Raw genomic sequence first — 72,089 nt, 5'->3', positions numbered from 1 at the left:
GTAACGTGAGCAGCAGTCACCAGAAAATTGTAACGTGGACAGCATTCACCAGACAATCGTAATGTGGGCAGCGTTCACCAGAATATCGTAATGTGGGACAGAAAATCGTAATGTGGGCAGAGTTCACCAGAAAATCGCAATGTGGGCAGCAGTCACCAGAAAATCGCCATGTGGGCAGCAGTCACCAGAATATCGTAATGTGGGCAGCAGTCACCAGAAAATCCTAATGTGGGCAGCAGTCAGTCACCAGAATATCATAATGTGGGCAGCACACACCAGAAAATCCTAATGTGGGCAGCAGTCACCAGAAAATCCTTATGTGGGCAGCAGTCACCAGAAAATCGCAATGTGGGCAGCAGTCACCAGAAAATCGCAATGTGGGCAACAGTCACCAGAAAATCGCAATGTGGGCAGCAGTCACCAGAAAATCCTAATGTGGGCAGCATACACCAGAAAATCGTAATGTGGGCAGCAGACACCAGAAAATCGCAATGTGGGCAGCAGACACCTGAAAATCGCAGTGTGGGCAGCAGTGACCAGAAAATCGCAATGTGGGCAGCAGTGACCAGAAAATCGTAATGTGGGCAGCAGACGCCTGAAAATCGTAATGTGGGCAGCAGGCACCTGAAAATCGTAATGTGGGCAGCAGTCACCAGAAAATCGTAATGTGGGCAGCAGACACCTGAAAATCGTAATGTGGGCAGCAGGCACCTGAAAATCGCAATGTGGGCAGCAGACACCTGAAAATCGTAATGTGGGCAGCAGTGACCAGAAAATCGCAATGTGGGCAGCAGTGACCAGAAAATCGTAATGTGGGCAGCAGACACCTGAAAATCGTAATGTGGGCAGCAGACACCTGAAAATCGTAATGTGGGCAGCAGACACCTGAAAATCGCAATGTGGGCAGCAGTGACCAGAAAATCGCAATGTGGGCAGCAGTGACCAGAAAATCGCAATGTGGGCAGCAGACACCAGAAAATCGTAATGTGGGCAGCAGACACCTGAAAATCGTAATGTGGGCAGCAGTGACCAGAAAATCGCAATGTGGGCAGCAGTGACCAGAAAATCGCAATGTGGGCAGCAGACACCAGAAAATCGTAATGCGGGCAGCAGACACCTGAAAATCGTAATGTGGGCAACAGGCACCTGAAAATCGTAATGTGGGCAGCAGACACCTGAAAATCGTAATGTGGGCAGCAGACACCTGAAAATCGTAATGTGGGCAGCAGGCACCTGAAAATCGTAATGTGGGCAGCAGACACCAGAAAATCGCAATGTGGGCAGCAGACACCTGAAAATCGCAGTGTGGGCAGCAGTGACCAGAAAATCGCAATGTGGGCAGCAGTGACCAGAAAATCGTAATGTGGGCAGCAGACGCCTGAAAATCGTAATGTGGGCAGCAGGCACCTGAAAATCGTAATGTGGGCAGCAGTCACCAGAAAATCGTAATGTGGGCAGCAGACACCTGAAAATCGTAATGTGGGCAGCAGGCACCTGAAAATCGCAATGTGGGCAGCAGACACCTGAAAATCGTAATGTGGGCAGCAGTGACCAGAAAATCGCAATGTGGGCAGCAGTGACCAGAAAATCGTAATGTGGGCAGCAGACACCTGAAAATCGTAATGTGGGCAGCAGACACCTGAAAATCGTAATGTGGGCAGCAGACACCTGAAAATCGCAATGTGGGCAGCAGTGACCAGAAAATCGCAATGTGGGCAGCAGTGACCAGAAAATCGCAATGTGGGCAGCAGACACCAGAAAATCGTAATGTGGGCAGCAGACACCTGAAAATCGTAATGTGGGCAGCAGTGACCAGAAAATCGCAATGTGGGCAGCAGTGACCAGAAAATCGCAATGTGGGCAGCAGACACCAGAAAATCGTAATGCGGGCAGCAGACACCTGAAAATCGTAATGTGGGCAGCAGGCACCTGAAAATCGTAATGTGGGCAGCAGACACCTGAAAATCGTAATGTGGGCAGCAGACACCTGAAAATCGTAATGTGGGCAGCAGGCACCTGAAAATCGTAATGTGGGCAGCAGACACCTGAAAATCCCCCTGTGTGTGGGCAGCGGGCAGCAGCGGGATACAAACCTTCTTCCTTGCGTTCCATCGCCGCCTTCTCGCTCTAGCGGCTGACATCACTTCCGCTTCCGGAAGTGACGTCAGCCGCTAGAGCGAGAAGGCGGCGATGGAACGCAAGGAAGAAGGTATGTATCCCGCCGCCGCTGCCCGCTGCCCACACACATTCACTAGCTGGAGGGGAGCGCAGAGGGGAGAGCCCCGAGGTGAGGGAGAGGGGGGAACTTCCCCTCTCCCCGCCGACTGTGGGCAAGGCTTTCCCCTCATGCTGCCACCCCTCCAGCCCCCAAAAAACGGCCCCGAGCGGGCCCCAGGGGGGGGGGCCGGGCCCCCCCGCGGGCGCAGGCGCTGCAGGGCCTATTGCTATGCCCCTGCCTATAACTTTATCACTACTTATCACAATGAACTGATCTATATCTTTTTTTTCTTCCACCAATTAGGCTTTCTTTGGGTGGTACATTTTGCTTAGAGCCACTTTACTGTAAATGCATTTTAACAGGAACAATATGAAAAAAACTGAAAAAATGCATTATTTCTCAGTTCTCAGCCATTATAGTTTTAAAATACATGCCTCCATAATTAAAACTCACGTATTGTATTTGCCCATTTGTCCCGGTTATTACACCGTTTAAATTATGCCCCTATCACAATGTATGGCGACAATATTTTATTTGGAAATAAAGGTGCATTTTTTCCGTTTTGCATCCATCACTATTTACAAGTTTAAAATTAAAAAAAATATATAAATATTTAATCTTTACATTAATATTTAAAAAGTTGTAGACCATTAGGTAAATATTTACATGTTGTTTTTTTTATTGTAATGTTTGTTTGTTTTTCTTTTTTATATTAAACATTTTATTTGGGTATTTTTGGGAGGGTGGGATGTAAATAGTATTTGTTTGGGGTAAATATATGTGCATTTTTATTTTTTTTACATTTAGTTGTAGTTTTACTTTTTGGCCACAAGATGGCAGCCATGAGTTTGTTTACATGACGTCACTCTAAGCGTAACATATACGTTTAGAGGGACGCATGGGGACGCAAGAGCCAGAAATAGAGCCAGAAAAAGCGAAGCTTCCGAGAGAAGCTGTCGCTTTTTCTGCGGGGGAGAGGAATCAGTGATCGGGCACCATAGCACGATTCATTGATTTCTGGGGTAACGATCCGCGGCCGGGAGTGCGCGTGCACATGCGCGATCGGCCGCGGGAGCTCGCACATGGCCTCCTGGACGTAGCTACTACGTCCAGGAGGCAGAAGTGGTTAAATGGTGTATGGAAAATACATCCTTGGAAAAATCTATGCAGACATACATGTAGATAGAAAGACACAGTGGCTGGATAGTATGCTGGTTAAGGGATCTGCCTTTGACATGGAAGAACAGGATTCTAATGTGGTCAGTACCTATTCAGTAAGAAGTCCTTGGGCAAGACTTCCTAACACTGCTGAGTGGCCCTTTGAGTGTGCCCTTAGTGGCTGCAGCTCTTGAGTGCTTTGAGTCCAACAGGAAAAAAGCATTATAAATGTTAGGATTATTATATTATTACAAAGAAACACCATGTAGCGTCTGGTGAATTCTCTTCAGCAACTCTGACAAGGACCAAAGTGTGATGGCTCGAGGCCTTGGTCAGAGCATGGTACTTATTATGCATGGTTACTACTTACCAAAAGCAGGGCCCCCAACTGCCCCGTTTTCAGCGGAACGGTCCCGATTTCGGGGGGCCGTCCCGCTGTCCCGCGCTGCCCCCCCCCCCCAGGTCCCGGCCACTGGGGAGAGAGGGGGAAAAAAATTATGGAGGCACCAGCCTGGGATGCGGCATGGATGGCCGCCGCCCGCCGCCATTACACTTCTCCCTCCCTCCCTCCTAATGTGCCCCGCAGTGTAAAATGGGCAGCGGAGCGGGCAGTAAGTCTTACCACTGCCTCTCTGCTGCGTACCGGGATCTCCTCTGATCTTCCGGCTTCCTGTGACGTCACAGGAAGCAGGAAGCGAGAAGATCAGAGGAGATCCCGGTACGGCAGTGGTAAGTTACTGCCCGCTCTGCTGCCCATTTTACTCTGTGGGGGGAAGGGGACACTGGGGGGCACATTAGGAGGGAGGGAGGGAGAAGTGTAATGGCAGTGGGCGGCGGCCATCCATGCCGCATCCCGGCTGGTGCCTTGATCATTTTTCCCCCCTCTCTCTGCCCACCCACTGGCACCCTCCCCCTCCCCACCCACTGGCACCCTCACTCCCTTTCGGGAGTAAATAACTTTGTTTTATAAAAAACCTTTTTTTTGTGTGTGGGGTGGGCGTGACTAAGGGGTTGGGTGTGTGGCCGGGGGTGTGGCTAGGGGTGTGGCCTAAGTGTCACATTTTCTCCCATGAAAATGTTGGGAGGTATGCCAAAAGTGGTCCAAGGAAAGACAGCAAATGGTGGGGTCATGAGCATCCGAAGCACATTGATGTGTGTGGAGAGTGAAGGTTATTCAATCTGATGAAAAGGAGACACACATAAGTGTCGGATGGCATGGGAATGTTGGTGTTAGGATGATAAAGTTTTATTAACCAGCCGGGCGGTATGGACGAGCTCAGCTCGTCCATCACCGCCGGAGGCTGCCGCTCAGGCCCTGCTGGGACGATTTTCATGAAATAAAAAGCAGCACACGCAGCCGGCACTTTGCCAGCCGCGTGTGCTACCTGATCGCCGCTGCAGCGCGGCGATCCGCCGCGTGCAGTGGCGAATGAGGGTCCCCCCAGCCGCCCAAGCCCAGCGTAGCCGGAACAAACAGTTCCGGCCAGCGCTAAGGGCTGGATCGGAGGCGGCTGACATCAGGACGTCGGCTGACGTCCATGACGTCACTCCGCTCATCGAGGTAAGCAAAGCAAGAAAGGCGCTCATTGCGGTCTTCCTTGTTAATTCTGATTGTCGGAGGCGATCAGAATGACGCGTCCGGAGCGCCCTCTAGTGGGCTTTCATGCAGCCAACTTTCAGTTGGCTGCATGGAATAGTTTTTTTTTAATTAAAAAAAAACCCTCCCGCAGCCGCCCTGGCGATCTTAATAGAACGCCAGGGTGGTTAATATTTTATGAGGTATTTTGTATAAAGGGCTTATGCCAGGGATTGATGTTAAACTGCTTCAGTAGGACATGATAGGGATAAATCTGTTTCGCTGTGGTGCTGGCTCTTTTTTCTTTTTCTTCACAGGTTATCACATCAGAAGATTACAGTTGTCAAGAGGAGAGATAATCTGCCTTTGATGTTTATTGGTCAGGACAGGTCTGGTGGGAGAGAGCTGACCTATGAGATGGAGGCGGAGACTTCTATATATATGACTGACAGCTCAGTATCACCTCAGTCTGCGTGAAGCACCGAGCTGCCCACCCTCCCTCCCCTTTCCTCGTCACGGTCCCCCTTGTTGTGGGGGTGTCCTAATGTATGACTATAACCCTGAAGTGTTAATGGAACTGAATTGGTTATTGTTTGGTTGTTTGTTTACAGTTTTGGTATTGCTTGCGCCACCTGTGCTGTCCAGCGTGGTGGCAAATGGTTTTATTGATTTACAAATAAATTTAATTATTTTATTTATTTAATTTTTATCAGAACCCCAAAACAATAAAGGGCCGCGGCCATTTTAAACACCTATAGTGTCAGTGTGTTTTATATGTAGATAAGTGTTATAGAGGTTAAGAATAGACACATACAGTTCCATGTGATCCCACACAAGAGTTACTGTAGCACAAACTAATGAAAATGGGGGCTATAAGAGAAAGGTGTCAGAACATACAACTATGAACTATGCAGCAATGAAAGACAGTGAACTACGGGCAGCACGGTGGCGTAGTGGTTAGCTCTCTTGCCTTGCAGCACTGGGTCCCTGGTTCGAATCCCAGCCAGGGCACTATCTGCAAAGAGTTTGTATGTTCTCTCCGTGTCTGCGTGGGTTTCCTCTGGGCACTCCGGTTTCCTCCCACGTTCCAAAAACATACAGATAAGTTAATTAGCTCCCCCAAAAATTGGCCCTAGACTACAGTACTTACACTGCATAATAGACATATGGCAGTAGGGATTAGATTGTGAGCTCCTTTGAGGGACAGTTAGTGACAAGACAATAGATATATGTGTGTGTGTGTATATATATATATATATATATATATATATATATATATATATATATATACTGTACAGCGCTGTGTAATATGTCGGCGCTATATAAATACTAAATAATAATAATACCTAGACTGATTAACCACATGTTTGTTTTTGTCCCCAGTACTCAGTCCAGTCAAACATCTGTGTCATGTGCTGCAAAAGCTACTCTATCCATGGAGACCGCAACTTACAAGATGTGGAGGACCAGCTGCTTATATTTCAGTGCCAGATCCCACCATCAGAGGCCTTGTGAAGTTAAGGTCTCCATGGGCCCAAGTGGTTTTGGTTGCTACACAGTATTAAACAGGTGGTTTTAATGTTTTGAGCTAATCAACAGTTTATGTTCTTTTTCACTGTTTCCTGCAAAAAACACCAACACAATAGAACGTACTTGTGCTGAATGCAGGATGTTGTACTAAAGATTGGCTTTCTGATGAAGCTGAAAGGATTAATTCTGCACTAAACTGATTTGTTTGATTTGAAAAAGGTCATATTTTATTATTTAAAGGGATACTGTAGGGGGGTCAGGGGAAAATGAGTTGAACTTACCCGGGGCTTCTAACGGTCCCCCGAAGACATCCTGGGCCCACGCAGCCACTCACCGATGCTCCGGCCCCGCCTCCGGTTCACTTCTGGAATTTCAGACTTAAAAGTCTGAAAACCACTGCGCCTGCGTTGCCTTGTCCTCGATCCCGCTGATGTCACCAAGAGCGCACAGCGCAGGGCCAGTATGGTCTGTGTCTGCACAGTACACTCCTGGTGACATCAAAGGGAGTGAGGACATGGCAACGCAGGTGCAGTGGTTTTCAGAAATTCCAGAAGTGAACTGGAGGCGGGGCCGGAGCATCGGTGAGTGGCTGCGCCAACACAGGATGTCTGCGGGGGACCATTAGAAGCCCCGGGTAAGTTCAACTCATTTTCCCCCGACCGCCTTACAGTATCCCTTTAAGAATTAAAAACATAAAGTCAATATCCTAAAAAAAATACAGGTAGGAATTCTGGCTGGATTCCTGCTCATCTAATACATGACCGAGATCAAAAGTAACAGGGAGTTATGTATTTTCAAGTACATCAGGTTAATGACCAGTGCAGTCCGAGGCCCTGTTTAAAGCAAACCTCAAGCCAAACAAAAAAAAAACACCTTATAAATAATAAGTAATAATGAATTGTATGTGTATTACTAGCTATACTGAGGCAACTATACTGGTACTTGGGCAACTATTCTACCTACACTGGGGGCAAATATTCTACCTACACTGGGGGCAACTATACTAGCTATACTGGGGGCAACTATTCTAGCTACACTGGGGGCAACTATTCTAGCTACACTGGTGGCAACTATACTATCTATTCTGGGGGCAACTATACTAGCTATATTGAGGCAACTATACTGGTACTGGGGCAACTATACTAGCTACACTGGGGGGCAACTGTACTACCTACACTGGGGGCAACTATACTAGCTACACTCGGGTAAACTATACTAACTAAACTGGGGCAACTATACTACCTACAAAGGGGGCAACTATACTAGCTATACTGGGGCAACTATACTACCTATACTGGGGGCAACTATAGTATCTACCTAAACTGGTGGCAACATTATTACCTATACTAGGCCAACTTTATGGGGGGCAATTATGCTACCTATACTGGGGCAACTATATTACCTACACTGGGGCACCTATACCTGACATTAACCATTAACTGCCATGCCACGCTTAGCATGCCACACTTGCTTCTTTTCTTCTTCTTCTTTTTTTTTTGGGGGGGGGGGGGGATCTTTTAATACCCAGCACCAGTTGTCAAATGTCCTAGGTACACCACTGCCTGGCTGTACTACACATACAATTAATTATCTAATGAGTTTATTTTGCCTTCAGATGCTTTATATAGGGCCAGTAACACTTGTGTTCTATTATAAGGCAATAGATTCATTTTTCATGTAAGTGTAGTTTATGAAAGGTTTTTTTCCCCCACTCTCTTAATAGATTTTCTGAAAAGTGCCTCGTTTTCATGAAGGTGCAATAGCCTTTTACAGTGTACATACATCTTCTGCTCTCTCCCAGCATGTGCCTGTGCATCTTCACCCTTCTCACAGCAGGCAAGCAGTGAAAAGGGAAAGCATAACAGATGTTCTACAAGGAAAGAACAGCTACATTTGAACTTGGTGTCTCTCTCGCAGATGTAACTTTCCACATCTGATGAGCAGGGTCAGCACTACAGCATCACAGAACCAGAAGCAGCCTACTAATGAACGCGCATTCAGCAGATACAGCTGGCTGGCTGCACATGTTCTTCACCTTGGCAGACCAGAAATCATATTAAAGATAATGCGTTGCTGATGGATAGGCGCTTGGAGAAGCTGGAAGTCGCTGGGTACACACAGACAGTAGTGTAATTTCACTAAGCCTGTGAAAGTCTTGATCAAAGTTGCAATTAGTACAAGATTCTCTCTTGGTGCTAATATACTGAAAAGTCAACTGCATTATACCAGCACATAGTAACTAACAAGTCCTACTCCATAGAGCCATATTAATCAATGCCATGCACCGACCAGGACCAACCAGTCCAGTGGTGTAGCTAAGGAGCTGTGGGCCCTGATGTAAGTTTTTCATTGGGGCCCCCCAAGCACTCTATACATGACAATTGATATGGCGCGCCAAAACCTGCCAATGGCAACTACAGTGTCAGAGGTGCAAGAAGGGGATGGGGAACAGCTTGTTAATGATTACCACTATTCAAAGTATCTATAGAAGTGAGTATTATGAGCACAGGACCAATAGAGAGCTTACACTGTAGTTGAGAGAGGGCCCTTCGGGTCCCTTTGGCCCAAGGGCCCAATGCGATCGCAACCTCTGCAACCCCTATTGCTACGCCCCTGAACCAGTCCGAACAGAGGCGTAGCTAGGGATTATGGGGCCCCAAAGCAGTATTTTGATGGGGTCTTTAGACTTAGGCACTCTTGGGCAATGCTACCTGTCCCTACCCAATAGGATATGAATTGACTGGGCAATATACATTCCTATGCAAGTTACACTGCATATAGTCGGGCACTGAGGTAAAGTCGGAGTTTGAACAAACATGTAAAAATGAATAGTTAACACATCCATTACCACTTGTGCCCAATATGTTTGAGGGCCCCATAGCAATTGCTATGGCTGCTATGGCTATTGGCTGCCCGGTGTCCGAAACAGTGTGCATGCATGTTGGATTAGTGTGGCTCCGTACAATTAACAAGCTAACATATCACTGTGATCCAACGGTTTTGGATTTGTGTGTTTAGCTTACGGGGACAACAAAGGGATGATTTGCCTAATCAGCAGTAATGCATTGTGGGAGAGCTCATATGCTCACTCCAAACTTAGTAATTACAAAGGCCTTCTGTAAGAACAGAAGGGAACAAAGATAATAGTAACACAGAGGAATGCAATTCAATGCACTAACAGTGCTGCCTGAGATGGAAATACAAGGTGTCTAGTGTCTACATGATGTCACTTGAAAAGCGAACCATAGAGATTACAGCCCGTGACTGTCAAGGCTGCACTGTGTCAAGCATGTGGTATTGAACAGTACAATAGAGCATACATAGTATACACAGTTGAGAGGCAATAATGGGATACAGATAATACGTTACAGAACAGTAGTGTTGCTGTTCGAATTCAGCATGGCCGATTCCAATCACCAGAATACTCCCTTTTGCCGCTGTTCTGCACTGACCAAGTGGACACATTTAGGAGGAGTTCACTGACTTGCAGCACAACGCGACTCACAAGCCAGTGAACTCCTGTCCCTGTCCTCTTGCTCGGTGTTGGCCAGCAGCAGATGGGAGTAACCATGTGTTTCAAATCGGCCATGCCGAATTCAAACATTAACTCTACTGACAGGGCCGTTTCTAGCTTTTTTGTCACCCCCCAGGCAAGAAGTCCTGTGTCACCCCTCCCCAAACCATATAGGGTGAATACATAATACAGGGAGTCCCTGAGATGCAAATAACCTGGTGATTCTGTCTCATTTCATTGTACACACCTTTCCTGCACTTACCCAGCCCAGTGTGTAAATACAGAGTATAGCACAGCAGAAGCTGTGCTCTCCCCTCCCAGCCGGAGACCAGTGCTGTGCTTCCGCCTGTTCGCCCTAGTGCCCAGCTTCTCTTACCATATGTAGCTTGATTACATGCAACATAAGGAGAGTGAGATGCCAGCACTAGAGACAGCAGGAGACAGACAGGATGGTCGCAGCGGCACAGCGCTGGACTCCGGCGGGGAGAGCACAGCTTATGCTGCACTATACTCTGCCTTTACACACTGGGCTGAGGGAGTGCAGGAGGGGGATGGTGACAGATAGTGGCACAAGGGGACAGAGGGAGGCAGAATGGGGAATGAAAGAGGCACAAAGAGGACAGAAGGAGGCCCAGTGGGACAGAGGGATGCCCAGGGGGAAGGGCAGAAATAGCATAAGGGGACAGAATGAGACACAGGGGACAGAAGGAAGAAAAGGGGCCAGAAGGAGTTGCAAAGGGGGACAGAAGGAGGCACAGAGGGGGACAGAGGGATACACAGATGGGCAGAGAAGGCACAGGAGGACTGAAGGTGGCACAAGGGGGACAGAAGGCGGCACAATGGAACACACAGTAGCGTTCAATTTCCGCCCAGTTCGCATTTGAGTTTGACACTCCTGGCCTAGGCTATAAGAAGATTACATCACATTGGCCAAGACCATACAGTGGTTCCTTTCATAACAGGCCTTGCCATGGTCAACCAAAGACATTGAGTGAATGTGTGTGTGAAGGCAGGCGTCCCAATACTTTTGGCAATATAGTGAATTATGTATATGGAGAAGCAAGGCAAAGAGTCTTATGTCTTTTATATTGCTTTAGTCTAATTCTGCTATCTTGAGGTGAACATTGACGTGATCATAGACTAATTGCCAAAGGTCATCCAGCAGTTCTGTTGGTCAATCTACCACTAAATGAACTTGAGCTACACAAACTTCAGGGTTTCTTTGGTTGAAATGATAATTTGTGATTATCTGTGATTACCAAAAATCGAAAGTATGTGCAGGTGTCACTTGGCATTGTTTGCCTCCCCAACAGTGATCTTCTGGGGTGGATCACATTCGCTCCACTGTTACTGTAGTTGTGGGCTCTTCCTCAGAAGCCTCTGTAGTGGCATGCTGCTCCCTCATCCTACCGCACCTCATAATATAGAAAACACTGCTTGGCCTGGAGCCAAGGAGCTTATCTATTCAGCAGTCCTTCCAAAGCTGTCACCTTATACTGGGAACACATGATGTCTGATCGATAGGTGATCAAATGGGAAGTGTACCATGTGTACATGTCCAAACTGCTCCCAATTGATAAAGGAATCGATTTTCCAATGATAACTTTTCAAAATCGATCCTTTTCTCGATCAGAAACAGATCGGACATGAAAATAATCGCCCGATCGCATATTCCCAGCATTAAATGATTATCTTGCACAACAATTATTTAAAACTAGCCGACCCGCAGCGTAGCATACGCCGCATAAGAGGGTAGAGGGCAGGAAGGGGGTATTGAGCACAGCGGCGGGGAGGGGATTTGGACCCCGCCTCAACTGGGTCCCCCATGTGTGCTCCCCCTCCAGCTTAAGCTCAGCAGGACCCCCTCCCCCTCACCTGGGTCCCCCATGTGCACTCCCCCTCCAGCTTAAGCTCAGCAGGAACCCCCCTCACCTGGGTCCCCCATGTGCGCTCTCGCTTCTGCTTAAGCTCAGCAGGAACCCCCCTCACCTGGGTCCCCCATGTGCACTCCCCCTCCAGCTTAAGCTCAGTAGCAGCCGCCACTATTAGTAAGAGGCAGCGGGCGGGAATGACTTACCTCTTCCGTGTTTCATTGTGCGTTCCACATTTGTCACTTCCTGCAATGCCGCACACTGTATTGGTGTAATTTGCCTTTTTAAAACAAGTTACCCACAATGCACTGCTCCTAAATATGCAAATTACCCCTTTTCCCCCTTGGTAAGCCAAGCAAGCATCCAGAGCTGCTGGTGTATAGCAAGCATATAGCTTTAAATTTTACATAGCCATATCAAACCCACATGTGACAGCCTGTTTCAGACTTTTGGTCCTCATCTGTACATGGCAAGGACTGATATGTAGAGATGTCGCGAACCTCCGATTTTCGGTTCGCGAACCGGGTTCGCGAACTTCCGCAGAAGGTTCGGTTTGCGGAAAAATTTGCGAACCGCAATAGACTTCAATGGGGAGGCGAACTTTGAAAAATAGAAAAAATTATGCTGGCCACAAAAGTGATGGAAAAGATGTTTCAAGGGGTCTAACACCTGGAGGGGGGCATGGCGGAGTGGGATACATGCCAAAAGTCCCGGTGAAAAATCTGGATGTGACGCAAAGCAGCGTTTTAAGGGCAGAAATCACATTGAATGCTAAATTGCAGGCCTAACGTGCTTTCAAACATCTTGCATGTGTATACATCAAACAGGGAGTGCAATTAGAGTACTGCTTCACACTGACACACCAAACTCACTGTGTAACGCACCGCAAACAGCTGTTTGTGTAGTGACGGCCATGCTGGACTACTGCGCAACATGGCGTGATTGCTCTTCCTCACTCAGTGATGTCAGGTAATGTGTGACTTCCTTCTCAACTTTCCATGGCATTGTTAAAAAGCTTACGTTTTGTTTTTAATTTACATTTTCTACTTGCTGTGTACTTGTTCAGTACCGCTACAATGAGAATCCTGTGGAGGCGGGCAAGTCTGCCATTGTGACCCCGGGTAATGGCCGGGGAATGAGAGGTTTGAATCCGGTGTGGAGCCTGAGCAACGGCTACCACTACACATCCAAGGAGGGCAGCGGGCAGGCATGCACGCCCGCCCGCCCCGAGGTAGTGACCAAAAATAACAATACAGGAGGAGGACTTTCGAGGCCCTGCTGTGTATTTGAAATGAATGTACTTTAAATCCTTTAACGAGAACCAGTTATGGCGGGCAAAGATGACACCACATTCCTTTCACGAGAATCATATGGAGGCGGGCAAGTCTGTCATTTGTGACCCCGGGTAATGGCCGGGGAATGAGGGATGGAATCCGGTGTGGAGCCTGAGAAACGGCTACCACTACACATCCAAGGAGGGCAGCAGGTAGGCATGCACGCCCGCCCCGAGGTAGTGACCAAAAATAACAATACAGGAGGCGGACTTTCGAGGCCCTGCTGTGTATTTGAAATGAATGTACGGTACTTTAAATCCTTTAACGAGAACCAGTTATGGCGGGCAAACATGACACCACATTCCTTTCACGAGAATCATATGGAGGCGGGCAAGTCTGTCATTTGTGACCCCGGGTAATGGCCGGGGAATGAGGGATGGAATCCGGTGTGGAGCCTGAGAAACGGCTACCACTACACATCCAAGGAGGGCAGCAGGTAGGCATGCACGCCCGCCCCGAGGTAGTGACCAAAAATAACAATACAGGAGCCGGACTTTCGAGGCCCTGCTGTGTATTTGAAATGAATTAACTTTAAATCCTTTAACGGGAATCCGTTATGGAGGGCAAGTCTGCCATTGTCACCGCGGGGAATGAAGGTTGGATTGCGGCCCGAAGTGGGAGCCTGCTGAGACCCATGCTATAGCTGCCCTGACCGTGCTTTGCAGACCAGGCATCTGTGGTCAGATGGACCCTTGAGCCAGCGGAAGACAAACCAAGTCGAAAGCATTTGCCAAGAATGTTTTACGGAGGGCAAGTTTTTTTGCCCTTTTTTTTTTAATTTTTTGAAAATGATAGATGGTTGTATTTTAAAATTGTTTGAAAGTTTAGATGGCTGTATTTTTAAATTGTTTGAAAGTTTAGATGGTTGTATTTTTAAATTGTTTGAAAGTTTAGATGGTTGTATTTTTAAATTGTTTAAAAGTGTATCCATTCTTCCTCCCCCCAGCCACGAACAATACCATGGGAACGTGGAGCAGCAGAAGCCCCCTGTGACGGCTGCCACGGTTGTTCTCCGCTGCTTGTCTTTTGAGGGGTGCTTCTTTTCCTCGCGGACGTTAAAAAGGGGCGCTGGGAAAAAAGGGCGCCGGGTTTTAAACGATAAACATGGATAACGTTTAAAAATATAATGTACTATATTTCGTTTAAAAATAATGTTTTATAAAGTTATTAATCATTAAATAATGTGCATGAAATTGGCAATTGTGAAAACGTTAATCTTCCGTTTAAAAAGTGAAACGTATAATAACGTTTAAAAAAAAATAGTAAGTAACCCTCCCTGTACCTACCCCTAACCCCTAGACTCCCGTGTTGGTGCCTAAACCTAAGACCCCCCTGGTGGTGCCTAAACCTAAGACTCCCCTGATGGTGCCTAAACCTAAGACTCCCCTGGTGGTGCCTAAACCTAAGACTCCCCTGGTGGTGCCTAAACCTAAGACTCCCCTGTTGATGCCTAAACCTAAGACCCCCCTGGTGGTGCCTAAACCTAAGACCCTCCTGGTGGTGCCTAAACCTAAGACCCCCCTGGTGGTGCCTAAACCTAAGACCCCCCTGTGATAAGCATTAATAACGTGTGAAAAAAATATTGTGCTGTTTTTCGTTTAAAAATAATGTTGTAAAAAAGATTGTACTGTTTTTCGTTTAAAAATAATGTTTAAAAAATTATAAATCATAAAATAATGTGTAATCATGAGAAGCAGTTATAAAACAGTAAAAGTCTCCGGGCGCCGCTTATAAAACGTTATTTTTCTCCGGCGCCCTTTTTTCCTGTCGGGCGCCCATTAAACGATATTTATTATGGGAGTGAATGGCGGCGCCCGATTTGTCCACTTGCCTCAGGCGCCCGAATTTACTGTTACCCTTTTCCTCAGGTGTTCTTGCCATAGCTGTTTGTGCCTTCTCTCCAGGTGCCTTCGTAAAGCACTTGTCCCTACGTGACAGTTGGCCTTTCCACGGCTCAATTTTTGCTGGCAGAGACAACAGATAGCTTTGCTCCGATCTGAGACACACACGTGAAAAAATTTCCAAACTGCTGAGCCCCCCTGGGGTGATGGCGCTACGGTGGCATCAGCAGCAGCTGACGTTGAAGGGCATGTGTGCTCCCTGGCCATAGCTGGCGATACATGGCACCGGACACTGCCCCCAGCTGTTTCTGAGGACGAGCTCCCTCTGCTTCTATCATGGAGTCGTCTCCTCCTACTCCTCTCTGACTCCTCCTCTGAACTGTCCCCCTGGTCATCTCCTCTACCGGAAACATATGTGGTATCCGTATAATCGTCATCATAATCCTCCTGGCCAGCTGCGCTTTCCTCAGACACCTCCTCAAGTGCACCAACTTCAGGTGGTCCACCATCATCCCCATCCACACACGTTACGTCCATACTATCACCACCTAACTCAGACGTATGAGGTGGTGTACCTGCGCCTTCTTGTTGTTGTTGCAGTAGTGGCTGGGAATCAGTGATTTCACCACCACCACCAAATAACTCCTGCGAAGTGTCAAATGCAGCGGATGTGGTGCTTGTTGTAGCGCTGGTGGCTGCGGGAGATGAGGTGTTCTGTGTTAAATACTCAATCACCTCCTCACGATTTTGGGAAGTGATGGCACGTGCCTTCTTCTGAGCACTGTATTTTGGGGCAGGTCCGCATGAAATCACAGCAACACCACCTCGCACAGCCACAGACCTGCCGGTGCCTGGTGGCCTTCCTCTGGGTCTGCCTCTACCTCTTCCTCTACCTGGTTTGTCCATTTTGTCCATCTCGGGGATATGCTAGCTAGCTATATGCAGTGAGGTGGGTTCTCACTCAACACAACAGGTAGTTAGATGCAGTGAGGTGGCCAGGTGGGTTCACACTCAACACAACAGGTAATTAGATGCAGTGAGCTGGGTTCACTCAACAGTAAAGGTACTTAAGATGCAGTGAGGTGGGTTCTCACTCAACACAACAGGTAGTTAGATGCAGTGAGGTGGCCAGGTGGGTTCACACTCAACACAACAGGTAATTAGATGCAGTGAGCTGGGTTCACTCAACAGTAAAGGTACTTAAGATGCAGTGAGGTGGGTTCTCACTCAACACAACAGGTAGTTAGATGCAGTGAGGTGGCCAGGTGGGTTCACACTCAACACAACAGGTAATTAGATGCAGTGAGCTGGGTTCACTCAACACAAGGCTAGGTATATGCAGTGATGAGGTGGGTTAAGTAAACACAACAGGTACTGGGTAGTTAGATGCAGTGAGCTGGGTTCACTCAACAGTAAAGGTACTTAAGATGCAGTGAGGTGGGTTCTCACTCAACACAACAGGTAGTTAGATGCAGTGAGGTGGCCAGGTGGGTTCACACTCAACACAACAGGTAGTTAGATGCAGTGAGCTGGGTTCACTCAACAGTAAAGGTACTTAAGATGCAGTGAGGTGGGTTCTCACTCAACACAACAGGTAGTTAGATGCAGTGAGGTGGCCAGGTGGGTTCACACTCAACACAACAGGTAGTTAGATGCAGTGAGCTGGGTTCACTCAACAGTAAAGGTACTTAAGATGCAGTGAGGTGGGTTCTCACTCAACACAACAGGTAGTTAGATGCAGTGAGGTGGCCAGGTGGGTTCACACTCAACACAACAGGTAGTTAGATGCAGTGAGCTGGGTTCACTCAACAGTAAAGGTACTTAAGATGCAGTGAGGTGGGTTCTCACTCAACACAACAGGTAGTTAGATGCAGTGAGGTGGCCAGGTGAGTTCACACTCAACACAACAGGTAATTAGATGCAGTGAGCTGGGTTCACTCAACAGTAAAGGTACTTAAGATGCAGTGAGGTGGGTTCTCACTCAACACAACAGGTAGTTAGATGCAGTGAGGTGGCCAGGTGGGTTCACACTCAACACAACAGGTAATTAGATGCAGTGAGCTGGGTTCACTCAACACAAGGCTAGGTATATGCAGTGATGAGGTGGGTTAAGTAAACACAACAGGTACTGGGTAGTTAGATGCAGTGAGCTGGGTTCACTCAACAGTAAAGATACTTAAGATGCAGTGAGGTGGGTTCTCACTCAACACAACAGGTAGTTAGATGCAGTGAGGTGGCCAGGTGGGTTCACACTCAACACAACAGGTAGTTAGATGCAGTGAGCTGGGTTCACTCAACAGTAAAGGTACTTAAGATGCAGTGAGGTGGGTTCTCACTCAACACAACAGGTAGTTAGACTTAGATGCAGTGAGCTGGGTTCACTCAACACAACGCTAGGTATATGCAGTGATGAGGTGGGTTAAGTAAACACAACAGGTACTGGGGTATATGCAGTACTGGGTAGTACAATGTGCAGCTCCCTGTCACACACACAGGCAGTCAGTCACTGAATGTGCTGGGCTGCTGGCAGTGGCACACACACTATCAATTAGCAAGGCTGTGCATGCAACAAAAGTGTCAGAAAAAAAAATGTACAGGTTGAGCTCTGAAAAGAGCTGTTGCTGGGTGCTTTAAAAGCAATATTAATCAGTCAGGAACAAGCAAAGCAGCCTAGAACCTAACTAATCTGTCCCTAAGAGAAAAAGTCTGCAGCAGCTGTCCCTTTCCTCTCTCTAGCAGGCACACGAGTGACTGTAATGGCCGCCGGAGGCTGCCTTATATAAGGGGGGGTGGGGCTCTAGGGCTTACTGTAGCCTGAATGGCTACAATGTGCCTGCTGACTGTGATGCAGAGGGTCAAAGTTGACCCTCATAGTGCATTATGGGGCGAATCGAACTTCCGGAAAAGTTCGCCTGGCGCAGGCGAACGCGAACCCCCAATGTTCGCCTGGAACCGTTCGCCGGCGAACCGTTCGGTACACCTCTACTGATATGGCTGTATGAGATAGGGCTTGGACCAGTACAACAAAGTAACCAAGCAGCTCAGGGTGACCCAAACCACTCGGAATGTATAGGGGGATAAAAGGGACCAAAAAGACCTCCTACTAAAAAAAGCAAAGCTTGGTGTAATTTGCCTTCCTAAAACAGAAGGAAATATGCAATAATGCCGCTATAAGTGAACATTTGTGGTTACCCACAATGCACTGCTACTAAATATGCAAATAATTTCTTTTTACCCTTAGTAAGCCATGCAAGCATCCAAAACCACTGGTGTATAGCAAGCCTATAGCTTTAAATTTTACACAGCCATATCAAACCCACATGCGACAGCCTGTTTTGGACTTTTGGTCCTCATCTGTACATGGCAAGGATTGATATGGCTGTATGAGATAGGTCTTGGACCAGTACAACAGGGTAACCAAGCAGCTCAGGGTGACCCAAACCACTTGGAATATATAGATGGATAAAAGAGACCAAAAAGACCTTCTACTAAAAAAATCAAAGCTTGGTGTAATATGCCTTCTTAAAACAGAAGAACATCTGCAATAATTCAGCTATAAATGAACATTTGTGATTACCCACAATGCACCGCTACTAAATATGCAAATTATTCCTTTTCACCCTTAGTAAGTCAAGCAAGCCTACAGCTTTAAGTTTTATACAGTCATACCAAACCCACATGTGACAGCCTATTTCAGACGTTTGGTCCTCATCAGTACATGGCAGGGATTGATATGGCTGTATGAGATAGCGCTTGGACCAGTACAACAGAGTAACCAAGCAGCTCAGGGTGACCCAAACTACTAAGAATGTATAGGAGGATAAAAGAGACCAAAAAGCCCTCCTACTAAAAAAAAAAGCAAAGCTTGGTGTAATTTTCCTTCTTAAAACAGAAGCAAATCTGCAATAATTCAGCTATAAGTGAACATTTGTGGTTACCCACAATGCACTGCTACTGAATATGCAAATTATCCCTCTTTGCCCTTGGTTTGATTTGACACTACTTCTTCTTCTTGCTTGGACCAGCCCCTTCTTCTTGCTTGGACCGGCCCTGGGGGCAGGGTGCTACTTCTTCTTCTTGCTTGAAGGTTGAGGCACTTACTCTATTATATATATAGATAGATAGATGTGTAAATAACTTAAACCACTGATGTTGCAGATTGTTATCTGTTGAAACAGCATCTGATGGTACAGCTGGACAAGGTCCTGGCTGCTGATTGCTGTGAATCTCCTCTCCACAATAGCACTTGTTTTTACCAGCTACTTCAGTTTATCATTGACCGTCTATGATCAGGACATGATGCAGGGCTTATTTGGCATAGCTGTTGTATCTACAATTATGCACAGAATAGTGGATACTAGACCATGCAAACATTTCATTTATCTTGTACATGAACCAAAGCTGTAACAGCTTCTCACCACCTCTCATTATTTGATGAGGTAGCCTATCAGCTTAATTAGGGCAAATCATAAGCTTTCTAAGTGACTGAATATAACCAGCATCCATGCCTGGGAAAATGAGAAAATATCTCACTGATGGGATACCCACACACCACTATATATATATATATATATATATATATATATATATATATATATATATATATATGTATATATATATATATATATATATATATATATATATATATACATCATTTTTATTTTTTTACGTTTATTCCTGCTAACAGTAAAAACAACCAAATCTGAACTCGGTTATGTCAACCTTTCATAACAAAAGTTCAGGTCTCCTATGTATTATCAGTTAACACTTGCTTCAGGCTGGGTCTTAAGTTAAGGTGCATACACACATCAGACTATAGTCTTTGGAAAATGAAAGATCACAGACCAATCTTACCACCCTTCATGTAGTATGAGAGCCATACTCTACACCAGGGCTGCCCAATTGGTCGATCGCGATCTACCGGTAGATCGCGACCGCCTGTTTGGTAGATCGCGGCCTCGTGGCCGCGTCTCATTCAATTTAGCAGCCAGCAGCTTAAGAACGCGGCCATTCGGCCGCGTCCTGTCAGATTCGGCTGCTGGCCGAGAGGAGAAGAAAGGCGCGAGGCGTGGCTGAGAGCCCAGGGGCGGTGACGCAGTGTCATGGCTGGGGGGCGGCGCTGGAGACAACACTTACGCCTCCACTCACGCTGCCCGCCGGAGCCTACCTCAGCCGCCGAACTGCATATCTGCCCTCCAGGCAGCCGCGGCTGAGGGGGTGAAGCCAGGATGCCATCGCTGGAGCTGGAGGGAGGTAAGTTGCGTGCACCCAGGCTCCTATACCCAGCTAACCTACAGTAAGGGCACCCAGCTAACCTACAGTAAGGGCAACCAGCTAACCTACACTAAGGGCACCCAGCTAACCTACACTAAGGGCACCCAGCTAACCTACACTAAGGGCACCCAGCTAACCTACACTAAGGGCACCCAGCTAACCTACAGTAAGGGCACCCAGCTAACCTACACTAAGGGCACCCAGCTAACCTACAGTAAGGGCACCCAGCTAACCTACACTAAGGGCACCCAGCTAACCTACAGTAAGGGCACCCAGCTAACCTACAGTAAGGGCACCCAGCTAACCTACAGTAAGGGCACCCAGCTAACCTACACTAAGGGCACCCAGCTAACCTACACTAAGGGCACCCAGCTAACCTACACTAAGGGCACCCAGCTAACCTACACTAAGGCTGCACTAAGGCACCCAGCTAACCTACACTAAGGGCACCCAGCTAACCTACACTAAGGGCACCCAGCTAACCTACACTAAGGGCACCCAGCTAACCTACACTAAGGGCACCCAGCTAACCTACACTAAAGCTAACCCATACTGAAGGCACCCAGCTAACCCATACTGAAGGCACCCAGCTAACCCATACTGAAGGCACCCAGCTAACCCATACTGAAGGCACCCAGCTAACCCATACTGAAGGCACCCAGCTAACCTACTGAAGGCACCCAGCTAACCTATACTGAAGGCACATATACCTAGCTAACCTATACTGAAGGCACCTATACCTAACTACCTTTGCAGGGGGGTTCCAGGGAAGCTAACCCATACTGAAGGCACCCAGCTAACCCATACTGAAGGCACATATACCTAGCTAACCTATACTGAAGGCACCTATACCTAACTACCTTTGCAGGGGGGGTTCCGGGGGGGGGGGAGGAGGGGAACAGTTGCCTTTGAAACATCGGTAGATCTCCTGGCCTCATCGAATTTAAAAGTAGCTCGCGAGCTGAAAAAGTGTGGGCACCCCTGCTCTACACAGTCTTTTTTATGGAGCTGAACTCCACATCAGAAAAAAATCTTTGCAAGATGCTGCACACACAGATGCTGTACAGACACAACAGATCAGTATCTGCAAAAGATCTGTTCCTGCCAAAAATCCATTCCTGCAAATTGCAATGATAGTCTATGAGATCTGCAGATCATCATACACACATGATTTAACTGACATTCATCTGCAGATCAGATCCACCAGGATGGATTTTCAGATCTGCGGATGATTGCTTGATCTCCAGATGAATGTCAGTTAAATCATGTGTGTATGATGATCTTCAGATCTCATAGACTATCATTGCAATTTGCAGGAATGGATTTTTGGCAGGAACAGATCTTTTGCAGATACTGATCTTTTGTGTTTGTACAGCATCTGTGTGTGCAGCATCTTGCAAAGATTTTTTTCTGATGTGGAGTTCAGCTCCATAGAAAAGACTGTGTAGAGTATGGCTCTCATACTACATGAAGGGTGGTAAGATTGGTCTGTGATCTTTCATTTTCCAAAGACTATAGTCTGATGTGTGTATGCACCTTTAGACCTTAAAGAAGATCAAGAAATGATTGATATTCACCATGTAAATTGTTCATGTTGTTGGATCCACAATCAGCCTTTACATAACCATCTTTACTTCTGGCAGACATGAAAAAAAAAAGACAGCACAAACTGTCATTATCTATTACCACGCCCCCTAACAATGCTATAGGCATTACATGTCTGTACTTTATGCAATAAATATACTGAAAGTGCCTTGTTGATTGGATTGGTAAACCTCCCTTTTCTATACAAAATATGGTGCCGCCTGAGAGAATAGCAAGTCCTTGAGCAATATCCAAACTCCTATCTCTAGCACATCTTCACCTGTGTGGTCAAGAAAGAGCCTGGAGGGGGAAGCAGATAGTCTTATCCTGCATTCACAAAGCTGACCTTGCCCACCTCCTCCTTGTGCTGCTGAGAGATAAACTCTTTGTGACCAGCACTGCAGCTACAACTCAGTAGAGTCTTATATTCCTGTGAATGTGCCCCTTCCCGCATCCTACACAGTGTCTTTATAAAAGGGTTAAATAAAAATGCACCCAGAAATGGATTTTCAGGTGATGAGATGTATACAGGACGTTTTACAAACATTAATTACATTCCTCAGGAGTGAAATGACAACAACATGCAGAAATGCATGGCGTCATAAGAGGCCGGCACTGTCGCGCGGGATTTCACAATGAGCGGCAGCTGCTAAGGAGCGCGCGCTACGCTGCCTGTAGCGCACGTAGCATACCCGCTCTGTAATTAACTCACGCTGATATCATTAGGGCGCGTAAGTTCATTTAACTGGCGCTGCTTCACTGCGCTAAAATTAATGAATCAAGCCCCATGTATCTGCGACAAAAGTATTGCAGCAGGCCAAGAGTCCACAATTTCAGGACCAACAGCAATCCATCTCTCCTGTAGTTCTTTCCAAGGTGCACACAGACGGGACAAATGTCCTTACAGGTTAATGCTCTTCTTGGCATGTGGTTAAGTATCATGCTTTAGGTATTGGCTTTTGAGCTGCTTATTTCCCAGGTGCCCAAATTTCTTCTTTTGGCACCCAATAGCCGATTCTTGCATTAGCGCCAATGGGTTGCCCAAATTGTCCATTAGCCACAGGTGCCAAATGTCTTGCTTTCCGGTACCATATCACAAATTATTATTAATATTGTTGTATAGCTCAGGCTTCCATGACTCTGAACTATTAGATATTTCATGGATGAACAAAGGCAAACTACAGCTCTTGGGCTTAGCACACATAAATGGCTTAATAGCAAGATACAATAGAAGTTCACAATCTAAGTGACTTGGTGAGGATGTGGCAGCCTCAGTGGGCCAAATGAACCTCAATGCAGTGCTATGAAAGTTTGCATTTTACCATAAGTTTTTTGTTTTTTTTTATATAGTAATTAAAAAAAGTGTTTTTCTTCTTAGCGAACATTGTACACTAAAAAAATCATTGTTTCTTATTAAATGCCCCAAGTCACTGATTTCCCAATGCTGATTACTTGACAATGATAAACATAAAAAAAAAGAAAATTGGCAAAGTAATTCCTACCGTGTGTTGTACTGCATACAGTACGACAGATTTGCTGTAATGACCCTCTGAAGTCCTTTATGCTCTAGGTGTAATGGTGTTTTTATGTTTATAGAACATGCACCTGTGGTTAAAGTAATAGTTCTTGGTAATACTATTGCATGCATACAGTTTTAGTTCCATGATAGTGTCGGTGGGAGATGAACATCGTTATCCCGGCATCCTTTAGCAGTTCCTGAGCACATTCCAGCACACCTGTACATCATAAAATGCTGAAAGCCGCATCATTTCTAAGTGAGATTATCTCTACCAGGGTAGTTAATAACTTCAGAAATCGTTACATAACCTTGTATTTATTAACACAAAAGTAAAATTAATTGGACCAGTTTCTCTTGCATGATACAATTAGATTCCCATAAGTGTAAGTGGCCATGTAATATAGATAGCATTAATAATCTTAATTCTCTACTTGTACATAATATATCTCATGCTTGTATGGTGCACAGGTGTGCTGGACTGCAGCCAGGAGCATGCTAATGGATGCAGGGGATACAGATTCTTATATGACACCAAGAGCCCCTAAGTCCTGAGCTCTCTAATATGCCAGCACCAGCTTTCGAACACTGCCATTCCAGCGCAGGAGACTTGGGCGCAGCAGTGAGAAACTTTAGCACCATCAGAAGACGGAGCTGAAGTTACTTATAAAAACACTATAATTCGGCCTCCAGCAATTGCTGGAAGCCAAATGATTTCATTCCCCACCATCCATGGCGACCTGGAGGGGGAATAGTATTTAATATTAATGGGAATTTGTGCAGGAGCAGGATAAGCCATAAAGGCTGTATCATGCGCCCAAGTCTCCTACGACGATTTCTCTCGTACTCCCAGCTATACAGAGCAACAAGCATATTTCCATCGCCCTAATCTTCGGAGACGCACTTTTAGCCAGGGAAGCTGCCATTCACAATAATGGGCCAATAGAGTACTATGGAAGAATAGGGAGTAGTGTTGGTGATCTAATTCATGAGAGTGAATTTGGATTCTCCTGCACACGACACTTCAGCACCCGAAGCAGTGAACACTAACTTGCAGATCGCGCAGTGCTTCACGTGACTGTGATGCTTCCTCCTCCCAGGTAAGAAGAAGGAACGACCATCGGAGTCATGTGAAGCAGAGCCTGAACCACAAGTTAGTAAACTCCCTATCCTGTCGGCTGCTGAAATGTTGTGTGCTGGAGAATTTGCATTTTCAAATACATTCTTCTGAGCTTGAACAGAAGGCCTCGATTCATCAAGATTTATCGAATTGGTTAACGACAGTTCGGTAAAATACCGAATTCGTTAAGTTGATTTCAGGATTCATCAAATTTATCTACAGCTGTTAGCGAGCATTCGGTAATCATTCGATAATGATGCGTTAAAACGGAAGAAAGTGCAAGTCATGAAAATGAAAGTGGGTGTGGTTTAGCGTTACATTTAGGATTAGTTATCTCCTTCACTGCTCTGTCGTTATTCCTGTCAGATAATTGCTGACAGAGAAGATGGAGCCATTTGAAGTGGTTATGTATCAGCTGAGAGTGATTCAAAGGCGCAGAAGGGCAAGAATAAGGTCTAGAACCATATCAATTTACAAGAGAATGGATTTATTTGCTATAACAGGACATCTGCATTTCTCTTGAATCAACTTGTAAGAGAACACAGGCAGTGCCAGGGTTAACGAATTTGCTGGCTGCACTATATTGTTTTAGAAAAGGTTCCAATGAAGCCGCAGCTGGCGAAATTGTGGGATTGTCCCAAGCCACTTCCAGAATCAAGGTCCAGGTGTTAAGCCCTATTCAGAATGTTGCTACGTAGTGTTCAAAGGACTGCCTTTTACCCACAATTCCATGGGAATCTTATGGCCTTGTGTTAAATTACTGCTGTAAAATGGAAATATCGACACGTTACCGAATGGTTATCGAATTGTTATTGGTAATAACAATATTTTATCGAATTCACACCGAATGCAGAAAAACCTTGATGAATACAACTAGAAATCGATAAACTTCGAATTCGGTAATTTAACAAACTGGAAAAAGTTAACTCAAAGATAATGATGAATTGAGGCCAAACACTTATATGTAGGACCTCATTGGTGGTACCCTTTTCCAGGGCCTTCAGTTTGGAATTTTCCAAGATTGTGGATGTGGTGAAGGGCCACCTGCCTCCTTTGTAAACAGACCCCAATCTGATTTAGGTCTTGGAGGGTAGGTGCAGATATGTATACAGGAGAGCCCCCACTCAAGGATATATTTTATCTCCAAGCTTATTTGAAGAGACAAAGGCCTCGATTCATCAAGACTTATCGAATCAATTACCGACAGCTCAGTAAAATACCAAAATCGATACGTTGATTTCAGGATTCATCAAAGTTATCTACAGCTGTTAGCCAGCATTCGGTAATCATTCGGTAATAATGCGATACAACGGAAGAAAGTGCAATTCATGAAAATGAAAGTGGGCCTGTTTTAGCGTTACATTTAGGATTAGTTATCTCCTTCACTGCTCTGTCGTTATTCCTGTCAGATCAGTGCTGACAGAGAAGATGGAGCCATTTGAAGTGGTTATATATCAGCTGAGAGATTCAAAGATTGAGATTCAAAGGTGCAGAAGGGCAAGAATAAGGTCTAGATTCTAGAACTATATCAATTTGCAAGAGAATGGATTAATTTGCTATACCAGGACATCAGCATTTCTCTTGACTCATCCTGTAAGAGAACACAGGCAGTGCCAGGATTAACTAAATTGCTAGCTGCACTACATTTTTACAGAAAAGGCTCCTATCGAGCTGTAGCTGGCAAAATTGTGTGATTGTACCAAGCAGCCTCAAGAATCCTGGTCCAGGTTTTAAGCCCTATTCAAAATGTTGCTAGGTGGTGTTCAAAGGACTGCCTTTTTACCCACAATTCCATGGGCATCTTATGGCCTTGTGTTAAATTACCACTGTAAAATGTAAATGGAAATATCAACACTTTACCAAATGGTTACCGCATTGTTATCAATATTTTATTGAAGTCACACCTAATGCGGAAAAACCTTGATGAATACAACTAGAAATCGATAAACTTTGAATTCAGTAATTTAACGATTACCATGTAACCATTCGGTAACATGTCGCTATTTCCATTTTACAGTGGTAATTTAACACAAGGCCATAAGATTCCCATGGAATTGTGGGTAAAAAGGCAGTCCTTTGAACACCACGTAGCAACATTCCGAATAGAGTTTAAAACCTGGACTAGGATTCTGGAAGTGGCTTGGGACAATCCCACAATTTCGCCAGCTACGTCTTGATCCTTGATCCATTTTCTGTAAAAATGTAGTGCAGCTAGCAATTTAGTTAGTCCTGACACTGCCTGTGTTCTCTTACAAGATGATTCAAGAGAAATGCAGATGTCCTGGTATAGCAAATAAATCCATTCTCTTGCAAATTGATATGGTTCTAGACCTTATTCTTGCCCTTCTACGCCTTTGAATAACTTTCAGCTGATACATATCCACTGCAAATGTCTCCATCTTCTCTGTCAGCAATGATTTGACAGGAATAACAACAGAGCAGTGAAGGAGATAACTAATCCTAAATGTAACGCTAAACCACACCCACTTTCATTTTCATGAATTGCACTTTCTTCCGTTTTATCGCATCATTATCGAATGATTACCGAATGCTCGCTAACAGCTGTAGATAACTTTGATGAATCCTAAAATAAACTTATCGAGAGGTATTTTACTGATCTGTCGGTAATTGATTCGTTAAGTCTTGATGAATCGAGGCCATAGTTAATGAAAAAAATCCACTGCACAGGGGTTCCTGGTCTTTTGAGACTTAGCAGCTGTGAATAGATTGCAGGCAACTCTCCCCATACAGTAAACACTGAAGCTTAAAGGACCACTGTTACGAAAATCTTAAAATTTAAAATACATGTAAACACATACAAATAAGAAGCATGTTTCTTCCAGAGTAAAATGAGCTAAATATTACTTTTCTACTATGTTGCTGTCACTTACAGTAGGTAGTAGAAATCTGAAATTATTGACAGGTTTTTCGGCAGTTGGACGGAGCAACTGCCATTCGCTAAGTGCTTTTGAAAATAAAGAAAACCCACAGAATCCCCCATGAGGAGATGGGCTAGTCCAAAACCTGTCAGTTCTATCAGATTTCTACTACTTACTGTAAGTGACAGCAACATAGGAGAAAAGTAATTGATGGCTCAATTTACTCTGGAAGAAATGTACTTCTTATCTGTACATGGTTACATGTATTTTAAATTTTAAGATTTTCGCGACAGTGGTCCTTTAACCCCGTCGGTGCTCCCTGCAAAGTAAAAACAACTTGTATACTTCAGGTTTTATTTTAAGATTTACATAAATTGTAATGAAGACTTTTTTTCTGTCCATAAAGGTTATTATGCTGTGGCTAATGTTTTACAGTTAAGAGGAGGACATGCTGACTTTTGTTCTACTGTAGGTGACATTAGAAATGTTGCAGTTTCCATGCTTTTAAAGCATGCGTTTATGCATGACAATATGGTATCCGGTAAACCAGATCTCACTTGAATCACCAAAATCTCAACTGGAATATAAAATGTAATTTCATGTGGGTAGTTGTAAAATATTTTATATGGCTCTTATGTAAAATGTAATAGGAATAATAATTATAATTATGTAATCATGCCATGCACAGTTTTATAAGTGTTATAATTATATTTTTCTGTGTACAACTGTGCCAATGTCAACAGATATCAAGCTGGAAGACAAAAAGAAAAACTGGCTTGGTTGGTATAGCAATGACCAAACGTTATGCCCTGTACAATTACAATACAAAATCCAGTCCAATACCTAAACACGTACAAGCCTGTGTATTGCATGTGTGAACTGTGGGAAGAGCTAGCCTTGCAGAATACATATTCATCTAACAAGTAAAGTCAAGTACAGGATGTTAATGATAAATAATAATGGACGAGTCAAATCCCTGGCCTGAAACCCACTTTGCTATGAAAACAGTAATTTTGTTACTGCAGATATTTGGTGAAAATGCAAATTTCATCATTCAATGACTTTTTAAAAAAATTGTATTTGAGGGGATTTTTTGAGAGTTGACTTTGTGTGTAGTTTTGTATAGTCTTTATTTACTTCTGTGTTGTTTTTTTGCTGTGAATTACTGTTTTGTTTATTTTGCACTTAGTCAACAGGCTAGAGTTCCTCATTCTATTTATTTTAATCTGTGTATTGTATTATAGCTATATTTTTTCCTGCCCCATAAGATAGTGGAAAAACTGACCTGGCACAAAGGTGTTTAGAAGAAATTAAATCAACGTGGCTCTTCTGTGCTATATTAAGTAAACCACATTAATTATATGTTCAAAATGAAATAAAACATTATTTATTATTTTTTAGTATTTATATATTGCCGACATCTTCTGCAGCACTGTAAAGAGTATATATTGTCTTGCCACTTTTAATTAAAATAGGCGTCCCTTGCCATCCTAACGAATGCCTCCTTCACTGCGCCAGTCAGGCTCTTCTGTGCATGCACGGAGAGGGGCTGTGCGGGCACAGAAGAGCCAGAGCCGACTGGTGTGGCAGATCCAGATTACTGGGACCGATACCAGGATAATGGATGCACTCGGGAGGATGGCGAGGGATGCATCACTGTTCATGGGGCTGGAGGAAGGCTAGGTAAGTACTGTATAAAAATTGTTAGTGTACTCATCTCAAGTACACATTCAAGAGGTATTGTCACCATAAAAATCAAATTTCAACAGCAACTGGTCTGAGTGTGTTAAGTGATAAAGATGCTAATCCTGCATTCAAATCTTGCAAAACTTTTTCTGCTGCTATGGTTTGGAGTTATCACATACTTTAGGAGCACTGGCCCTAGTGCCAAACTGTGCCAAAGAGTTGGATGCTGGGAGTTCTTTTTATCTATAATATATTCCTCCTCTTCCATTTATTTCCCTGCCTAGCTGCTTATCAGAAACACCCTCTGATTACTTCTGTTTACAAGCAAGGCTGAGGTGACTCAGTGATTGGATGTGTAAATAAAAAAAGACAGTGCAGTTGTTAGTGTACACCTCAGTGGGAGTGTCTGAAGACTCTGGGAGGAGGGCAGCTAATGAATACACAATGAGCAAGAGAAGGGAGGGGGGAAAACAAGAGTCAGGGAGGATATGATGTCAGCATTAGCTTGGCAAGATGGCCACTGCCTAGAATAGGATTTTCTGTTTGTCCTTTATAAAATTCACAGGAATCTTTACGTGGATAGCACAATACATATGTTATGTAAGTAGAAGTATTTATCTACTTAAATATGTGTTTTTTATTTCTAGGTTAGTACGGGTGTCGCTTGTTCTTTAACAGATAAGTCTGGCAAAGTATTCAGTTCCCACCTACCTATAAAACCTTCTGCAATTATTTCAATGCAGTGATGATAATTCTACATTTTCACAAAAACATTTCCCTTTTACATTACAATTTTAGTAAAGCTAAAAATGGTGGTTTAACTTATTCTAAATAATAAAAAGATTCACTTGCCGAGACTAAAATGTAACGAAAAAAAAAAACAGCCAAAATGACCTAGTAGAACGTTATTAAATGATTCTGACATTTTTTGACCTTGGTAGAGGTATCCATCCTTGAAATATAATAAAATATTTACAGGTTACAATAACTCCTGTTAATACTGTTAAACGCAGTGACTCACCAGCCCTGATTAGCATGCATGGAACATTCCTGTCCACATAAGGCAAACACCCATATTCTGCAAGTGAGCAGTGACCTTAGTGATGGATCATATTGTAGATGGCACATCTCCATTAATGAATTATTAAGTATGGGCTAGCAGTGCAAGTGGATCTGATGATCTGACAAAGTACAAAAAGGACATCTCATTTTAGAATAGCAGTGCTTGAGGAAATACAATACATATCTAATGCAAACTCGTTAAAGCAAGGTGGCTAGCAGCAATTACGTATTGTTATACGATGCAAGCTGTATAGCCTTGTTGCTTCATTATGATCCTGATGAAAAGAAATCTGATATTTATCTTTAAACACAGGCACCATGTTATTCCTTGTCCCATGCAGACACTCAGTGGCAGAGCTGTCAACTATCTCTCTTTAGTCTTTTTTACTGATCTAAAATAAATCACTGAGCATAAATCACATATATTTATTTTCTATTAGAGTGCTTGAATTTATTTAAGGCAGCCATATCAGTATGGCAAAAAATCTGTTTCATTCAGCTCTGAAAAAGAGAAATCATGACCTTTTTAACATTTTAACACTATCCTGTTATCAGTAGTGTCTGTCCAGTGTTTTGGCTTCTGTTTACTTTTTCCTATGAGCTGAGCTGCTCCTGCATTTGACTGCAAGTCTGAGTGCATCATCCACATAAAGCACTAGTTTGTTATACAATCTTCATTGAACAATTCTACCAATGATATTTGGTATAAGTGCCAGCTGATTAAAGCAGACCATACACACAACAATTTTCTCCTACCGACAGTGCAATGAGCCCCATCAGTGTCTGTATGGGTTTCCTTCAGGCACTCAGATTTCCTTCCCCATCCCAAAAATGTACAGATAAATTAATTGGCCTGAGACTATGATGATCATATAACTATGGTAGGCATTATATTGTAAAAGTGCCCATACATGGTACAATTTTTCATTTTTTTTTGATTAGATAATTTAGTTTGATTATTCCGTTAGATCGAATATTAAGATTTTTCCAACATGTCTGATCGGATTTTTAGAGGAAAAAAGAGATAATCGTTCATTTTTCTTGATCGAGTCCAAAATGGGAAAATCTAACATATTTAGTGTACTGTGTATGTATGGGTACCATAAGGGACTGTTAAGGGACAACACCATATACACTGTACAGCACTGTGTAAGATAAATACTAAATATTGATAATAATTGATAGTAGGTTTCATCGATTCGTGGCAAAAATCATTAAAAATTATGGTTTGCTCATACGGAACATTTTGATCAATCGAACATAATGCAGTGTGATTTTAAATAGATTTCAAGGTGAAGTTTATTGAAAATCTAAATGTAGTGTATGATGGGGATTCAATCCCTCTATGATCAGATTCAGATCAGCAAGATATTGATTTGTTTGCCACAACGGGTGAAAAACGAAGCATGTATGGGCACCTTAAGAATACTTTGACCAAATTGCTTAGTTAAGATCTCATACTATGCGAAAATGGTAAGTTTAAACGATCAAGATTGAATGGTGTAGGGCTAGCTCTGAAAAACTAATGTCAGATGTTCTTCAGTAGCTCGATGCTCAGTATGTGAAATGAAGAATCTGTGTTGTACAGAAAATATATTCTAGCCAGATATATTATTAAAGCCTGTAATGCCTGGCAGATCTCCTGCCTTCCAATCTACCACCACCTTCTTCACACTATGTGGTGCGTCCCCGCTTAAACGGAAAGTGAGGAAATAACACCTGCCCGACTTCGGTCACACCCAGGCCTTGCAGGTGCAAGGTATAGCAGCTGAGGCCGAGAAAGCCAGAGTACCGCCAGAAGTCACTACTGAGGCTAGTAACACAGTTCCGCAGTATCACATACACAGTTCAACAGTTCAAGGGTATCACATAGGTCGTTACCTGGGCTCAGAGGTCAAAGTCCAGAATATCAGCAATGATCAGAGCACGCACCCAGCAACTAGCTAAAGCTATGCATATCACGGGCGATGACTGGGAGCACTCTGAACATTTAAATATTAATAATTCTCCAATCAGTGGCCAGCCACAACCAATCACACAGGATTGCCCTGCATCCAAGACAAGTGCTAACATTTATTAAACTAGGAGGAATGTTAGCACTGGTCTTGGATGCAGGGCATGCATTTTTCAGTCTGGCAGAGGCGGTGTATGCCTGTGCGATTAACCATTCCATTGCAACATGTGTTTAGGGATGCGCAGCCTTTCCCCCCCACCTTTCCTTAACTTTATAACTATGTAACTGTCAGGTTAGCTGCTCCCAGCCCCTCCTCCTGAGTTTCCTGTTTGCATGATAAGTAGTAGCAGATTTGCATATGATTTGCATCTGAATTAAATGCGAAGTGTGCAGAAAATCTATTTAGGTGCTTCACACTGAGCTGGTGGTCATTTCAGTTGCAGCCTCAGTGGTATGCGCTGGTGTTCTCCTCGCTGTTCAACCAAATGTAAGTTATACTTTTTTTTTTGCTTAGCTGCTCCCAAGGTTTTAAATTTAGGTTAGGTCACTTGCCCGGAGGTTTGCCTCACCGTGGCGCAAGTGTCTAGTATAATATACTTTGCATGCAAACCATATTGGAAGCTAAAGTTCGGGTTTCAATACCACCTCTATGCAGACGATACACAACTCTACCTCTCTGCCCCAGACCTTAACTCCCTCCTTAAACTTGTTCCTGGCTGCTTGTCTGCTATATCCTCCTTCATGTCCTCTCGCTTCCTAAAACTTAATATAAGTAAAACAGAACTAATAATTTTTCCACCGTCTCTGTCCACCTCCCTGCCTGAAGTAACAATAAATGTTAATAACACTCCCATAACTTCAGTTCCCAAAGCTCGGTGCTTGGGGGTGATATTCGACTCATCTCTCTCTTTTATTCCTCATGTTCACTCCATAACCAGCTCCTGCCATCTCCAACTCAAAAACATATCTCACATCCGTCCCTTTCTCACTCAAGACACAACTAAAATGTTAATACATGCTCTCATAATTTCTCGTCTGGACTACTGCAACGTACTACTTTGTGGACTACCGTCTAACAAACTGGCCCCGCTCCAGTCGGTACTGAACTCAGCTGCTCGTCTCATTTATCTTTCTTCTCGATCTTCCTCTGCCGACCCTCTTTGTCAAGCTCTTCACTGGCTGCAAATTAACCAGAGGATTCAGTTCAAACTCCTAACCCTAATCTACAAAGCTCTCCACAATCTCTCTCCCCGGTACATATCCTCACTAATCTCCAGATACAAACCCAATCACAATCTCAGATTGGCACATGATCTTCTGTTGTCCTCCTCTAGAACCAACTCCTCACATTCGCGTTTACAAGACTTCGCACGAGCTTCACACCTCCTCTGGAATGCCCTCCCACAACACATCCGTCACTCGCAAACCTTTGTTACCTTTAAACGCTCTCTAAAAACACACTTGTTCCGACAAGCATATGCGCTACCTTAGGCCACTTCCCTTTGTACTAAGACCAAATAGCACTCCTACTAGGTATCCTAAAACACAAAGCCTCTATATATTTGCTGCATACTACCCCTCCTCCTGTTCCCCCCCCCCCCCCATTCCCTTTAGATTGTAAGCTCGCAAGGGCAGGGCTCTCTCCCCCTTTTGTGTCTTGGTAACCATTATACATTTTATTTATCATGTTTATTTTATCACTGTCATTACCAATTCTATAATTTGTATTTTGTATCATTCTTTGTATTTTGTCACTAATTATGTATCTTGTATATTGGTGTACACCATTGTCTGTATCCCATGTTTGTTTCTTACTTTGTACAGCGCCACGGAATATGTTGGCACTTTATAAATCAATAATAATAATAAAGTTCCTCCTAGTTTAATAAATGTTAGCACTTGTCTTGGATGCAGGGCATGCATTTTTCAGTCTGGCAGAGGCGGTGTATGCCTGTGCGAATAATGCCTGTGCGAATAACCATTCAATTGCAACATGTGTTTAGGGATGCACAGCCTTTCTCCCCACCTTTCCTTTACATTCCTTATAAAGCCTAGAATTTCTAAAAGCTTACTTGCCCTACAACTGCTCCTTCATACCAAAAGCATTGTACTTATAAAACAATGCATGCATATCATCACAGCCAGGCTGTCAGGCCATCAATACCTTTGTTCATAGAGTGATGCTTAAAATGGTGGAGCACGGGAGTCTTGGCCACTCCCCCCCTCATACATTACTGCAGGAAGTTACATAGTTTGCATCACCATCTTCAGACACCGCACCCTGCCTTCAGTTGAGTAGGGACGTCCTCTGGCCATGAAGAAAAAGTATTCATATTATTTTTTTCTTTTTACAGGTACTGTTTCTCTGAGCCTAAGGGGGTTCATGGTTGCTTTTTGGAAATTTCTAGAGTCTCTTTAAATATACACAGGTTTCCAGAGGGTTAAGAGAAAAATCTCATCTCAATGCACAATTACATCAGAGTATGAGAACTTAGCAATGGCTGTTCTTCTGATTTTCCAGCTATTCCAGCTGAAGGCCTCATCATCTCAGCAGCTTTCCAAGTGATCAGTGGAGCCGTAAGTAGGATGGGCCTGGACTGGTCACAGATCTAACCACTGTGAACTTCTAGAAAGTAAATCAGAGGCTTTGAATTACTGTATTGAACTATGGAAAAGTTGATATGGTCAAGATGAATCAGACTGCGTAAATTAATATGCATGTGTCATAACTCCAGTTTTCCTTCTACTGTCATATTACTAGCTCAAATTGTCATTTATTCTGTACGCTTTTCTGGGCTGGGTTCTCTACTCATCCTGTATCATGTTTGTGTAATTGTTCATCTCAAGTTTGGCATTTATTACACGTATTGTTGAACGTAGACTGCGGCATGATATACTTACATTTACATCAAGAAAAATAACACTTGCTGTTATTGGCAATAGCATCATAATTCTGCATGGCATTAAAGTAGGATGAAGCTCCCTATGCTAACATGTAAGTACCTACCCTTAGGTACATAAAAGAAAATTTGAAAGCATTCCCTGTGTGTAAAAGTCAAAAGTGTTTACTTTCAATGCACCTTCTATTTATATTCACAATTAGCAGCATAGCAGTGCAGGTGGCCTTGGCGTCATATAATATTTATCGGGTGAGTCACAGGCCCAAATTTACACTCCTAACCAATGTGTGTGTGTGGGGGGGGGGAGGTTAAGGGTTAGGCAGGCATGGGGGTCTTAAGGTTTAGGTGTGGGGGGGTAAAGGCTAGATTTAACCACCACCTGAGGGGATAGGTTAGTGTAATCCATCAAAAGAATTAGTTCTGTGTGAGAAAATGGTTAGGTTAGTATATAGCAAAATATCGGTAAAATTATTGCTGATCATCTATGGTAGTTAATAGAATAGCGGTTAAATAATGGCTATTCTATTAAAGTTATTTGGTGCCCAACAGTTACGTGGCTACATTTACAGCTATGGCCCCTTCCGCCCATTCACACTCGCCATGTCCCTACCAATCCCTAGCTATATCATACACTAGCCTCTGCTTTAATGCAGTGGTCAGGCTATGGAAAAGTGAGCTAAGAGTTTGGTCTGCTGTTGGACTTCCATTCAACTTCAAATTATAAATATCCATTACAGTGTCACTTTAAAGGCCAGTTTCCAAAAATATGTTTATTTTAGTTTTGGACCGTGCAAAAGGGGGTTTGAACCTCTTTTGTTTTGTTTTTGTTTTTCATTTTTTTTTTATGCTTTCTGCCTCTATGTAGTGGATATTTTCCCTCACTTCCTAACCTTGAGGACTTCCCTGGCCTAGTGGCCTTCCATGGTTTTAGCATAAACCTTAGTGGTGCAGTGGACAGGAAATAAAAATCAACAATAAAAAAGCTGACATGGGTTGGGTGGCACAGTGGTATAATTGAACTCTCACCTTGCACCACTAGGGCACCAGGTTCAAATCTGGGACAGGACATCATCTACATGGAGTTTGATCTTGGGTTTACTGTAGGCACTCTTGTTTCCTCCCACATACGGGTAAATTAATTGTCTCCCCACCAAAATTAGCTTAAGGTATTAAGGGATATTACTGCAGAAGATGCTAACACTATATAAATACATAATAATAACAGATTCTATTTTTTACCCATCACACCAAGGGTGTAACAAATAGACCCTGCAAGGGATGCAGCCGCAGGGGGGTCCAGAAGCCAAAGGGGGCGCTGTCCTGAGAGACTGACAAATAAGGGCAAGGGGCCATATGCAATTCACTTTTTCACCTGTGTTTTCTCATAGGTCATATTTTTAAACTTGTCAATAAAATACCTTGTAAGCCCCCATCAGGCAAGAAAATTATTAAAATAATTTTGATAGTACTTTTTCACCAACTTTTTGGTACTTTTTTAGTTGAAAAGTACTGGAAAGTTATTTAACCACTTGAGGACCCAGCCTTTACCTCCCCTTAAGGACCAGCGCTGTTTTTTGTGATCTGTGCTAGGTGGGCTCTGCAGCCCCCAGCACAGATCAGGTGGCATGCAGAGCGATCAGATCGCCTCCCTTTTTTCCCCCCTATGGGGATGATGTGCAGGGGGGTCTGATCGCTCCTGCTGGCTGGCATGTTGCGGGGGGGGGGCACCTCAAAGCCCCCCTCCGCGGCGAGATTCCCCCCTCCCACTCCTACCTGTCCCCCCTGGTGATCGGGGCTGCACAGGACGCTATCCGTCCTGTGCATCCTGTGACAGGATGTCCTCTGTCACATGGCGGCGATCCCCGGCCGCTGATTGGCCGGGGATCGACGATCTGCCTTACGGCGCTGCTTCAATGTAAACAAAGGAGGCAAATGTGGGCAGCACGGTGGCGTAGTGGTTAGCTCTCTCGCCTTGCAGCGCTGGCTCCCTGGTTCGAGTCCCAGCCAGGGCACTATCTGCAAAGAGTTTGTATGTTCTCTCCGTGTCTGCGTGGGTTTCCTCCGGGCATTCCGGTTTCCTCCCACATTCCAAAAACATACGGATAAGTTAATTGGCTCCCTCTAAAATTGGCCCTAGACTACAGTACTTACACTACATAAGATAGACATATGGCAATGGTAGGGATTAGATTGTGAGCTCCTTTGAGGGACAGTTAGTGACAAGATATATATATACACTGTACAGCGCTGCGTAATATGTCGGCGCTATATAAATACTAAATAATAATAATAATAATAAAATGTCTCCTGCGTTTACATTTAGTCTGCGAGCTGCAAATAGCGGCTCGCAGGCTATTCACGGAGACCTGCTCCGTGATCTAACAGGAAAGGTCCGCTTTCCTGATTAATTAGGGAGGCACCTGGCGACGCAGATGTGCGTCGCTGGTCCTCCAGCTACCACTTTGCCGCTGCACGGTATGAGTGTGCGGTCGGCAAGGGGTTAAAATCAAAGATTAAAAATTATCTCCTAGGTGAAAACTCAGGTAAAAAATAGAATTGCATATGGCCCAAGGAGTGAAAAAGCTTTCTGTTCTCTGCACAATTGTTCTAATGACTGCATCTGCTCAGCCACTAAGGAATCATACAAAGTTTTGTAGACAAAGATTTGTAGACAGTCCCTAGTCAATGTGCAAGGGGAGGTGGCCCCATCCAAAGTTCTGCAGGGGGGGGCAGTGATTTTTTTTAGTTACGCCCCTGCACTACACAATAAAAGGAGTTTATGTGTCATTGTATCCTCTTTACCCAGACTCGCCCACTTCTTACCAAGACAAAAATTGAGCAAAATATTCACAGACGGAAACATGGATAGAAATTTAATCTAAAACAGATCCGAACTGTCTGGTTCAGCTCATGCTCCATATTGGAGAAGGTGAGACTGCAGCGCATCATCCGATTTGCAGAAGTAATTGCAGTTTACTTTTCCTGCAGGACCTCTACATTAGCAGGTGCAAAAAGAGAGTGACTAAGATTGCCTCTGACCCCTCTCACCCTACATCTTCCAACTTCTGCCTTCCTGAGACAGATACCAGTCAGTTGTAGCAACAACTTCCAGGCACAGCAGCAGCTCCCTCGCTCGGTAGACCTGCTTAATGCAGAATCATGATAACTCTGAAACTGCTAAGATTCAGAGGAGGATCATCCACCAGGCAACCTAGGCAGGTGCTTTAAACCTAGTGGGTGTCAAGGGGGCCACCCGTCAGGTTCTTTCACCTCTCTTCATTTTAGCTTACCAAACGGACCACAAATCTACTAAAAAGCTTAGGGGCCCATTACATCTTAATCCATCTCTGCTAAGTTTGGAAAATATTATTGCACAGAACTGGAAAATTCTTCACCTGAATTTTCAATTATCGTACAGGACAACTGTAGCGAGAGGTATATGGAGGTGCCTGGCAGCCCTGCTGATCTATTTGGCTGCAGTAGTGTCTGAATCACGCCAGAAACAAGCATGCAGCTAATATGTGTCAGATCTGACAATAATGTCAGAAACACCTGATCTGCTGCATGCTTGTTCAGGGTTTATGGCTGAATGTAAATGTATCAGAGGCAGAGGATCAGCACGACAGCCAAGCAACTGGTATTGGTTAAAGTGACGCTGAAGCGAAAAAAAAATATGATCTAATGAATTTTATGTGTAGTACGAATAATTAATAGAACATTAGTAGTAAAGAAAATAGTCTCATATTTTTATTTTCAGGTATATAGTTTTTTATAACATTGCATCATTCGCTAATATTTGCAATTTACACACTACACTCAGCATTCTAAATGATTTCACAAAGCAGGCTAGTGAACTTTTGAACTTTACTCTGCGGAAAAAAAACAAAAGAGAGTGACAGCCACTTGAGATAATAAGCTTCAGATAATAAGCTTCAGAAGTCAGAGCTCTTTGCGACTTTGAAAGTCATGGAGCTAAGATAAGCTCTTTTGTTTAGATAACAACTGGAGTTGCTGAAAACAATATTAGACTCATATCTCTGCTCCTAATGTTTTATTTCTTAGCTGTACTAAACATACAAATCATTATATCATAAGTTTATTTTCACTTCAGATTCCCGTTAAAAGGCAAAAAATATGGCAACCTCAATATCACTCTCACTTCAGTGGTCCTTTAATTCCTATTCTGCCCTTGATCTGCGATTATCTATACTGTCTGTCCTTCTATCATATTGTCTGTGTCTGTTCAGTCATATTCCTTGCAAATGCACACTTATTTGGCCAAATAAAAATGATTCTGATTCTAACCATAGTTGAAAACTAGGATAGTTTTTCTTCCCTCTTTATAGCTCTGTCAGAGGTGATGTCAAACAGTTCATGTTCTGCCATGACATGTGTACAGCGCTGGGAATAATAGAGCATGCATTATTTGTGCTGTCCAGTCTCTGCTTGATGTGTGTGTAGCATTCACACCTACAGGGGACTATATTGATAATTCCATTAATAGGCCAGACAAATGTACACTGTGAAATGGTGAAGGTGATTGGCTGTACTCCGTGTACTGCAAACATCCATGATCAGTTTTCAGATTTTAGAGCACAGGCCCACCTGATCAACAGAACATCAACCAGCAAATTATAGAAATAATTATATCAGTGTCAAGTGGACCGGTCTGTTGTATTTCTCGATATCCACATTTATTTATTATTCACGTGCTGTGAGAAGCAGCTCCTCTTTCTTGGTATTAGCAGCTTCTGTCGGATCAATAATCAGGCACTCTCTCCACTCCGGGGCTCTGTTCTAATTATAAACATCCTTAAATAATTCAACAAAGGTCAAAAGCTATTTCTACCTAATAGCGCTCCTTTGTGTATATCCCAAACCAGATCTATGATAGGAGATTAGATAGTGATAATCTAATGTAAGAGCCACCAAGTCCAAAGGCAAAAAACGACAGTCATCTGATTGGCTTCATTCCATGCAGAAAATGATAAGATTATTAAGAGAGAAATATGCCAAAAGTAATTGGAATGGAAATTAAGCAGGAATAATATTCCTAATGTATACCTATTAATTTTTTATATTCTTAAAAAAAAGTGTTCAAGATTTGGACCAATGTCTGTGAAACAATCTGGAGGAACAGATTTTCTAACTGGCAACTTTTAGGAGCCTAAAGGTATATTTAAAGTGACAGTGAAATGAAAAAAAAAAACTTATGTTATAATGAATTTTATATGTAGTACAGATGATTAATAGAACATAAGTTGCAAATAAAATAGTCTCACATTTTTATTTTCAGCTATATAGCTCTTTTTAATATTATTGCATCATGCTATCATATTTTCTTTTACAAACCACAATCTGTATTTTAAACTATGAAACAGAGCAGAGCTAATGATCCTTTGAACTCCCCTGTCGTAAAACATTATCTGAAGCTGCCTCTCACTGTTTCTTTGATGTATAAATGCTTCAGAAAATAGGACTGTCTCTGACCCAAGTTGGGTCGGAGAGCTCAGAGAATCTCTTTTGCATAGATAACAGGTAAAGTTTCTTAACTCTTCTTGTACTGGAAACAATAAGGGACTCTGTTCTTTGCTACTCATTTTCTATTTCTTAGCTGTACTACACATACAATTCATTACATCATAAGTTTATTTTTGCTTCACATTCCCTTGATGTTTCAAAATGGATTACAAATAGTGTTGGTCAAATATCACTCTGTTCAATTCACTGGGCATTCAATCGAACAGGCCCACATTGTTCAGATCGACAAAATGACAAATTTGAACAATATTAAAGTCAATGAAGGAGGAAAGCAGGAGGAGGAGGTATCAGGATATATATGGTTGTGGACTTCTGTGGCCAGTAGTGGTGACTAAGGCAAGTTAAAACCCATTACCATGGCCCTCGTACACCAATGCTCATTTTCGGTTTTGCCTCAGGTGAAACTAATTTTGTTTTGCCCCCTTATCCGTAGCCACCATGCATAGTGGCAGTTTTTGACCGAACTCTTTGAATAGAAGTGGGCTCAAGTTGTCCATTTATTTCAGGGGCCATGCCATGCCATTGGCTGCTCTCTGTTTTGAAGCCCACCTCCTCTGTTGGTGGGCATCTGACTCTAGAGGAGATTTGCCCCTCTGTGTTTTTGTGCTAGGTTACATGTCGCTGAAAACCTTCAAGACCCAGGAAAGCCCCTCATGCTGCAGTTGCTAAACTGGAATATTCAGCTGGCCGCACCACAAAATGAGCAGTGATCTGTGGTAAAGCACCAGCAAGCATGTGAGTAAACAGGGACACATTGCTATGGTGAAAGATGTCTTCAGTAAGGTGTGGTAGCCAGTGAATGGCAGCAACAATGGTGGCATGTTGTCAGTGGCAGGCCGGATGCACAACGTTGGCGAGTGTGATCATCTCTTATGGAACACTGTGACGGGTCAAAGTGTGTCTGCTAAGGATAGGCTGGCAAGACACCGCTGTGCATCTTGGGTATTGTGAAGCCAGCCTAACAGTTGCAGATGATTACACTGCAAAGTGCTGTCAGTTTTCCTGGATCTGCTTACAGGGCCGGATTTCTGGGAAGGCCACCAAGGTCAAGGCCTAGGGCGATAAAAATTAGCAGGGCGCTGGACTTTGAGAGATAAGAGGTCACATGTCAAAGTAAATCATCTCCCCTGCTTTGCTCTGGTCTGCCTGAATTCCGGAGATCCCTGCATCTCTCTCACTTGTGTAGAGTGTGTTTGAGGACAGTCAGTATGTGTTGTCACCGGATGATTATGTTGTATGTATGATGGTGGGGACATACAAGCTGCTGTGAGAAGTGCCAGCCTGGGTTTAGTAGCAGAACTCTTGAGTTCTGTAAGTTTTTTTCATGCACAAATTCAGAATCACAAACAGGAATCTTCTCTCTCTGCTCTGTCAGATTTATTACTGGTCTGGTCAGCTCTTAAAGACCTGTGACCTGTTGAATTTATGGTTTGTTTGTTTTTTCCTAGGGAATGACCACAGCATTCTCTTTGCTACAGCTTAACTCTTTCCTGACTCATTTTAGAAGAGCATTGTACTTTGCTAGCTATCAGTGAAACAGGATGGCAATTGTATTACATTTATTTATATTTGCAAAACAAACTATACATCTCCTTCTGATGCTGAATGTATATATAGTTGTGTGCTTTAACATCTTGTTAGTATAAAGTCTACAAACATATACAAAGTCTGAAGAAGCCAAAGGCTCACTTTTTTATTTACAGTTAGCTAATAAATGTTATCATTCTGTTTTAATAACTTCAAAACTTCCTACTGACTCATCTGTCCTTCCTTGCCTTGCCCTAAGTCACTGTTTAAAGCACATCTATGTCAGCATGTGTAGTTTTAGATCTTCTACTCACATGTTCTCTGTTTTGGATGAGCTTCTTTCAATAGTGCTGCCCTGTCACCTGTTTGTGGCTCTGACTGTCTGTAGCCAGTCACACAGAGGACAAAGAAGCAGCACATGCTCTGGCTACTCGTGCTCCTTGCAATTTAGCACTCAGATGTGCACAGCAGCCGAGGCCGGGAATGCTTTGGGCATGCACTGCTTCTTTGCCAAATGAGGGGCAGAGCAGCAAAATGGAGGGGAGCTCATTCAAACCAGTTATTGCTACTCAGAGGGTTGGAGAGAATTTGATGGGGGGGGGGGGGGGGGGAAGGGGCTGTTGGTGTCAGCTGGCCTAGGGCACTTGGAAGTACAAATCCGGCCCTGCTTTGGGCATGCACTGCTTCTTTGCCAAATGAGGGGCAGAGCAGCAAAATGGAGGGGAGCTCATTCAAACCAGTTATTGCTACTCAGAGGGTTGGAGAGAATTTGATGGGGGGGGGGGGGGGGGGAGGGGCTGTTGGTGTCAGCTGGCCTAGGGCACTTGGAAGTACAAATCCGGCCCTGTCTGCTTACACTAAAAGGCTGTATACAGAGAGAGTCATTTGAGCCAAAGACTTTTTCCTGACAGATCTATTTCACTCATTTCACTCATTCTAAACCATCATGAGATGGAACACTATTCCTGTGAAGCACATTGTTTATCTCATGCATTAGAGTCATTTAAAGAAAAAGTAAACAAATCACATCCTCTGAGAGCTTACAAATGAAAGTTTCTATCACATTGTGGGACACATTTAGGGCAAAGCCAGTTAAACCACTAGTATGTTTTTGGGTTGTGGGTGAAAATCAGAAAACGCAGAGGAAACCCACACAAACATGAGGGAAATATACACTTCATTCAGAGAATGTCTTTGGCAGAAACCAAACCCAACAGTTCAGAGCTACAACTGCAGACTACTAACCAGTGCCACCATATCCCCACAGTACTGCCTGTTGTTGCTGCATTACCGTATGTTTCTCATAATAACTACTGGCCCATCATCAGACTGAGGAGAATGTCAGGCGGGATATCATGTTCATGCCAGGTTACCACAGACAAATTCAAAATATTATGAGAAATCATTTTGCTTTTTTTGGCAGGTTTTTCTCTTTTGGAATTATTGGTTGATGTGATGTTTTGAGATAATAATAATAATGATCATAATAATGATGAATTATACATTCTTTTAAAGGTCAAGGCCAGCATGTAAGCCTAAGGGCTCATTTCCATTACATGCACCGTGGCTGTACTGTAACCAATGCATGGCAACTAAGTAGTTCCCATTGCGTGCTGCTGAGATTCTCGCACGGCTGCATCCGCTCGCCGTCTCCTCCTATACACTTCGGCATCTCCCGATGCGGAAGTGACGTAAATGGGAGCGGAGGTAATGCATAGCCACATAGCATCTCTTCAGCTCGAATTCGCTAGTGGAAACGGGTACTAAAGGCGAGTCCATCTGAAAATGGCGCAGGGAGAAAAATGGCGCACAGTTCTGCCGATAAATAAAACGCTATTTACTGTTTTGCAGAGCGGTGCGCCATGAAAAACCATGCAGGGGGCTGGGGTCGGTAGTACAGGCAGCGTCGGCTGCTAGTGTAGGCAGCGGAGGCTGCTAGTGTAGGCAGCGGGGGGGGGGGGGGGCTGTGGGAGAGAGGCAGCGGGACACTAGAGGGCATAGGCAGCGGATGTATGCAGAGGCATACTTTACCTTGTCCTGGGCCGGCGATCGCTCCTTCCCTCCGATCCTTCCATTCGTTTGCTGTATTCCTGCAGACGGCCAATCACCATGCGGAGACTGAAGCCACATGGTGATTGGCCGGCTGCAGGACTACAGTAAACGAATGGAAGAAGTGAAGGAGCGGAGGGAAGGAGCGATCGCCGGCCCAGGACAAGGTAACGTATGCCTCTGCACATCCTTCCCCGATGCCTATGCCCTCCAGCGTCCCGCTGCCTCTCTCCTCCCCCGACCCCACTGCATTTTTGACCACTTATAACGCTATTTAGCGTTATAAGTGTAAGGCACACTGCCTGCGCCATTTTTTAACACTTATAACGCTAAATAGCGTTATATAATGTAAGTCTATGGGGCGCCCTTTTTATCCCCCTGGCACTGTGCGCCATTTTTAACTGACACCACTAAACTCAGGAAGGAGTTAGGTGGTCCAAAAGGCCTGGTTGGTGCACTCTGATCAAATGTATTAAAGAAGCACCTCAATGACATACAGTATATAACAATGTAAAACATTATTTAGGATACCCAATTTTAGATTAATAATCCTGGTTTTATCATAAGAAACACTTCCTATATGTAATCCATCCCAGTGATGGTCAAGGCTGGATTTATACTTTTTCAGCTCCTGCTGTGTTTCCCTGAAAATAAGACACTGTCTTATATTAATTTTTTGCTCCAAAAGAAGTGCTGGGGCTTATTTTCAGAGGATGTCTTATTTTGGGGGAAACACTGGTAGTTTTCCTATACAAAATGTTTATACTGCATGAAACACAAGCAGCATGCATGCACAGAGCTTGTGGTTTGCAGATATTGGCTCTCACTTACAAGAAATTGATTCTGCTGATCATGTGGGTAATGCTGGGAATACACGGTAAGATAATGCGCCGGTATCGAGACAGCGGCTCGATGCCAGCGTGTCCCCGCTCGTCCTCGCAGCCGCCCGGATCGATTCCCGCTCGTCCCTGCGGGCACTTCTTATCAGCTGTTCAGTTTTTTTGCATTGTCCGCCCGCGGGGATTGAGCGCGGAATCGATCCGCCGTGGTGATTGGACACGTCGGAAATTATCAATCGAGCCGCTGATGGCTAAACTCACCGTGTATGCCCAGCATATCAGTCTATGTCTTGCAAACAGAGAACTCTGTCAGGCTCCCCAGAGCTATGATAGGATAAGCTGTATGTCCTGGGAAAAGGTGAAGAGGTGAAGTGCTGCTGATGCTTATCAGATCAGCAGGGCTGGCTCCAACAAAAACACAAATTGCCTGACACACATATACAGAACTGTAGAACTCACATTATACTGCTGCTCTACTGTATCCAGGCTTTGTATTGGGCGTGACTTGCTGGTGTCATGTGTGCTGCTGCTAGGGCTTACATTCGGGGGATGTCTTATATTTCAAGCATGCTGGGAATTCCTGCTAGGGCTTATTCTCAGGGGATGTTTTACTTTAGGGGAAACACGTTAGGCCAAGTATTTTGGGGCACCTCTTCCATGTACAGCAGTGCCCCTCCCATTCCACATGCAGCCCCTCTTCCATGTATAACAGCCATGTACTGCAGCCCCTTTCTTTCCTATACTGCTTCCTTGGGTATCTGCTTCCCTATTTTATGTCTTGCTCTCCATTTGCAGCCTTCTCTTTCAACTGTAGCAACCCCTGTTTTATGTGCCCCCATAGGCTGCAGCCTCCTAAAGCATGGGCCGTTGTGGCCTTTCCAGAAATCCAGCTTTGGTGATTTCTAGTTAAAGCTATTTAGTTATGCATCTTTCTCCTCCCAGTGCACTCTGGAAGAGCAGGTATTGTTTCTGCTCACTTCAGAACAAACATCAAACATTCCACAGTGATGCACCTTGCCAGCAGTAAACATGTCACCATCTGTAATAAATGTTAGTATATAAATGAGAAATAGGAAAGATTTTACACCCAGTAAACATTTACTAAGTAATTTATAAATGAATATCGCAAATTATAAGCAATTTGAATCATTAATTAAATTCAGCAAAGTTGCTCTTTAAAGTCAAAAAGTGAGAAAAACACCAAAGTGTGAACATGGCAAAAAAGGCAGTATTTGTTTAGAAAAATGTAAAAAAAAAACATATCTTAGGTTATCAGAATAAAAGCAGCATTTTGCTGGCATGCAAGCATTTATGATTGATCAGTGTTTAGCTACTGCACATAACGACTTTATGTTTTTATTTAACCTGCCGTAAAAATTAATAGACAAGGTTACGAGGGCTCTCGGGCCTAGATAAGTGAAATCATATATATGTCATGTAAGTTTATGTGCATCATTTAGTTTATTAGACTCAACATATTCTGACAAAGAACATGCCGTTTTTCATCTGCATTCAGGTTGTTTGTTACGTAATATGAAAGCCACATGGAGAATGGTAGCAGCGACGCATGATAACAGACTACATCCGGCTACAGCCATGTTGTAGGCTTAAGATGCTAACCATACCTCCTACATCTTTACTGAATTTACATCATAGGTTTTAGCCGAAAAGCATTCAGAAATGATTTACTTATTTTTTTGTTTTTGTTTTCTTTTGTTTTTGTCTATGTCAAGGGTCCCCAAACTTTTCCGGTCAAGTGCTGGGTCAACATACTTCAGACTGCTGGGGGGCCGGAGTATACATAAAATGATGTAGAAGAACATTACATTGTACCTAGGTATTGTAGACAGCTCCTATGTGCAGCCCTAATGTCTCCCATTTAACCAGACCATTTTAACATGTGCAGATAGTTTCCCCCCGAACTCAGCAAGTGCAGTTAATATGTCTCCAACACAGCGAGTGCAGAAATGTATACACTGCTGACCAAGGTCATGCTGACCATATGATCTGCTAATATATCCCTGACTAGATTGATGCTAACAAGTCATATGTGAGCCATAATGTCACCAAATGGCCTGCAGTACAATCCGAAGAAGTCTTTGCAGGCCAGACAAAGAAGCATCCCCAGGTGACAACCTGCCAATTGGACAACAATGAATAATTGGAAGCTAGTGAACGACTTCTTTCTGGCTTCCATGTGAAAGGGTGGTGCCAGCTCTGCTATTCTATATGTGGGCTGCCAATATTTAAAGATGCAGCGGTCCGCATTTATAAGTAATACATTTTGTGAGTGGGCGGCCGGTAGAAAAGCCTCAGGGGGCCGCATTTCGGCCCGCGGGCCTTAGTTTGAGGACCACTGGTCTATGTCATACAAATGCAGCTTTTCCAATATTAGCAGGATGACATAATATCATTTCATTTACATTGATATAGATCACTAAAATATATGATAACTGTGAATTATGGTTACTCTCAAACGTCTGTGTGTTGTGACCCGTAAAAGTCTGTACACAATAATAAAAGGCTTATTTTATGCTAGGTGTTGCATCTCGCATGCTGCCAAATACATAACACGCAGAGCCTAAATTCACTTACACTTACCAGGGGCGTGACAATAGACCCTGCAAAGGATGCAGCTGCAGGGGGCCCAGAAGCCGTAGGGGCCCGTGGGGGGAGAAGTTTCTATTCCCTGTCCTGAGAGACTGACAACTAAGAACACAGAGGAAAAAAAACTTTCTGCTCTCAGCACAATTGTTCTAATGACTGCATCTGCTCAGCCACTGATAAGGAATCATACAAAGTTTTGTAGACAAAGATCTGTAGATAATTTTTTGCAGTGTGCAGCATGAGTACAGCACCCAGACCCCAACCTCTACCCATGCCCAAGTGCTGTGTACTGTAGTGATGCTGGAGGACACTGCAGAGCCAGTGTAATAAGCTGAGGCTGGGAGCACACTTGTCTGTCAGTTTTCTGTATGCGTTTTCTGCACACCTTGGGCTTAATTCACTAAATCGTGATAACTGATATCACGGTGGTGCTAGCATTTTGCGCACGTTATAACGCGTGTAACGTTTTGCGCGCTGACGCAAATTTTCACATGCAAACTGCGAATTTTCGCTACCGCTAAATCAAGCACCATGTGTGTCTGTATCTGTAAAACATGGGCGTTTTATCACAGAAGCTAACGTAATTGATAGAGAGAATGCGTGCAATGCTTAAAGGACACCAAAACCGAAAGGATCTGCTAAAAATGATAGATGCAGTGTATGAGGAGTAAAAAGTACATACCGGCCGCTCCTCCTGGCCCCCTCCGTCTGCCGCCGTTATGGTAATAGCCAAGCCGGTGTCCGGTGACTTTGGTGGCCTTTGCCCCAGACATACTGCACTCTGTGTGCGCAGTATGTCCTTCCCTCTATGCTTCTAGCCGACGCATAGTTAGCAGCTCAGAATCATGCTGACACCTCCGTCTTCTGTGTGCTGCGTGTGCGCTCCACTAAACCAAGCGTCACATGCTAATCAGACAGAGGGGGCCAGGAGGAGCTGCCGGTAGGTAATTTTTACCCCCCACACACTGCATCTATCATTTTTACCAGGACCTCTCGGTTCTGGTATCCTTTAACTATTGTTCAAGTTCCGTGCCCCCAATTAACACCAGTGTCTTGTGCTCCCCCGGTGTCATACACTCATCCCTTGTCCCCTCTCACTAGATGCTCACCAGATTGTTACCACCTCAGTTTTTCAGGTGGATCTTAAGCATATCAATGTATTAGCTTGTTCCTATAAAGCAAAAAAAGAGCTCCACATAGAGTAGTACAGTTCAAATCAGACAATTCAGGCAATTCAAGTGCTACACACACTCCAATCGTGCAACACCACCCGTTGATCGTGTTCCTGCACCAATTTGCATGCCACACTGCTCACCAGATGCAGCCCACCTACACATACAGGTGGACACTGCGCTTATTACTCCAATTACTTCAACGATCCTCAGTAGTTCAAGCAAGCCTCCAGCAAGGGCTTTCCTTTTTATTTTCACTAAAATTGTTGCTCAAAACATAAAAACAAGAAGACGCATATAGCGTATTACTGACAACAGTGCCTCAGTGCGCAGCCAAATTATTGCACTTACGCCTCCTGAAGCTCTATATGCATATCGTACAGGTGGATATCAATGCCCATCCGTCTGGCTCCCGGGTCCGCTCCGACACTTCTGCGTCCTCCCGTTCCGCCTCCACGCCTGCCCGCAGGGTATATCCTGATGCGCTTTGCTGCTGACCGGCCGGTCCGTGCGCCTCTCACTATCATGCGACGTCAAAACGTACAGCTCTGCCCTACGCGCGTTTCGTCTTCACGCCAGACTCATCAGGGGCTCCGCCTCCTGACGCCTGACGTCTGCATACATAGTCCCTGCCGCCTTCCGATTGGAGGGCTAGCTTCATGCCGCTCGGATGGGCATTGCTTACAATACTTCATCAAATACTTAATAAAATGCCTATAAAACATATTTAAAATCCATTACACATTCACAATTATACATATTCTCACCATTATTCAGACTATCATCTTTCCCTCAATCACCCTTCTGCTGACCCCGTATGTTGATTTATCTCGTACCTCTTTTGTTGAAAAAACTCCTTCTGCTATGTGTCTATATGCCAGTAGTGCCCCATCTTGTGGCCATTTACCATAGTGTCTACTTTCTCCATTTTTTTCATGATTATTTCTTATTATTTTTACTTCATTAGTGAATAGGATCTCATTTTAAATCTTGTCCTATGTAATTCATATTTATAGTGCTCTAAACTGTTAATAAAAGTGCCTAGTGCTAATTTATTCTCATTAACTGTACTTCCTTAAAGTGCTATTTCAATAAAACACCTCTTATTTGTGACTCCACTCTCTGAAAACCATCAATTCAATTTAAAATCCTACCTCACTGTGAATTTCTTTAATTAGTGCTTTGTGCAATTTATTTTTATTAACTATAAAGTGCTTCGTGCATTATTCCTGTGAATCTTTATCACTTATCTATTTGCTCTATATACCCATTATAATCTCATTTTCTATAAAGTGCCTCTTCTTGATATTCAAATATATTTCTATTTCACCTTCTTTAATCATTGGCAATATGACAATTTAAATCAAATTCGATATTCAGCCCGTACGGGGTCATAGTTCTCAGGTTGAAGATCCATCTTCCCTCGGCTCTGGATATTTCCTTTGTCAGATTGGACCCTCTCCACTTCTTCATATACTTTTCCAGAGCCATAAACTTCAAGCCTGCTGGATCTCTATTATGGTGGATCCTAAAATGATTGGATACACTGTGGCTCTCTAAACCTTTTTTAATATTGTTGACATGCTCTCTAATCCGTTTAAACAGTTCTCTGGTGGTCCGTCCTATATACTCTAACCCACAGGGACACCATAGCACATATACTACCCCCTTTGTCCTACAGGTGATGCATTGCTCAATTTTATAACTTTTCCCTGTGTTTCTTGATATAATTTGCTGTCCCCTTACTCCATTGGCTTCTCTACATCCCAGACAGCTTCTACACGGGAAGAATCCCTTCTGTCCGAGTAGATCCCCTGCTGTTACTCTTGGGACTTCTATGCAGCTTGCTACTAGGGTAGATTTCAACGTTGGGGCCTTTCTGTAGACAAACTGAGGCCTCTGTGGCAGGACCTTCTGCAGCACTCCATCAGCTTGAATGATATTCCAATTTTTTCTGATTATTCTCTCAAATTCCCTGTATTGGTGATTGTAGTCTAAAATGATTGAATATTCCTTGTTGTTAGTTTTCCCTCTGGGTTTATCTACCAACAATTGTTGTCTCGAGACTTCACCTACTCGCGCTCTTTCTACTCTGAGTTGTTGTTCATCGTATCCCTTTTCCAAAAACCTCTTCAGAATGACTTCACTTTGCTGCAGATAGTCTTTCATATGGGTACAATTTCGTCTTACCCTTACAAACTGGCCTCTCGGTATATTTCTTAGCCAGTTCGCATGGTGGCAACTGCCCAGGGGTATATATCCATTTCTATCTGTGCTTTTGAAGTACGTTTTTGTGGTTAGCTCATTTCTCTCTTTCTTAATCTGCAGGTCTAAGAAGTCCACGTTCTCCCTACTTATATTTACTGTTAGGTTGATCTCCGGCCATACCTCATTCAGTTCCCCACAGAATTTCCCCAAAGATTCTTCTGACCCTCTCCATACAAAAAATAGGTCATCAATGAATCTTGACCAGGTCACTACTCCATCATATAACTTCATCTCTTGTACTTGTTTCTCCCATTCCCCCATATATGTATATGGGGGAATGGGAGAAACAAGTACAAGAGATGAAGTTATATGATGGAGTAGTGACCTGGTCAAGATTCATTGATGACCTATTTTTTGTATGGAGAGGGTCAGAAGAATCTTTGGGGAAATTCTGTGGGGAACTGAATGAGGTATGGCCGGAGATCAACCTAACAGTAAATATAAGTAGGGAGAACGTGGACTTCTTAGACCTGCAGATTAAGAAAGAGAGAAATGAGCTAACCACAAAAACGTACTTCAAAAGCACAGATAGAAATGGATATATACCCCTGGGCAGTTGCCACCATGCGAACTGGCTAAGAAATATACCGAGAGGCCAGTTTGTAAGGGTAAGACGAAATTGTACCCATATGAAAGACTATCTGCAGCAAAGTGAAGTCATTCTGAAGAGGTTTTTGGAAAAGGGATACGATGAACAACAACTCAGAGTAGAAAGAGCGCGAGTAGGTGAAGTCTCGAGACAACAATTGTTGGTAGATAAACCCAGAGGGAAAACTAACAACAAGGAATATTCAATCATTTTAGACTACAATCACCAATACAGGGAATTTGAGAGAATAATCAGAAAAAATTGGAATATCATTCAAGCTGATGGAGTGCTGCAGAAGGTCCTGCCACAGAGGCCTCAGTTTGTCTACAGAAAGGCCCCAACGTTGAAATCTACCCTAGTAGCAAGCTGCATAGAAGTCCCAAGAGTAACAGCAGGGGATCTACTCGGACAGAAGGGATTCTTCCCGTGTAGAAGCTGTCTGGGATGTAGAGAAGCCAATGGAGTAAGGGGACAGCAAATTATATCAAGAAACACAGGGAAAAGTTATAAAATTGAGCAATGCATCACCTGTAGGACAAAGGGGGTAGTATATGTGCTATGGTGTCCCTGTGGGTTAGAGTATATAGGACGGACCACCAGAGAACTGTTTAAACGGATTAGAGAGCATGTCAACAATATTAAAAAAGGTTTAGAGAGCCACAGTGTATCCAATCATTTTAGGATCCACCATAATAGAGATCCAGCAGGCTTGAAGTTTATGGCTCTGGAAAAGTATATGAAGAAGTGGAGAGGGTCCAATCTGACAAAGGAAATATCCAGAGCCGAGGGAAGATGGATCTTCAACCTGAGAACTATGACCCCGTACGGGCTGAATATCGAATTTGATTTAAATTGTCATATTGCCAATGATTAAAGAAGGTGAAATAGAAATATATTTGAATATCAAGAAGAGGCACTTTATAGAAAATGAGATTATAATGGGTATATAGAGCAAATAGATAAGTGATAAAGATTCACAGGAATAATGCACGAAGCACTTTATAGTTAATAAAAATAAATTGCACAAAGCACTAATTAAAGAAATTCACAGTGAGGTAGGATTTTAAATTGAATTGATGGTTTTCAGAGAGTGGAGTCACAAATAAGAGGTGTTTTATTGAAATAGCACTTTAAGGAAGTACAGTTAATGAGAATAAATTAGCACTAGGCACTTTTATTAACAGTTTAGAGCACTATAAATATGAATTACATAGGACAAGATTTAAAATGAGATCCTATTCACTAATGAAGTAAAAATAATAAGAAATAATCATGAAAAAAATGGAGAAAGTAGACACTATGGTAAATGGCCACAAGATGGGGCACTACTGGCATATAGACACATAGCAGAAGGAGTTTTTTCAACAAAAGAGGTACGAGATAAATCAACATACGGGGTCAGCAGAAGGGTGATTGAGGGAAAGATGATAGTCTGAATAATGGTGAGAATATGTATAATTGTGAATGTGTAATGGATTTTAAATATGTTTTATAGGCATTTTATTAAGTATTTGATGAAGTATTGTAAGCAATGCCCATCCGAGCGGCATGAAGCTAGCCCTCCAATCGGAAGGCGGCAGGGACTATGTATGCAGACGTCAGGCGTCAGGAGGCGGAGCCCCTGATGAGTCTGGCGTGAAGACGAAACGCGCGTAGGGCAGAGCTGTACGTTTTGACGTCGCATGATAGTGAGAGGCGCACGGACCGGCCGGTCAGCAGCAAAGCGCATCAGGATATACCCTGCGGGCAGGCGTGGAGGCGGAACGGGAGGACGCAGAAGTGTCGGAGCGGACCCGGGAGCCAGACGGATGGGCATTGATATCCACCTGTACGATATGCATATAGAGCTTCAGGAGGCGTAAGTGCAATAATTTGGCTGCGCACTGAGGCACTGTTGTCAGTAATACGCTATATGCGTCTTCTTGTTTTTATGTTTTGAGCAACAATTTTAGTGAAAATAAAAAGGAAAGCCCTTGCTGGAGGCTTGCTTGAACTACTGAGGATCGTTGAAGTAATTGGAGTAATAAGCGCAGTGTCCACCTGTATGTGTAGGTGGGCTGCATCTGGTGAGCAGTGTGGCATGCAAATTGGTGCAGGAACACGATCAACGGGTGGTGTTGCACGATTGGAGTGTGTGTAGCACTTGAATTGCCTGAATTGTCTGATTTGAACTGTACTACTCTATGTGGAGCTCTTTTTTTGCTTTATAGGAACAAGCTAATACATTGATATGCTTAAGATCCACCTGAAAAACTGAGGTGGTAACAATCTGGTGAGCATCTAGTGAGAGGGGACAAGGGATGAGTGTATGACACCGGGGGAGCACAAGACACTGGTGTTAATTGGGGGCACGGAACTTGAACAATACTGCCCTATGTGGAGTGTGTTTTTTATTTCAGGATTGGAGAGCGCAAGCAGTACAATTGAACTATATGACCCAGTGACTGGATTTTTTCTGCAGCGATCCCATGAACTGTTTATTGTGAAAGGACTGGTAACCATTGTGTAAACTTTGTGGCGCGGTATTATCCAATCTGGTATCCTTTAACTGATGTCTGTTTTTATCTGCATGGGGAAAACACATTCAAGTGTGCACTAGCCAATTTAATAACATTGGTTCTCAGGTTACCTGTGCAGAAAGTGGAGGGAGGTGGGTATACTTGGTCGGGAATCCTTTTGCAGAAATGACTGCTTCAATGCGGCGTGGCATGGAGGCAATCAGCCTGTGGCACTGCTCAGGTGTTATGGAGGGCCAGGATGCTTCGATAGCGGCCTTAAAGAGAATCTGTATTGTTAAAATCGCACAAAAGTAAACATACCAGTGTGTTAGGGGACATCTCCTATTACCCTCTGTCACAATTTCGCCGCTCCCCGCCGCATTAAAAGTAGTCAAAAACAGTTTTAAAAAGTTTGTTTATAAACAAACAAAATGGCCACCAAAACAGGAAGTAGATTGATGTACAATATGTCCACACATATAAAATACATCCATACACAAGCAGGCTGTATACAGCTTTCCTTTTGAATCTCAAAAGATCATTTGTGTGTTTACCTTCTGTCCCCTTCTTCTCTCATGCACTGAACATTCAGGCTTCCTGCAGACAGCTCTGAATGTGCCTGTGTTTGTAATTCCTCAGTATGTGTCAGCCAGCTACTTTCACAGCCTAACAGAGGAGGATTTTTATCCAGCTCTCTTCTATCACTGATAAGATAGCAGAGAAGCTGCTGGCTTATGTAAATAAAACACACACTGGAGTGTGCATAGAGGAACAGACTAGCACAGAAGAGTTGGCAGCCTTCCAGACACAGGCCGACAAGTCTGACAGGGGAAAGATACATTGATTTATTACAGACACCGTGATAGTACAAAGTGCTGCAGTGAGCCAGAACAGATTAGAATAGGTTTAGGAACTTGTAGGATGGTAGAAAAAACGTTCTAATTTTTGTTACAGAGTCACTTTAAGCTCATCCAGAGTGTTGGGTCTTGCGGTGGACCAACACCAGCAGCTGACATGGCACCCCAGACCATCACTGACTGTGGGTACTTGACACTAGACTTCAGGCATTTTGGCATTGCCCTCTCCCCAGTCTTCCTCCAGACTCTGGCACCTTTATTTCCGAATGACATGCAAAAGTTGCTTTCATCCGAAAAAAGTACTTTGGACCACTAAGCAACAGTCCAGTGCTGCTTCTCGGTAGCCCAGGTCAGGCACTTCTGCCGCTGTTTCTGGTTCAAAAGTGGCTTGACCTGGGGAATGCGGCACCTGTAGCCCGTTTCCTGCACACGCCTGTACACGGTGGCTCTGGATGTTTCTACTCCAGACTCAGTCCACTGCTTCCGCAGGTCCCCCAAGGTCTGGAATCGGTCCTTCTCAACAATCTTCCTCAGGGTCCGGTCACCTCTTCTCGTTGTGCAGCGTTTTCTGCCACACTTTTTCCTTCCCACAGACTTACCACTGAGGTGCCTTGATACAGCACTCTGGGAACAGCCTATTCGTTCAGAAATTTCTTTCTGTGTCTTACCCTCTTGCTTGAGGGTGTCAATGATGGCCTTCTGGACAGCAGTCAGGTCGGCAGTCTTACCCATGATTGCGGTTTTGAGTAATGAACTAGGCTGGGAGTTTTTAAAAGCCTCAGAAATCTTTTGCAGGTGTTTAGAGTTAATTCGTTGATTCAGATGATTAGGTTAATAGCTCGTTTAGAGAACATTTTCATGATATGCTAATTTTTTGAGATAGGAATTTGGGGTTTTTATGAGCTGTATGCCAAAATCATCAATATTAAAACAATAAAAGGCTTGAACTACTTCAGTTGTGTGTAATGCATCTAAAATATATGAAAGTCTAATGTTTATCAGTACATTACAGAAAATAATGAACTTTATCACAATATGCTCGCAGGCTAAATGTAAATACCCGGGGAAGTAATCCCCGGTGTTTACATCGTACGGCGCTGCAGTCACAGCAGCGCCATAAAGGAGATCGGCGATCCCCGGCCTCTGATTGGAATCGCCCCCATCTGATAGGCTGAAGCCTATCTGAGGCGGTACAGGACGGATCGCCGTCCTGTACCGCCTACATTGAGAAGGGGTGGGAGGGAAGGAGAGGGAGGGGGGAATATCGCTGCGGCTTTGAGGAGCCCCCCCCCCCCCCCCCCCCCCGCTCGGCCACACAGAGCGGCAGCGATCAGACCCCCCACAGCAGGACATCCCCTAGTGGGAAAAAAAGGGGGGGAGTCTGATCGCCCTGCCTAAAACCTGATCTGTGCTGGGGGCTGAAGAGCCCACGCAGCACAGATCACAGAATAATCAGCCGGTCCTTAAGTGGTTAATCATGTGATCTTATACATTGTAGCTTTCAGGACTGATCTGAACACTAGGGATAGTTTAGAAAGAGGAGCAGGGAGTGGCTGTGGGAGAGAACGGGGTTGTTGGTTTTTTCTAGATTATGCAGCTGAAAGTTTCATGTTGTGTAATTACTTTTACAAAGTTTAAAGATGGGGAAAAAAAAAAAAAACATTGTTTGTTTTTCTTGTTTTTTTTTTTAAAAGAATATATTTTTCAACCTAATAATGCATTTTGAAATATTACTCCCGTAGGCATCACTGGTCTTGGCACCTGGGCCCTGAGTACTCTGAATGGTGCCCTGATCCATCCACGGTATCTACTAGTCCTGCTTTCTAAGTGGACAGGAGGCAGTGGAGGAGCAATATCTCTGTGCTACATTACTATCTGCAGGGTTGGGTGATATAGAGCCTAGGTTCTCAATGTGTGGTACGCGTACCCCAGGGGGTACTTCTGATGGCTCCACGGGGTACTCGGGCTCAATATAATTAACTAAGAATAACAAATTTAGAGTTTTAGAGAATGATAAATCTTATTTAAACACCAAATTAGAATTTTAATTAAAAGCAACAGTAAATGCTGGGAAATTGTTTAGAACCAATTATCAAGTATTACGATTAATTATACTGTATATATGTCATGTCAAGGGGTACTTGTAATAATGTTTACTATACTAGGGAGTGCTTGGTGAGTACAGGGTTTTAAAAGGGGTACAAACCAATAAAATGTTGAGAAACACTGATATAGAGTGATACAGTTATAATTGTCCAATCAGTCATGTGAGAGGATTATTGCTGTAGGCTTCTGGATGCAAGTGAGCTAGAATGTGAGAATCTTGTCTCTTTTTTGTTACAGACACCACTGAATGCCAATGATTAACCACTTCAACCCACAGGCCATTTTACCCTTAAAGGATATGTCCAGGCTAATTGAAAAACAAAAATTCACTTACCTGGGGCTTCCTCCAGCCCCTGGCAGCCATCCTGTGCCCTCGCCGCAGCTCCGGTGGCTCCCAGTCTACTCCGGTGCAGATGCCGACCTCGCCAGGTCAGCTTCCGGGTTGGCTTGTTCTGTGCTCCAGCATGCAGCTCACGTGGTCGTGCTCACGTCATCCGGACCATACTCCGCAGGCCCAGTAGTTCTGTGCCTGTGCAGTACAGACCAGATGATGTCAGCACAAGTCTGAGAGCCTCTCGCACAGGCGCAGTGGACATCTTGTGCCGGAGGGGAACCCGGACCACCAGCATGGAGCGGATCTCCGGCGCTGTCACAGGATGGCTGCCAGGGGCTGGAGGTTAGCCTGGACTTATCCTTTAATGGCAAAAGGCATTTTCACCTGTCAGCACTCCTACTATTCATTTGGCCATAACTTTATCACTGCTTCTCACATGTGAATGATCTATATCTTGGTGTTTTTCACCACAAATTAGGCTTTTTGTGGGCAATACTTGTTTTCAGTAATTACTTTTTTTCTATGCATGTTATAGACAAAAACAAAAAAAAATCTCGAATTACATCCGCTATAGATATAAAATAAGCAATGCTACCATAACTAAAACCCACCCATTGTATTTGCCTGTTAGTCCTGGCTATTACAACATTTAAATTATTTTGCTAGTACAATGTATGGCACCAATATATTATTTGAAATTAAAAGTGTATTTTTGTCTGTTTTAGAGTATTTTTTGCGTCTGTGCAATTGCAAGCTCTTATGTAATAAAAATAACTATAATATACCCTCATTATATACATATATTTTTTTTAAAGATGAGTCCCTAAGGCAACTATGTATGGATTTTTTAAAGGTTCTTTTTTTTACATCTGTTTGTTTAGTAACTGGGGTGGGGTGCTTTGGATGGGATTAATTGTATTTTGTTTTTTTTTATTAAAAGTGTGTGGTGTCTGAAATTTAACTTGGTTTAACTGGAAGTGTTCAAATTTGTATTTATTTTTTTACTTTTCTTTACTTTCATTATTATGAATGGACATGGCACCTGATCAAGGTCATGTTCATTCAATTCAGGCACTGCGATTAGTTCGGGGAACCCTTGTTCCCTTCCCCAATCACCGACATGGACATGCTGCCGGGAACAAGCGGCAGCTGTAACACTGGATGCCTACACGTCCAGCTAGACTTGAGCGGTGTATATTGATCATTTTTATTTTATTGCTGTATATTACTTATATTGATGAATATCACCTGTAATGGACTTAAGCTTAGCTGGTATATTTTGATCCTCCTAGCGCGCCTGTTATAGCTTAAAGTGAATGGGAACCATTTTTTTTTTATTATTTCCAATAGCGTATCATGTACCTATTTCTTTCCTGTGCAGCTCAGTCTCCTTATCCTGTAAATTGCTGCAGCCTGGCACCCAAAATCTCATTTATACATATTTGACCAGTTCAGTCGAATATAATGCTGTTGGGAGGAGGCAGAGCTTATTTCCACTGCTCTGTCTCTCCTCCGTCATTCATTGGCATCACCTCCCCTTTCCCTGCCCCTGTGAGCCGCCCTCCCGATGATGCGCAGTTCCCTGGTCTCACTGAAAGAGTGTGCATAGTGATGCTGCACGACACAGGCAGCGCTGACGGCAGAGGAGAAGACCCATAGTTCTACTCGGGGAAGAAGTTATGAGTAGAACTATGCAACGTTTCATGGCTGGGTGCTGCTTCTCGCATGACTTAACCAGCGCTAGTGAAAAGGAAGGGGCTGCTGACCCGGAAGAGAAAGGCAAAGGTCAGCAGCCATCTTGGATAAAACGGCATCGGTGCTGGGTAAAATAAACGGATCCGGGGTGGTGGAGCAGTGAAAATACAGTAAGGTGAATGTGATCTTCAATTTGAATTTGAACACGTCCATGATTTTTTTATTTATTTATTTATTTTTTAATTTGATTCCCATTGGCTTTAAAGGGAAGGTTCACGCAGATTACAAAAAACAAACGGGACTTACCTGGGGCTTCTTCCAGCTCCTGGCAGTCGATCGGTGCCCTCGCCGCAGCTCCTCTCCCACCCGGCGTCCAGCGGTGAAGAAGCCGACCTCGCCAGGTCGGCTTCCGGGTCGGCTTCCTGTGCGCTCCACGGCGGAGAGTCACGTGGTGTAGAGACGTCATCGGATCTCTACTGCGCAGGCACAGAACTACTGCGCCTGCGCAGTAGTGACCCGATGACATCACGTACACAACGTGACCCACGCAGTGGAACGCACATGACGCCGACCCAGAAGCCGACCTGGCGAGGTCGGCTTCTTCACCGCTGGACGCCGGGAGGTAGAGAAGTTGCGGCGAGGGCACCGATCGAAAGCCAGGAGCTGGAAGAAGCCCCAGGTAAGTGCAGTTTGTTTTTTATATAATGCGCGGATCTTCCCTTTAAGGAAGCGGGCTTCCTCCCTGAAACACGTTGCAATATTTGGAGTCACGAATAAAGTGAATTTTGCTGATAAACTGACTTTTTAGTCTTCTGGGGAGGTAAGTCCACCACTACCTCCCTTCATAAACAGTTTCTAAATATTTTATCCTACAATGGCGCCTCTGTTAAAATTTCTACTTGCATTTTTTTTATAAAGACTACAAAGATTTCCAAGGCGACAGACTTTACACTTAGAACACGATCATAAAAATTGCCGCTTGTCCAGAAGAATGCACAAAATTATGCATTTTTTAGTCAACCTCAGAAACCTCTGCTTCCTAAATATAGAAAGTCAATATTTTGGTGAAAAGTAAGACTTCTGTAAGTAAGCAGCACATGTTGTACTGTGACATTCAGGAACATCAGTGTGATAAACTCTGCTATGTAATGCATATAAAATGCTTACGAACAGAACAACATACAAAAGGAATCTTCAGTAATAAAACAGTAATGTGAATAAAAACATATAATGATTCATTTATTGTGTAGCAATTTAATGTGTACCAGAGCTGAATAAAGAATAAAAATCGATACTTACCCGCTGCTTCCTCTTGCAGCATAAACATGTGTGAGTCCATCGCCATCCTCCTGCAGTCTGCCGTTCAGCTGCTTTCAGCCGCAGTAACTTCCTCAGTCGCGTCCAGTCTGGGTGTTCTGCGCATGTGCGGAAGCCCCGAGCCCAGACTGGTCACGACTGAGCTGTTACTGGGGCAGAGGCTGATCGAGGCTGATCGCGGCTGAATGGCAGACAGTGGGAGAACGACGAGGGACTTACACGTGTTTATGCTGCTGGAGGAAGCAGTGCGTCAGTATTGATTCTTCTTCTTTATTCAGCTCTGGTTTACTTTAAATGCTCTACCCATATTTATGTGGGTTTCCACCGGGCAAGTAAATAATCTATTTGTTTTCTGTTCTTTTTGGTGTTAAAGAGAGTCTGAAGTGTCATAAAACGCCACTTTTTTATGTAACATTTATGTTCAGCAGTTTTGCCCTAACTAAAACGCTGCATCCCCACGGCAGATCGCTACATTTAACCCCTCCAAATCCCCGTGGGAATATGCGGGGATCGCTTCCTCATAGAGGCAAAGCTTTGGGCTGCAGCTCTGCCTCCATGCGTTTCAATCCCCGCTGATCGCTGCCTCTCCCCACCCCTCTCAGTCTTTATTCACTGAGAGGGGCGGGGGAGAGGCGGAGATCCATGAGGATTGACGTGAATGGAGGCAGAGCTGCAGCTCAAAGCTCTGCCTCCCCGGGCAGCAAAATCCACGACCAAGAAAGTCGTGGATTCGTGCCCTAAGATTTGGGGGGTTTAAATGTAGCGATCTGCTGCGGAGATGCAGCGTTTAAGTTAGGGCAAAACTGCTGAACATAAATGGTACATAAAAAGTGGCATATTCTGTGCAGCTAAAAATGAGGCTTAGGTAAGAAAAACAAAGTTCTGATGCTGTGAACCTGTTAAAGAAACACCAAGCCTTTTTCAGTGCTGAGGAGTAGATTTGTAGTCTGGAGGTTCACTTTAAGCAAACATCCAAAGTTTCTGAAAGAAGGAAGAGAGACTTTTTTTTTCTTGTTGTTTTTTTTTTTTTTTTAGCAAGAACATGTTTGAGCACAGAACACTACCCCTCAAACTTCCAGCCTCACATATTATTTATGGAAGTTAAAGAAGAAAGGACAAAACATGCTTGATTCTGCCGCTGATCACAATTTGGACAGATCTTGTCTCCAAAAGAAGGCCATTTGGGACCAATGATTGTGTAGCTGTGGGGATCTTATATTGCTGCGGCTACATTATGTTAGTAAAGGGGTGTCCCTTTACCCATCTCATATTTGTGATGTGTGAACATGTGAACACACAGCGAATCAATAAAAGTGAGTGGAAGTCCTGGCTCACCCTCTTAGTAAGAAGTGACCACCTGCAAACTTGAATTTACCCCATAGAGGTTACATTTCAGTTCCTTCGCTCCAGTAACGGGGTCATGACAACAGCTACAACGAGTTACATTGTTACAGTGCGCTAATGCAATCTCATTTATTAGGAAATAAGATGGGGGATAAAGCCGCAGCTGTCTTTAGTCTGTATAATGACCGCATAGGTAGAGCCCGACCTGCTCTAGGGCTTTCTGAGATTTCTTCCTACAATGAACTGTCAGCCAATATGTATTTGATAATCTCCCCTTGGGTATTCAGATTTGGCCAGCAGTGATTGCTCCATCCTGTCTACATGATGCAGTCCTGTGAGATCAGGAGGAGCATCTGCTGCAACTCCTCATTAGGATTAGGTGACTACTAGTCTCCCCCACCAGTACTGTAATAGAGTGGTTTCTCTCACTGTAATATCTTTTTTTATTGCTGTTTAATTGTATGATGCATTTTTTTAGGATTTAAATAGTATCCCTTTGTTGTACTTAGAGAATGTTGTTTACCCTCAGAATGATAATCCCCAGAGATATACCGTAACAGCATATTATGTGTGAAAGAAAATATAGCATGCAAAAAAGAATAAATAAATAAAAGAATAGAAAATTAGATCAGCTAGCGCGAATGTTAAAGGGACTCCGAGCACCTCTCATGGGTATGCCTTTAAGACTCCGACCAGCACTGCAAAGTACTTAAAGATGCATACCTTTCTGTAGCTTGCGCTCTCCTTTTCCATTTGATGCCTGAAATACCGTTCTACACCAAATAGTTTCCGTTTGATTCAATTTAAAAATCGCGGCTGCCATCTTGGCTATGTTATAACTTCGGGGTCACCCGTCTTCTCTGGAAGTGACATGCATGGCCATTGCAAGAGGCTCCTCCAGAGGGGTCATAGCACGACTTTGTTGGAAGTTGTCTGGCTTAAGGCCAAGCCCATGAGAGGTGCTCGGAGTCCCTTTGATATATATATATGTATTCATCCTGGGACTTAAAGCGGACCTGAACTCAGAACGTCCTCTCTGCCCTAACACATAAGCAACAGCATAATGATTATTAAAGAAAAACATTTCTTTGTTACAGCTGATACAAATCCTGCGAAAAATGTGCAGTGTGTCTACTTCCTGCTGTCATGGAAGGAGATGTAAGGTTAACATCCTGCGTTTAAGAATTAGCTGCTTTAGCGAGGTATCCAGCTGACACAGCTGAACGATCAAATTATGGAGGTGATAAGTCACAGATGAGAGGAGAAATAGACAGGCTAAACTCTCTAAATACATACAGGGTGCGTTTCTCTATGTTTTCCTTCTCCTGTGTGCTGAGTTTATGTCCACATTATGCCCAGAATCAGCTGATACCTATTGGAAAATGTGCTTCTAAAATGATTCCACATCTTCTGAAATGTTCCCTCCATTCTCTCTATCTGAAAATGTCTTTGCACACACCTTTGCAGATCTTCCCAACACAGAGTAGTATGGGTTAACACATACAAACACACATGGAGCAGCACCACTGAAAATAACAATAATCAACAACAATCAAAAGTAACTTTGTACTCGGGGCATGAACAAAATGCTACACTCAAGGATCAGTATTCCCATAGGAGCTCCAAGGTAACCAACGGTAAGAAAAAAAAAAATTAGGAGGCACAAATACAAATTTAGAAAAAGATTTTATTGGTACATGCTACTACGCAGGCGCAAGCTGTTGGAAAGGGCTTGTCAGTGCTTTTCTGGAGGACATGGCGCTGATACCACACGGCGGAGGAGGATGGAGGAACTTCTCTCTATTGAAGTGAGTACACATTTGTGGCACTTATTTACGCTATAGCTACACTTGAACCTCACTCAAGCATTCTGTAACAACACTAACACTAGAATACTCTTGCACTGTTCTTCCCCGAGCTGAGCCTGGCCTGGGCACCTGACTTGGGCACCTCCATAGACATAGTGTTATCACGTCTATGGTCGTGCAGCAGTGTACTTCACATGCCTGCAATTGCTGGGCCCTTAATTACTTCTCACTCCGTTGTTACCACTCAGAGGGGGAATAGCAATTAACACCGGCTGGAATTTGTGCGGCAGCAGCAGGGGGAGCCATGCGCCAAAATGATGGGCAGCGAAACGGCATGCATGCAAACCTGGCAGTTCTGTCAGATTTATATCATCTACTGTAACTGCAGAGGCGTATCTAGGGATAACAGCGCCTATGGCAAGCACCAAAATTGCGCCCCCCCCAGATGTTGAAAATACTTTGGAGCAGCAGTATATGACACATTCGCAGTCATTTTTTGGAAGATAATGGCGCTTAAGTACGTGATGACAAATAAGCAAAGCGCGCACTGTTCTCCCGCAATAGTCGATATTCTTTTGGCCGACCCACGTAACCTAGAACCCGGTCATACTGTACTGTGTATGCACAGTATGTCCTCCTCCCCTGTGCCCGCGCCGAATGATGTCACTATACAGGAGTACGCTCGCTACCCGCGCTACACTGCAGTGAGAGTACACGCAGGACAGGAGTGAGCGCGCTCCTGTGTAATGACATCATTCATGCACAGGGGAGAAGGACATACTGTGCATACACAGTATGTCCGGGTCCTGTGAGTTGCCCAAAAGAACATTGATTATTGCAGGAGAACAGCAAGTGAGGGGCAGGAAAAGAAAGTGGTATTTGCTTATACCACCCTACCCTAACCACAACATATGCCTATTTAACCAGAGTCGTTTGGCTCTGGTATCCTATTTGGTCAGTGAAGAGTGGTTGATCAATCAAGTCTTAGTAGATTATAATATTTTAAATTTCACTTCTGCCACCAGCCAGGTGTGCTCTGCCCCATGCCTCACAGACACAATGTGCACACTCACCGCCAGCGCTATTGTATAGGTTCGCCGCCTGCTTGCCGCCCGCAGGAGGAGAGGAGAGGCCAAGGGATTCTGTGATCTTTACTGCTGTGCCGGTGACCTGCCGTGCAATGCCCCCCACATGTCACCTAACCGCCTGGTGCCAGCTACATCCACGCACTATTTCCTGCTAGTGAGTCTCCCCTCCCACCTCTATTACGTATGCGGCCAATCAGGAGGGGGATCGGATTCGAGGATAGAAGGCAGCGAGAAGGCACCGGCGTTGCTATGGCGACCAGAAACACTGCGGGAACGGAGGTCCCCACAGCGTCTCTGGTCACCATAGCAACTGCGGCGCTGCCTTGTATCCCCGTTCCCGCTCCTGATTGGCCGCATACGTAATAGAGGTGGGAGGGGAGACTCACAGGAAATAGTGCGTGGATGTAGCTGGCACCAGGCGGTTAGGTGACACGTGGGGGGCATTGCACGGCAGGTCACCGTTACAGCAGTAAATGTCACAGAATCCCTTGGCCTCTCCTCTCCTCCTGCGGCCGGCGGGCAGGCGGCGGACCTATACAATAGCGCTGGCGGTAAGCCAGCTAATATAGGGGTGATTCATTTCTTGTTGGGGATGCGTCCCCCCACAAGGGGGCGCCTATAGCAGGTGCCCTATGTGCACCCCTACAAATACGCGTCTGTGTAACTGCAAGTGACAGCCACATAGGATAAGGCCTGGTTCACACTTGTGTTGAAGTGGCAAACAGATCAGTGAAAACGGATCTGATCAGATGAGATCCATTCTCACCCCTTAGCCACTCCGTTTCTGTTCTGCTGCTTCCGTTCCATCTCCCCATATCCCCCCTAGACTCTCACCCCCAAAGTATATTTTTCTATTCAGAGCGGTCCGTTTCTTCACTAGTGTGAAGAAGTGTTTTGTTTTCTCATTGCGCCCAATACAGTGCTTCAGCTTCTGTTTCTGTTCCACAGGACTCACGCTGGCCGTCTCACGTCATCACGGTGGCTGGCGTGACAGTACTGCGCATGCATGCTTTTCTAACTCTAAACCGCCGATGTGCAGTACTGTCACGCCGGCCACCGTGATGACGTGAGGCGGCCGGCGTGATGACGACGAGCTTCACCAATAAGGAAGTGTCAGCCCGACACTCGGCCCGGGTGTCGCCGGTGATGGATCGTGCAGTGGGACCGGGTGAGGAGCCAGGAGGACGCTGGCGGAGCTCCCGACTTACGGTGGGCTGGAGAAAGCCCCAGGTAAGTACAGATTTTGTTTATTTTCACTGCTCAGGGTCCCTTTAAGAAAGCAAACTTCTGTTTTTCATAGCATTTTTAGTAAGGAGGCTTTTTGGTCTCTTTCAACCCCTTACACACTCCTAGGAGTTCTGGTTCTTGCTGGGCAATGTGTAACTATAGTGTGCTTTGAGGTCTAACTGTTCTTATGTGACAGTCCTATATGTCGTGCCGACTGACATTCTGCGTTGCTGTAAAAATGACATATATTCTAACCTCTTGAAACACAAGTAGATGGTAAATCTGTGATCTCCGATGATGACGGGATTGCGTGTGACACTGAACTTAGCATGAAAGTCTTCCGAGCGTCCCCTGACACGACTGATGCCTACATACACTTATTTGTGTGCAGAACGTTTTCATGAAATTGCTCCTTTGATCTGTAGCAGGAAGTCACCCCTGGTCACCTCTGATCTGTTCTGGGTTTGGTTCAAATTAGGCCAACATGCAAGAAAACAGGATTTCTCCTTCCTCCGTCTGCTGCTGTACAGCTGAAGCCACCCGTTAAATCTACTGTTTTCATTTATTTACATCAGTGCTTCATCCATTGATGAATTTGTCACTCGTTCCTCTTAATTACCGCTTAACCCATGTGCAACCCCCTGCTTTATTTCCTCAATTATCTCTCTCCAGCTGAGGCAGCCACGCTTTATACCAGTAATATGATTAGTGGTTAAGTCTGCCATAAGCAGATCAATATCAGATCTGAGCATATGAAGTGAGATGATATTGCTGCCATAGCTTGTGGAATTACGACCTTCAGAAAGTGCAGCAGACAAAAACAGATGATCGATACACTAAACTTAAAATTAAAGGCCATTTTTATTGTAAAAAAAAATATCCTTTACTTTTTTTTTTTCAGTAGTAGTTGTTTCAGTATTGCGATACTTCTATATGAATCCAACTACAAGGGCCCCTTGAATAGGATAACCTCACTGCGGTGGAAGGGTCTAGTGTGTTTTTTTTTTCATGCAAACTGTTTCGGCAGATAACATCCTCCATTAGTGTAAGCTGTAGCACCTATTTTAGATGCAGTTGGGTGCGTTTATGCCTCTGTGTAGAGACTCTGTAATTAAAAAAAGTTCCCCTGGGGGGTATTCACCTCGGTAGGTGAAAGCCTCTGGATTCTATCGAGGCTCCCCCCGTCCTCCTGTGGTCTCGACTCTCGCTGCAGCCCACGGAATGCACAGCCAACAATTTGTCAGGCTGTGCAATATTTACCCTTTCTGGTTCCAGCAGGGGTGCTGTTGCGGTTCTCCGCTCGGAAATAGGCGTAAATAGCCGATCTCAGTCGGGTCCGCTGTACTGCTCAGGCGGAGCCGGGAAGGTAAATATTTACATCCCTGCCATTCGGGGACCTTGGTCACTGCCACCATGGGATGGAGGAGGACAGGGGAATCCTCAATAGGATCCAGAGGCTTCCCCCTAATGAGGTAAGAACCCCTAGGGGAACTTTTTATGTTACAGATTCTCTTTAAGATGCTCTGCACACCATCTTGCTGTTAAGTCACTCAGATGGAGCCTAGGTTTTCTATTCACTGCTGTTTTTCCCTGTTGTGTACAAAATGTAGCTTAACTTTTCTATTGTGTAGGATATTCTATAATACCATTGCACTGTGTAGATAAAAAAAAAAAGTCAAATGTATCAGCACACCGTTTTAGAATGCTTTGCGCTCCTTTTATTGAGCTATGCGTTCCATAAGGATATTGAAGCCGACAATTGTTTCGGGGGCCACGCAGGGTCCCCCTTCATCAAGGCGTGTGGTACCTTCATCAAGGCGTGTGGTTACCACACGCCTTGATGAAGGGGGACCCTGCGTGGCCCCCGAAACAATTGTCGGCTTCAATATCCTTATGGAACGCATAGCTCAATAAAAGGAGCGCAAAGCATTCTAAAACGGTGTGCTGATACATTTGACTTTTTGTTTGTGATTGGGACATGCCTACGTCCTAGCATCAAGCACCCAAACTACAGCCGATGGTGTGCCTTCTACAACTTCCATAACACTGTGTAGATGAACACACAGCTTGATCAAATACCATCTCCCAGCATGCAGATGAGGTAGGTCAGGTGAGCAGATAACTGATGAGTCAACATCTTGCTTCTTACTGCTTTACCCAATGATGGAGATCCTGATTGCCAAAGAGAGCAGTGGTTTGCATTCAATCCAAAGTAAGCTTAAGTATGTGCTTAGACTCCAGTGGTGCTCTTCAGGATTCCGGATATCTGGGTAACCCGGATAGCCGAACTTTTTTACGCTATCCGATTCCTATTCGGATTCCGGATTTAAAAAAAAATCTGGCTAGCTATCTGCGGATATTTGGGCGCATAACGCGGATATCCGTGGATATTGCGGGTATCCAGATCCGAAATACTGTAACTAAGGAGATGATGCCCTGGAGCCAATCAGAGGGCTCCCAGCAGAAGCCCTAGCAACCAATCACAGAGGGGAACCCTGGCCAGCCCCACCTGACCTCATTAACCCCTTCACTACTATCACTACACTATTGTTAAATCATGTTAAATCATTAATTAACTTGATTGATGTCATATTGTGACAGTCAGAGTGTGTGCTCCAGTGCTGCTGGGCCTAGCAAGGGCTGTACACAGTGATAAGCTGTTCAGTGATTAACCCCTTCACTACTATCACTTCACTATTGTTAAATCGTTAATTAGCTTGATTGATGTCATAGTGTGACAGTCAGAGTGTGTACTCCAGTGTTGGTGGCCTAGCAAGGGCTGTACACGGTGATAAACAGAAAGCTGTTCAGTGATTAACCCCTTCACTATCACTACACTATTGTTAAATCATTAATTAGCTTGATGTCATTTGTGTGAATGTCTGAGTGTGTGCTACAGGCAGCTGCTGCTATGTGTCTGTGTGTGTGCTGTGCACAGACCAGGCCAGCTGCTGCCTGCTGGCCAGCAATTAGCTTAGTTATAGGTTAGGGATTAGGGGATAGGATTACTGTGTTATTGTGTAGTTAGTACTGTAGTACTGCAGTCAGTGCTAGTTAGAGTAGTAGTACTACTGTGTTAGCTTTCTACAGAACTGTTGTGCTGTGAGCAGTGCCAGTGTGACAGTTAGTGTGCACTAGTGTCTTCTCCTCTTCTGTCACTCAGCACTTGTCACATGGTACTTGCCACGTGTCACGTGTCACATGGCACTTGACATGTGTCACGTGGCACTTGCCAAGTGTCACGTGGCACTTGTCACGTCTCACGTGGCACTTACCAAGTGTACGTGTCACATGGCACGTGGTACTTGGCAAGTGCCACGTGACACATGGCAAGTGCCTTGTGACTCGTGCCAAGTGCCACGTGACACTTGGCAAGTGACACGTGCCAAGTGCCACGTGACGTGACACGTGCCAAGTGCCACTTGACACGTGCTAAGTGCCAATTGCAACGTGTCATATCCGGTATGCTCCTGGCACACATTACACCTGCTGCTGCTGCATTGCCCTGCTCCTGCTGCCTGTGCAGCTCCTACCGCCAGGCCAGGGTGCCACAGGCCACTGATACCACCTATATTTAACCCAAAACACAATTTCTGCGAAATTTTTTGGAGGTGTCTTGGCTGAAAACTGTCATGTCCCAGTTGTGCGGTTGGACTTTAGACACAATGTGGGCTGCACGACCGCTGTCTGGAACCTGGGCCTAATGTTAATTGACAGCCATTTTTTGGGGGGGAGGGAGAGATTTTAAGTCTCCACATCATCAATTAGTGTTCCCCTTTACAAAATAATGATGCTACATGCCTCATATACCCTCCGCCCGGATACTAGGGTCAGATATTCGATTCGGATCGGAAAATTTTGAACTCGGATATCCGACCCGGATCAGATATCGGGGTATCGGGATCCAAATCGGATCTGGATTTTGAAAAGGGGTATCCGAGCAGCACTAGTCAGCACTTACAGGCATTACACAATCTTTATTACATCCCCAAATAGTAAGCACTGTCAGCGTAAAAAAGCTTATTTTAATTATAGCTCAATAAACATGTGAACAGCTTATGCAACATTTTTTTTTGAAAAGTTGGTCCTTTGTCAAGCAGCAAATTGCATAATCTCAACAGCCAGCCATTTACACACCATTCCAGACAATAAACTCTCAGATACAGGCAGGCCTGGATTTACATCACAGGAGCCTATAGGCACAGATGTCCTGGCACCAGGGCCGGCCCGCTCATGAGGCGGGGTGAAACTTTTGCCTCAGGCGGCAAATTTCCAGGGGCGGCATCCGCCCGTCCGTGCGGGGAGCCGGCCGCCGAGCTGGAGGGGTAGCTGGCAGGACGGGGGTATTGGGCCTAGCGGCGGGGAGGGGGTCGTACCCCCCCCCCTCCCTCGCCTGGGTCCCCCGTCCTCCGCTCCCCTCCAGCCTTACATAGAAGCAGCCGCTATTTGTAAGACGCACGGGCGGGGAGGACTCACCTCTTCCTCGATCCAGCGTGCGCTCCACTGACGTCACTTCCTGCAACGCTGCAGGAAGTGATGTCAGTGGAGCGCACGCTGGGAAGAGGTGAGTCCTCCCCGCCCGTGCGTCTTACAAATAGCGGCTGCTTCTTCTATGTAAGGCTGGAGGGGAGCGCAGTTCAGGGGACCCAGGCGAGGGAGAGGGGGGTACGACCCCCTCCCCGCCGCTAGGCCCAATACCCCCGTGGCGGCGGAAATTTTTTTTTTGCCTCAGGCGGCAAAAAGTCTAGGGCCGGCCCTGCCTGGCACCCTACACTTTGCCCACATGAACCTACAAACCGTTCTGCATGTGTTCTGGATGGCCTCACCTTAGTTCCCTTGCCTTTCATAGGTAGCTACATGTGCCCTTAGTATTAGGTAGCCAGAAGTACCCTCAATATTAAGTAGCTAGAGGTGCCTCTGACTGAAGGGAGATCTTGGGGAGGGAAGTGAGCCGCCTTTCCATCATCAGGCGCCTGTAGGCACGTGCCTACAGTGCCTTATTGTAAATCCAGCCCTTGATACAGGACAAGGCTAATGACTGCTTTATACTTGATACACTGTACCTAAAAGAGGACTGTGGGAGGCAGACATATAATATCTAACAAAAGTGAGTACACCTCTTTTCATGGGACAGCAGTGAAGATATGATACTTTGAGGTTGCTTCATTAATGGTATTGCGCTGAAACAGCGTGAGTTAACTCTTCTTATGTGAGCTCATGCAAGTAGCGCAACTTAATTATATTGTGGGCACGCTACATGTGCTACTGGCAGTGTAGCGTTCGGTCCTTAGCAACGGATGCTCCTTGTAAGTGTTGCACGATAGTGACGTATCCGCAATACTTCACAAGCACGGCCGCTACCATGTTTACGTCACTATTGCACGGCACTTATAGGATCGGCAGGGCTGCCATCAGGGGGGGACAAACAACACTACAGTGACGGGCCCCAAGCTCCCAGGGGGCCCGGGCCCCTCCTCTGACATGCGGCACCTGTTGTATGTGTCCCCGGGTCCCGCTCTGGTCTCTCTCCCAGCTTCTCTGCTCCGTAGTTAGAGCAGGCTACAAGAAAATGGCTGCCGATGTCCACAAATGCAGACAATGGTAGCCATTTTTCTGTAGCTTTGCTCTTACTACACTGGACTGGAGCATCGGCCGCCCGCAGCTACAACAACAGCGTTTATTTATGCCCCGTCCCGACCTCCTGTCAGCAGCGGCAGCCAGCTTCAGGGCGATGCTACATGTGAGTGCAGCATGCTAGGCACTCAAGTCTCTCCCCTCCGCCCCTGGAAGCTGGATAGCCAATAGACAGGAGGGAGAAGCTCTGCTCCACGCCTCTCCTCCTTTCTTCAGCCACAGACGCAGTGTTTACTGTGTGTAGCCACGCCCCTAACCCCACCCACTGCCAGTCAAGTCTGATGTCAGGCTGGACCATGCTGCTGACCCCTGGCCCCTGACTTTAGAAGCTGGCCAGTCTGTGCCCCCCTGCATCCCCCCTGATGGACAGCAGAGCAGGAGAAGAGAGAGCCAGCTCCAGCCAGAGGGACAGGATGGAATTCCAGGAGCACAGCAGACATGGCTGTCATGTGAGCATGTGAGAGCTGTGTGAGGAGCCCCCCTCTGATGACAGGAGAACGTATCTCTGTAAAGTGCCTGTGTCTGACTGCCCTGCTAGTCTCTGCTCCCATATGCCCCATCTCCCTCCCTAC

The sequence above is a fragment of the Hyperolius riggenbachi genome, chromosome 1, assembly GCF_040937935.1.
Source record: "Hyperolius riggenbachi isolate aHypRig1 chromosome 1, aHypRig1.pri, whole genome shotgun sequence".
Taxonomy (NCBI): Eukaryota; Metazoa; Chordata; class Amphibia; order Anura; family Hyperoliidae; genus Hyperolius; species Hyperolius riggenbachi.
This window is presented reverse-complemented; position numbering follows the sequence as displayed.